We start from the raw sequence: 72089 nt of genomic DNA on the forward strand, positions 1-72089 counted from the left end.
TATCATATCAATCAAACAATCAACATCAAAATGCTAAATTGTCTTCACAAGGATGCATCCTTCCTTACCAAAACAAAGACAAGATGACATTTTCTTTGACAAGAAAATTATGTTTAAGCTATCAAGTACTTGGTCGGTTTGTTAGTTATTTATTCATTTATATCAGGTTCCTATGCTACTCTGGGATATCCACAAGTGATTAGAGAGGCCGGGATGGTTCCTAAAGTGTTGTTTGTATGTCTTCTGCAAATTATTCCAATGAAGTTCTGGGGCATGTACTAATGGTGTCTACGTGAGAAGTTCACTAAGCTACGTGATCATATGCAAAATACAGTCATGGATCATTATGGTTTGCTGACTACAACGTATACCTTGACCATATGAACATGAACCATTATGAAGGGTCCATATTCTTTATTCTTTATTTATGTTGTTTGTTTGCAGGTACAATGCTACATCCTTGGTTCCTACTGCCTCATCCAAGTTCAATATTACCATGCTCAATGATGAAAATAAAGCACTATGGATCATCATTCCATCTCATCTATTTATATTGCATTTCGTTGCATATCACCCATCCATTTAATCATTCATTATTCATATGCATGGTTTTGAATGCAAATGTGAGCAAAGTTAATATGAGAAGTTATGAGAAAATGAGTTGGTCTTGGATACAATCACGATTGAGTTCTCTGATACATCATCAGTACATCATGCAAAGTCTACATAACCTTGCATTCATCTATCATGAGCACATCATCATTTCATTAAATTTAGTTGCATTTAAATACATATAGTTCATTATCATTTATTTACATTAACATCATCATATCATTTCATCATTGCACAAATCATGACATTTAGATTCATTTGTATGATAAATTCCTCATCATTGCATTTACTACCATTATTAGCCATTACTATGCATTCAGTTAGTGTCATTTACCAATCATCATTTATCATCATCATTTAAAACTTGTTTACCATGCATTTATTTAGATTCCCATAGTTGCATGCATTTATATATCTATCCATTAGTTTAAGTGCATTTATCTATACATCTCGTATATTCTTATACCCATTCATTTCATTTCATTTAGGATTCATTAAAATGCATTCATTCTCCTTTTAATTGCATTAAGGTGCAGTTATTCATTACCCATGAGTTGCATTACCATTACATTACCATTTTCACTTAGCTATATGTTATCAACATTAGGATCATAACACACAAAAACCATTTTGTTTTCAACATTGGTTTATACATTTTACATATACATTCATTTAGAAATCATCATATAAACATTTATACTTTACATTTGTTTATCCATATAGAATTCATTTTAACCATCTAGATGCCTTTACATAAACCATTCACACATTTACATCAAATATTAGTGCATATCATCATCTCATCATTACATCGACATAAGAACCAAAATATCATCATTTTACATCATCATCATGGCATTACATTCATAAAACATTACATCCACAAATCATGCATATATCAACCTGCATCCACATGTTAGCATCCCATTTATAAAACATGCATATAGACATCATATACATAAATCATCTCATCAACACATCCATATAGCAAGTACAAGTATCCATCTAAGCATAAATCATAAGATCATCATCCTGCATAGCATTCATACATATCATCAAAAGGCATATCATCACAAAAATCTGGGATCTGCTCATATATCATATCATATCGATAAAAACATACATGTATCAGAGTACAATGAAGTCCAAAATATCGACTACCAAGAGCCATCCAAGACACAGTCCAAAATGACAATATAAAAAGCATACAAGAATGCCCTCTCATATACCACTCTGACCAGATGTTGCACCACCATCACCACCTACTCCCCCACTATCCCCTGCACCACTTGATCTATCTCTCTGTGGAGGACTCATCACACCCGCACTCCTCTGCATCCTCTGAGATCGCTCTGACCTCGCTCGCCGCATCTGGGAATAGCTAAGTGCTCGCTGACTAGCTGGCACCACCTGCTCATATAACCCCCACCAATATTCTATCTCTGCCTGTGCTCATCACATCTCCCTCATCGCATCCCCAGTAGGACCCTGTGCTCCTATCCCAACCCGTACTCTCTCCTGCAACTCCACAAAATCTCTCCACAACCTAATCTCTCTCCTGCAGCACTACAGTCAGCTCTGACTCTCATGCAAACAGTTGCACGTCTCTCGCTGCCACCTCCGCCTCCTTATCCTCTAGTCGTGTCTGCAAAACTAGTATCATATGATCCCGCAGATCTTCACCACTTGTCGTTCCCTCCCCTATATCCATAGGTGTCTCTCCAGTGGCTCCCTCTCTAGTGGCTCCCTCCCCTATCTCCATAGGTGATGCACTGCGAAATGGACAAGGTTAGCAAATGACAAACAACACAAGACACAAGAAATCGTTAGTGTTAGTTAACCAAAAGTTAATCTAAACAAGCATATCAAAAGAGATACTAAAATCATGCTAATATGTCTAACAAATGAAACAAAGATAATAAGGCATCTCCAAATGCCTCTTAGCATGCTCTTGGCTCCTTCTCCCTTGTTCCTCTCCTCTCCAAGTTCCAAAATAGTGTAGCTCACAGCAGCTTTTTGCACTATGGATGCTTATGGAGGATTGAGATTTGGGTATTTTGCTCCAAATGTAAAATGAAAAGCTAAAATACTAGATGCTATTAAAAATGATTGATTTTAACCAAAATAACAGGATATTAATTTGCTATGCTAAATGCTCTCTAAAATGCCTATAGGTTAAATGCATACAAGTTTTCAGGATCCGGATTATGAAGAAATGGGCTCTATTTATAGGGAAAATGGAGCAATGGATGGTTGAAATTGAGCAATCTCAACAAGGGTCAGGATTGAATGATTTTCAATCCATGTGAGGGATTTCAACCCAATCCCAGGATGACAAGTGTCAATGTGAGATAGGTTGAGAGGAGAGGAAATAAGCATTAAATGCTTGACATGACCTTGGGAGTTAAGGTCAAGGTTAGTTGAATGAATAAACTCTTTATTCAAAGAATAAAACTTTTATCCAATGGATAAACTCTTGTGCAAATGTAAAAAGGGATAAACATGGTCAAAGCAATAAATGCTTGGGGAGACAAGTTTGAAATAACCATAAATAGTTATGTAAGAGCCATAAATGGTCATGTAAGAGCTATTAGTGGTTTTGGAAGACTTTGGAGGTTAATTTGTTGAACACACAAAGCATTAAATGCTTTTCAAAGATTTTTGAAGTCTTTGAGAAGTGACTTCATTTTGCTTAGGAATGTGACAATAATTAGGGGATGGATTAGGTTAATTAGGAAGGGGTTTAGAAGAATCTAGAAGGGGATTTAGGAATGCAATTGGATTTGGTGGGTGAGGGAAAATAGGATTTTATTAAAATAAAAATTCATTTATTTCAATAAATGTGTGCAAGTTGCATTTGTAGGAAAATGCAAGTGGGGGGGGATAATGATTTAAATAAATGTTTAATTTAATTTATTTAAAAGAGGAAAAGGGGGATTTAATTAAATAAATAGATTTTATTCATTTAATTGATTGTGAATTTGGTTTAATGAATTAATTAAAATAAATTGAATAATTTATTTAATTAATAGGAGAATGTTTGGAGATGAATTAATTAAATATTAATTTAATTAACTGGTGGCTAGTGGATTTTTAATCAAATAAATAGCGAATATTTATTTAATTAAGCTGGACAGATTTGTGTGACTACAATAGGTACCTATCCCTCCCCTGCATCCCTGCCACCTAATCTCAGGCCTCCCTGCATCAATGGTCCCTGTGATAGCCACAATGGTTGCCCACCTCTCCCTCTCCGCTGTAATCGTCCACCACCCCCACCTCCACCTTTGAATCCACCACCTCCTCCAAAACCCCCACCCCCCCTCCTCCTCCATCCCCACCACCACCATCTCCTTTCCCTCGTCCACCTACACGACCTCCTCTCCTCCTTTGTCCCTGTCTCCTCTCCTCCTCAAAGAATGGAATTGGCTCCGTTGGATCGGATATCCGAGGAATCAGATGTGCCGCAATGTACTGAGTGTACTCATCTGACACCCCAACATCTACCACCCCCGGCCTCATCTGCTATGGTCTCGTCTGTAGCTTGCGAAACTCTGCCAAAGCTTGATCATAGGGTAACACTGGCCCCCATAGGAACCTCTCTCAGACTACCCTAGCATACTCTCTCGATCCACTAGGCAATCCCTACCTCTACCCAAACTATCTCAAAACTCTACCCGGAAGCTGTCTCTCCACATTGTAGGTTGTCCTACCAATGAGGTATCATGTCATAAACACATACAACAATGCCTTTGCATCATCCTCCCACGGCTCACACTCAATGTACGGCCTCCAGATCACTGTATCCAAATCATCCAGTGCCCGCCGCCACCACTCTAACTTCCCCAGGTGGGGCTGACTCATCATACCTCCATACATGTATAGATATGGTTGGTCCACTGCTCGAAATCTCAGACTAACTAGTCGAGTAACCGGTAAGCGCTCCCACGCCCAAATATGCAGCAGAGTGATCCCCACTCCCAATGAGCCCACCTCTCGGTATACTACCTCATGTGGCTCCCGATATAAGTGTGATAGCAGGCACGGTCCCCATGCAAACCGGGTCCCCTCTGTCATCATCTGCTCGATCACCTAACCCGAACCAACGGCAAGTCCATGCGATCGTCAATCTGGACATAGAAGTCCCCTAATAATCCTTGATAGCACTGATGGTAATGGCTCATACAAGGCTGCTATATCCTCCCATGCTATCGACCCATCATCAATGGAGACATCTTCATTAAAGAATCTATGCACTGCTGATGTCCCCCAAGCTCGGTCATATGTCACCAGCTCTCCTCGAATGGGAATGTGCAGGATGCGCCATACATCCTTCAGTGTAACTGTCATCTCCCCCTACGCTAAGTGAAACGTGCATGTCTCACTATGCCATCGCTCTGCCAATGTTGTGATCAACCCGCGATTCATCTGAATCACGGGCATATACATAACATCGTACAGACCAGTCACTGCAATGCAATCCACCTCGGCCTCTGTCAAACGATCATGCAACACTTGTGTGGCGGGATGCCTCTCGCACATTTGTAAGACCCGAAGCTCCTCCTACACACTTGCATCAACCACCATCATCAGTTGCTTTGTTTCAAACTTTCCTAAGTTTAAACCTAGACTATCAACAGATACTTTGATCAAGTATCTTCAGGTCTCAACAGGTAAGCAATCATGGCACACCTAGACTACAACAAACATTTATCCTAAAGACCTAAATCTCATTAGGGCTACTATGGTTCAAAATAACTATCAACTCGCCTTTCCATCCATCCATCATTGGCATCAGGAGATTTTTTTTCAAAAATACTGGGACATCAACCTTCCTACCAAAAGCGCTATTCTGCACACAATAGCGCTAATATGCTCACAAAAGCGCTAAATCAACTATCCAATAGTGCTAAACCAACAATAGCGCTACATCGACTATACAATAGTGCCACCTCACATCAAAAGTGCTCAATCAACTACTCAATAGCACTGAACACCCAATAGCGCTAAAACAACTATACAATAGCGCTACCCTTGACAAACGCGCTAAAACGACTATATAATAGCGCCACCGCGATACAAAAGCGCTAAATTAGTTGACAATAGCGCCAAAACACAATTTTAGCGCTATTGTGTTGCCTCAACTTGGACCAAGCAAAAAACCTATAAAAAATGCACGAAATTCAAAAATTCAAATTCACATACCACTGGTCCGTAGTCGTCTGGCTGCTGGAATCGACGGACTCGCTCTAATCAGTGATCTGCTATGGGAACCGGCATCCTGACTGTTGCTTGGTCTTCTAAAAGGTCACTATCAGAGCTCCAATTTCACTATGGACGCGAATGTAAATGAGCCTTTTTTCACCCCTTTCTCTCCATATATACTCTTCGTCGTAACCCTAATTTTCCCCCGCTCACCGTCGTGGTCCCCGTGAATTTCCATAGCCTCGCATTTCTTCATTTTATCTCCAATTTCTTCTATTTTTTCACTAGTATTGTTAAATTCTTCTCTTCTACCACCCCACCAATTTTCATTCTTTTTTGAGAGATCGCCCAATTTTTTAAAAAAAATTGGCCCATCTCTCAAGGGGGCATACCACCCATTAAATTAACATTTTATGGGGCATATTTCTTCACACCTATTTTTCTTTCTTTGAAACGACGCGATAAACCGCACCGTCTCAAAGAGGGGCAAATGTAGTCACATAAATCTGTCCAGTTTAATTAAATGAATATTTGTTATTTATTTGATTAAAAACCCACTAGCCATTAGTTAATTAAATTAATATTTAATTAATTCATCTTCAAACATTCTCTTATTAACTAAATAAATTATTCAATTTATTTTAATTAATTCATTAAACTAAATTCACAATCAATTAAATGAATAAATTTTATTTATTTCATTTAATCCCCTTTCCTCTTTTAAATAAATTAAATAAAACATTTATTTAAATAATTAAATCCCCCCTACTTGCATTCTCCTAAAAATGCAACTTGCACCTATTTGTTGAAATAAATGAATTTTATTTTAATAAAAATCTTATTTTTTCTCACCCACCAAACCCACTTGCAATCCTAATCCCCTTTTAGATTCTTCTAAACCCCTTTCTAATTAGCTTAATCCATCCCCTAAATATTGTCACATTCCTAAGCAACTTGGAGTCACTTCTCAAAAGCTTCAAAGTCTTTGAAAAGCATTAAATGCTTTATGTGTTCAACAATTTAACCTCTAAAGTCTTCCCAACCACTAATGGCTCTTACATGCCCATTAATGGCTCTTGCATAACCATTTATGGTTAAATCCACTTGCACCCATGGTTAAAGACTTTAACCCCTAACTCAACCCTCATGTAACCCATGTGTCTCCTCAAGCATTTTTTGTTTTGACCATGGTTATCCTCACTAACTCTTGCACAAGAGTTTATCCATTGGATAAAAGCATTATTCCTTGAATAATGAATTTATCCATTCAACTCAACCTTAACCTTACCTCCTAGGTTAACCCTCAGGTCATGTCAAACATTTAATGTTTATTCCCTCTCCTCTCAACCCATCTCATGTTGACATTTGTCATCCTAGGATTGGATTGAAAGTCCTCACATGGATTGAATATCATTCAATCTTGACCCTTGTTGAGATTACTCAATCTCAACCATCCATTGCTCCATTTTTCCTATAAATAGAGCCCGTTTCTTCATAATCCAGATATTGAAAACTTGTATTTACATTATAGTGAATTTTAGAGCAAGAGCATTTAGCATAAATAACATATATTGTCATTTTGGACTAAAATAAATCTTAGTTCATTTCATAGCATATCTAATTAGTTTATTTTACATTTGCATATCATAGCTAAAACATTTCAATCTTGAATCTCCATAAGGCATCCATAGTGCAAAAAGCTGCTGAGAGCTACACTAATTTGGAACTTGGAGAGGAGAGGAACAAGGGAGAAGGAGCTACGAGCATGGTAGAAGGTATTTGGAAATGCCTTGTTGTGTTTTCTTTCATAGTTAAATACTTCATTATGTTTTTAGTGTCTCTCTTGGTATGCCTGCTTAGACTAGTTTTTGGTTGATTAACACTAACTCTTCTTTGTTTCTTGTGTTTCTTATGTGTTATACGACCACAGGTTCTTGTTTAAACATTAACCCCATTTTGCAGAGCATCAAATTCCATTATTGAATTTCTGGATAAGATAAACATTCTTAGTTATTAATTGTTGAAGGTCAACCATTTTTATGCGGTGCTTGAATAAGGCAACAAATATTCTCCATACAAACAATCACTTTTATCATTCATTAACATGTGAAGTCATTTTTATTGTTTAATGTTTTTTATTTTATTTTTGTATGGAGTTTTCAACATTTTTTACGAATTGAAAAGGTTAGAGCAGAGGCACATCACGTATTAGCAAGGATTAAACTCAATATTGATTGAATGCTAAACATTTTTATTCGAAATTCTTTGGCCATTTTTTATTGCGATATTCAAATATCATAAAAATTATGTGATGAAACAACATACATCTATTAGAAATTATTGTTTCTTCATGATGAAACTTGTCATGAATTTGTGGAAGAAAAAGAAATACTTGTGAACACAAGAGGTGGGAATATAGGAGGCTAAAGAAACAAAGGAAATGTAGGAAATAAGTTTTGCAACATTGAATCATCGAGGCTTATTTTGACTCGGGTGTGACTTTTTAAAATCCTAATTCAATATTTATGTTCTATGTGTGATTTTATGAATCTTAAATAGGTCTTTCTTGAAGCCAAGAAATTATAAAATATTTTTAAAGATAAGAAATGATCATTTTTGTAGTAAATAGAAATACCAAACAAAATTTCTATAAGATGAATGTTTTTCAACCTGCTTATTTTTAATAAACAGTAACTAAATTACCATCACTTATATATTTTAAGAGTCCTAAATTTTTTAAGACAAAAAAATAGAATGAAAAGACAGTTGAATTACATTGTGCATTTCAACCTACACATTTTAAACAATTGAACATGTGAAAGCTAAACCACATAATATATGTTTCAACTTTCATATTGTTTAAATGACTAAATTATCCTAATTTGTACATTTTAAGAGTCCCAAATTTATAAACAGAAAAATATTAGAATAGACTATCTAAGTAAAATATTTCAAATTGAGATTTAAAAAAAAAAGGTTAATATTGATTAAAATAAACAACTAAACATGTGAATGTTGAAATTTATGGTATGTTTCAATTTATGTTTTTGATATTAAAAGCAACCGAAACTAGGGGGTTGACCTAGGTACAGTCAAGATAACAACAAAGAAACAACAAAATCACAACCTCTTAAACTTTCCTATCAAAAACTTTAAACATACTACACATATTAACAGAGTATATAAAAGTCATAGTTAAAATATGCCACGTAGGGCAAAATATATTTAAGTCCAAGATTAACCAGTAACTGTAACTATAAGTCGAAAGACCATTAGGGCCATTCAAAAAACCAAAAAACCAACCCATAGAAAACAAAGCTATTTCTTTTTGCCATGGCTCCTCTTGGGGAGGAGCTTCCTTGCCCATTCTTTGGTGAGGAAATTGAAGAGGACTTTATAGTCCTCATCCACCTTTCCTTTACCTTTGAGGGTGCTCTCCTGCAAGAGACATAGAGTGGCTGTAGAGCTGTGCATGACATTCAACGCAAACCTGGAGACATCATGTAGCTTGTTCTCAATGGCCTTCATTTTGCTAGCAATTTCCTACAAGTTCTCGATCATGTCGTCCACTTTCTTCTCCAAATCTGTCAGTTTACCTTCTGCTTCCTCCTTGATGCTGCTCACTTCATCCACCACCACCATCTTTTCAAACCTAGGAGTAGGGGACAAAGAGTTTGCCCGAGATTTGGGACCGACATCTGGGCTCATGGAATTTTTAGGGCTCTCAGACACATGGGTGGAGCTTGCAAAATGGGGGGTCAAGGTGGAATGAAATGAGGTCGCATTACCAGAGGGGATGGAATTCCTCGTATCATGGGATGAGGAGGAGTCCTTTAAGGGTTTCTCTAGGGGTTTGGACACCAATCTCACAGAGTGACGGGGAGTGTTAGCTTCATCTGTAATCTCCAAATCGGAGTCGATTTCCTGGATTCTCACTTTCTTGGGGGGTTTTAAATCCTCCGAGTGGCAGGCACACTTTTTATTTTTCTTACTAGAGGAGCCAAGTTCGGGTAACCGAGGAGGGCTTATGTCAAGGTTGGCAGCGGCTATAGCCGGAGAGTGGCTTTCAGGCACATTCTGGATTGAAATCGTGCGAGGAGGACAGAGGCCCAAGTGGAAATTTTAAAGGCATAGGATAAGGCCTTGGTGGAGAATAGTAAAGTCCTTGCCTTTCTTCTTGGCTTTAGCAATATCTCTCACATTAGAATCCATAGAATGCAACAGAAAAAAAGGGATGGAAATAAGATCCTTATTCCTAAGACGGTTAAAGAAAGGGAGGTGATAGTAGTATAAAACCTCATACCGTCCTTCTAGAGTGAAATACTTCAGGATGATGTAGCAGGCCTCATCCCAAGGCGGCGAAAGCTCTTCACGGTTGAAACTGCCTTCCCACTTCACAGGATTCTCCCCATCGCGGAAAAAACTAGTTTAGGCTGGTGGTGTCTGATATGCGGCTCTGCTTCTTCCATTTCCTACCCTCCATGGACAGGCCTGTCAACTAAGAAATCACATCTTCGTTAACTTCGAATGAGATTCCACCCATAGTGACCCTTTTGTCCTCCCAGGAAGCCACAAACTGCTTCGACAGGCTCTCGTCATTTCCTTTCATGCTCTCCATGAATTTATCAATGCCTTCTTTCGAGCACACATACCAAACTGCTGACCTGGATTTGAATTTGTCTGTTTTATCAGGTTCAATTCTTAGTCTGTCACCCCCCGCAATCGTTTCCTCCAGCTTAGAAGTGAAAATGAAAAACAGGGTAGCGAGGATACAAAGTCGTTCAAGAGCAGAAGCAGAGTCGAGAAGCAAACTCAACGAATTCTGGAATAAAATCATGCAATAATCGCCATAATTATTGCAAGTCATGTTTAAACATATTTCCCCATCACGAAATCTATTACACTCGTGTGAGCCATCAATCCGCCCAATGTGATTTAGCCGAGCCCAGCTATTGCCTTCATCACCTCCAATGATATTCGTCTGGATGATAAATAGAAAATTGCCTTTCCCGATATAGGTACTTCGCTAATAAGTGTCATCATTATTTAAACCCCCTTGAGACTGATAACAAGGCCATATGCAGCTATGTGGCAACCCCGACCCATGATGGGCAGGTTTCCACTCCAAATTAAAAATTTGAAAATTAATGCTCTTCATCTTATTACAATTAGAAAGATTCGTCATTAAGACTTAGTTTTTTCTTTCTCCAAGATCTCCTTGGTGATCACTGGCAGCAAATCAGTATTCCTCCAACATTGTAAGCCGTCTTGCAGCCTTCCAACAACACCCATAGAGTCAGCAACCACATTCCCTTCTCTGAAAATGTGGCGGATAGTGAAATAGTCAAGGTTAGCCAGAAAAATTCTTGCATCCCTCAAAATAGATTCCACTTTCCAACCCACTACAGATCTACCACTGACACCTTCCACAATAACTTTAGAATCACCTTCAATTTCCAGTTGTCTAATACCTATAGCAGTGGCGAACTTCAGCCCCCATAGGAGAGCCATTCCCCTAGCTTGAGTGATAATATGATTCTTCAGGCTGCCCGTGTAGGCAACAATAGTAGTCCCTAGATGATCACGAATAACACCACCTCCCACTTGCCAGGTATTTTGGGCCGACCCATCAAAATTTAGTTTATGCCAAGAGGGATTTGGGGCTAACCATTTGGTCCTTTTTCTACTGATCTTTGAAGTGTTATTGAAGAGCTTAAATTCCGAGGGGAGCTTCCAAAGTTCCGCAATTCTTCTATCAGTCAGGTTAGGAGGAGTGGAGGGGGTTTTCCACCTAGTCATGGAGATATTGTCCATAAGCATTTTGAAACAGCTATAAAAAATATTATCAAACATTATCAGGGGAGGTTTCAACATCTCTCAAGATTTTGTTATTTATTTCTTTCCAAACACTCTGACAGATATGGGGAGGCATCTGCCTCCATAGCTGAATAACCAGGGGGTGGTGGGTAGGAGGTGACCATCCATTAACAAACTGATGAATGTTATCATGAAAAACCCATTGCATAACACATTTTTCAAGGGTAATGGTCCACAGGTGCCAAGCAAAAGGGAAGTGGATGAAAAGATGATTGATAGATTCCTCCTCAGCTTTACATAAGACACATCTGTTGGGAAGTTGGAATCCCCTCCTTCTCAAATTGTCCCGAGTAAAAAAAAAATCATGCATAAGGGGTCACCAGAAAAAATTAATTTTTGGAATAAGTTGCGGGTTCCATATCTTTTTCCAGCATTCAACATCATCAATGGGTCTCAAGAGCTGTCTGTAAGTCTGAGAACTCCCCTGAATGGGTCCCTTTCTAGATGAATTTGTCCTCATGGAGAGATAGAGGTACCATGCACGCAAGCATGAGATCCTGGAGATCAAGGGCAATAGGCAACAAGTTAGGTCAATCGGTAAAGATCAGGGAGATGTTATTCTGCCTTCCTCTTCCTGACACAATGTAGTCAGCAATATAATCACCAAAGTGGACCTTTAGGGAGTTCATTAGTTGGCAGAACTAGGATTCAGCTAAAGGTTTATCATCTAGCCAAGAGTCCTCCCAGAACCTAATCTTCCTACCATTTCCAATCTGCCACTTCAGTCCCTCTTTGATAACAGGTCTAAGCTTTAGGATGTTCTTCCATAATTTTGACCCATGAGGTAAGCCACTGGAACTCAAATTAAAGCAAAACTATTCCATTTCCAAATACTTAGCCCTGATAATGTTGCACCAGTCCGCCTCACCTTTAGCTAGGATCCAACCAACTTTAGCAATTAAGGCCTTGTTCAAGGCATTTATCTCTCTCATACCAAGACCCCCCATGGTCTTGGGTAAGAAAACAATATCCCAGTTAACCAGAGAGAGGCGTTTCTTTTCCTCCATACCCATCCAGAGGAAAGTTCTTTGGATCTTCTCAAGCTTGTCCCCCATAGCACCAAAGATTTTGAACAAGGAAAGGAAGTACACAGGGATGCCCTGGAGGGAAGCAACAAGGAGTTGGAGCTTCCCCGCACTACTAAGGAATTTGTCCTTCCATCCAACAAGTTTCTTTTGTATTCTTTCAAGGATAGTATTCCAAAACGTAGGGGTAACCTCTTTAACAGTGAGGGGGAGACCCAAGTAAGTCCCAGGAAGAATAACAGACTTACACCCAAGGATATTAAGGATTTTAGTCTGAAGGTCCAAGGGGGTATTGGAGAAGAAGAGATCACTTTTATCATAGTTGATACATTGCCCTGAAGCAAAGGCATAGTCAACAAATAATTTCTTTCAGTGTTTAGCCTCTATCACAGAGGATTTACCAAAAAGAAAGGTATCATCCACAAATTGTTGAATCGTAGAGGGGGGAATAATAGAAGCCTCTTTGAACCCTTGCAGTCTTCCATTGACCATCAAATCCACCACATTCCTACCCAAAACTCCAGCAATCATAATAAAAAGATAAGGGGATAGGGGATCTCCCTGTCGAATACCTTTTCTAGCTTTAAAGTGGCCCCTAGGAATCCCATTAATCAAGACGGAGAACTGAATCGTAGAAACACATTCCCGTATCATATCAACAATTTTTTTATTGAAGCCCAATTTTGAGAGAGTTTTGAATAGGAAGCACCAGTTGACTTTATCATAAGCTTTTGAGATGTCGAGTTTAAAGGCCATACCTGGAATTCTATTTCTATCCATGGAATGAATAATTTCACGAGTATCAATGGCCGCATCCAAGATTTGATGACTTGGGACAAAGCCTTTTTGGGAGGGGCTGATAAACTTAGATAGAAGCGACTTAATTCTATTCACCAAGACCTTGGAGATGATCTTGTAAATAGAATTGCAGGGGCTTATAGGTTGAAAATCCATCATGCAATTGGGGTACAGGGACTTGGGGACGAGAACAATGTAGGTGCTATTTAGCTTTTTCAGTAATTTACTAGTCCTGAAGAAATCCTTCACCACTTTAGTGACATCATAACTAACAATATCCCAGAATTCCTGAAAGAAAGCTAGGGAAAAGCCATCTGGACCCGAGGTCTTGAAAGCACCCATCTCAAAGACAACCAAATACACCTCCTCTGAGGAATTGGGAGAAAGGAGCTAACAGTTATCCTCCTCCCCAATGGCATTAGGGAGCTTGATCAAGAGCATGTCCTGAAGAGCCTTGTTACCTCTTCCAGACTTAGTATACATACGGATGAAGAAGTCAGTAGCAGTTTGACCAATTTGGAATTCGTCAATGATCTCCTGACCAGTGTCGTCTTTTAAGCATTTGATCAAGTTTCTCTTTTTGTGAATGCTAGATGAGCAGTGAAAGAAAGCCAAGTTTCTGTCACCCTCCTTCAACTACTGAATTCTGCATCTTTGCTTCCAATAGATTTCCTCCTTAGAAATGATTTCCTTCCAATTCTTTCTACATTCTTCCTCCTCAATAAGGAGAGAGTGAGGGGGGTCACCTGAGGCCATGCTGCTTTGGAACTATTCAAGTTTGAAGCACAGATCCTTCTTCTTTTTGAAGATGTCACCAAAGGTTAATTTATTCCATCCTTTCACTTCCCTTCGGATGAGATTCAGTTTCTCAGCAATTCTGAACATCACAGTCCCTTGGACCGGGGTGGCCCGCGTGCTCCTGACCAGATCTTTGAAATTCAGGTGGGAGGCCCACATGATCTCATATTGAAATGGGGGAGGACCCAAGGGGGGTCTATCAGTCCAGTGGAGGAGGAGAGGGCTATGATCAGAAGCGGTCCTTGGGAGGGTCCTTAGATAGGAGTTGTGACCAATATCCCATTTGGCAGAGACAATAAATCTATCCAGTCTAACTTGAATTAGGTGGTTCCCTTTCCTATTATTCGACCAAGTGAAGGGGACACTCTGAAGATCAAGATCAAAGAGGCTAGTAGCATTTATAAGATTAGCAAGATCTCCCATGGTATCAGAAAAATCCACAAGCCCCCCACATATCTTAGAGGGGTAGAGAGGGGTGCTGAAATCACCAACCAGAATGTAAGGAGAATTTTGATCCTCAAGGATGAGCTTAGAAATTCCCTCCCACACCAGACGCCTTCCCACTTTGGAACTGGGGGCATATATATTGAACAAGTGCCAACAGAGATCACCATATTGAAAAGTAACCACCAGGAAGTTCTGTGAGCTTACATATACCTTTCTTGGACTTTGTAGGGGTCCCAAAGGGTAGCAATTCCACCAGACGCCCCCAACACCTCAACATGCAAAAATGTAGCTCCCGACCAAAGTTTTTCATAAGTGGTTGCAAAAGTTTGGTAGGACATTTTGGCTTCCTGGAGTAGACAGATATCTAATTTCATCTCTAAGATATATTATTTTATAGCAAATTGCTTTTGGGGGTTGTTAAGTCCCCTTATGTTCTAGGAGATGAACTTCATTTCTTAGTTCTGTTGATTCCATCAAGGGTCAATTGTCTACCCCTTGAAATATCCCTTGCCATAACTTTATGTCTCGGCACTCTCTCAGTTGGTCTTCCAACTTTGTTGTCAATGCCCACATCTGCCTTCTTAGATCTAGTTTTTTTCTTCTGTTTCAACCAGTCCTCATTATCCAATGAGGGGGAACATGGTGGGGATAACTTCACATTAGATGTCAGCAGGGGAGATTTAACCACTTCCTCCAAAATCCCCGAACTGCTAGGGGGAGAGTGAGGGGATGTGAAACTTAACAGATTAGTTCCACCCAGGGAAGACTTAACACCACATAGATTAAAGAGGGCTTGGGGAGGCGTGGGGTTATCTTCAACAGAAGGCCTAGGGGAGAGGTAGCCATCAACCATAGCCAAGGAGGGGGATGTAGAAGGACCAGGGGATAGTCGTAGGCTTGTCATCGGGGGAATTTCTCCATCTTCCAAAGGTGCCACTAGACTATATTTCTTCACTAGATCGACATGGGTTTTTATAATATCTAGGATCTTATAAGTGTGGGGGTAATCATCAGAGATCTCACAAACATTAGGCAGTCCCAAAGGGGTTGAAGAACAGGGTGCACTTGGGTTGATGGGATCATCCATAATAGCTTTCTCTTTAAACTTGGGTTAACAGTCACCAGGGCCTTACAATCAACAAACGTATGCCCTTGCTTAGCACATTTCTGACAAAAAAGAGTAGCATTTTCATAGACAATGGCCTAGGACCATTTTCCCCACTTTGAGTTCAGAGAAACAAAGTTGGGAAGCACTTTGTTAATAGAAATATTAACACAAAAATGAGCATAAACCAACCTGGATTTAGCAAGGGTGACCGAACCCGCTATAACATAGCTGCCGAACGAATTCCCAATCCAGCAAAAGATCTGTTCATCCCAAAATTCTAGTGGGAGGCCAGGGAGCCTAACCCAAACATGAGCCATGCAGTTGAGTTTAGCTGAGGGGTCAAACCCAGGCTTCCATTTAGCAAGAGTGAGAGTATGCTTTCCATAGGCCCAAGAGCCTGAAAGGATGAAGATCAGGTCTTCCTCCGCAATAAACTTGAAAAGGAAGAGACCTCCAAGCATAGCCGAGATATCAACACTTCCCTTTAACTTCCATCTTGCCTTAGCCTATTGCCTAACCATTCCAATAGATGGTCTGAAGGATAAGAAACATCCAACAATCGCCAGGTGAAGGGAATAAGCGATTTTATCCATGAGACTATTAGAGAGCTTGATCTTCATTCCCTCGTCGGTTTGGGTTAAGTTAGCCAAAGTCGCTTCCATAGTCGTATAAGTGGAACCAAGTAGAGCACCTTTCCAGTTGGATTTGGAATCTTTTTTGCCATCCTCCACATTCTTCTGACCAGAAACATTTTCCGATCTAGAAGAAGGATTCTTCTTCTTGTTAGCTTCAAGGTTATCCAAACATTTGTCCTCATCCCTCTGACCAGATTTCGTCAGTATCGAAGATGAAGAGCCAGAAGGAACACCGTTCTTGACAATATTTTTCGTAAGACCCGTAGACAGTGGGGTTCCAGAAGCGAAACCAGGAGCATGTGGACCGACTGTGATATCGGGAGGGGGGTCCGGTTGCAAGGAGGAGGGGACCTCCCTAGAGGAGGTGGTCATACGGGCGATTCAAAATTCGAACGATGGCAGAGGCGGGAAGGTTGCAGAGCTAGTTGTGTCTATAATTTTCTTTTTGCAATTTATGTTTTTAATAAACAAAAATCAAATTTTCTCTATTTGTATATTTTTGAGAATCTTAAATTTTAAATAAAAATATTATAACATGAATAGATTGAACTACATAATGTGTGTTTCAATCTGCATGTTTTTTTAATAACTAATAATTAAGCTATCCTCATTAATATATTTTTAAAATATTAAATTTTTAAACACAAAAAAATGAACAAGTGAAACTACAAATTGTGTGTTTCAACATACATGTTTTTATAAATAATAACTAAATTGTCCTCATCTATACAATTTCAAAATCTTAAATTTTTAAATACAAAAAAAAAATGAATGAACAAGTTGAACTACACACTATGTATTTTAATTTATAGTTTTAAAAATAAAAACTAATTTAGATTTTCAAATTTAAAACTTTTTAAGTATACACTTTTTGAATTTTGAAAACAATCATAAATAATACTTGTGCGTGTCAAAAAATGCACATTATCTTTTACAACATACAAATTTATTCACCAACACTCAACTATACAATATTTATTTTGGCAATGTACAAATAATGACATTTTAAGCAAAAAAAAAAAATGAATCAACTTAAAGGTTTAGAAATTTGAAAATAATTCTAGAAATACTAAACTAATCACGTGCAAGTTGAAATACATAACATGCATTTTAATTTGCAACTTTCTTCACTAACATACAGTTACATAATATTTTATTTGTTAATGTATGAATCCTAAAATTTCAAACACAATATTGAAGGTCACCAATTTTAAAGACATCTTACAAATCATTAACTAAACACGTGCAATTATCCTACAATTTTCTTTACCAACATTTAATTACACAATATGATGTTTTACACAAGTAATTTTGTATGGACATTAAGTACTAACATATTACTAGAACATAAATCAATCAATATATTGATCAACAAATCAATTGTCAATAATATAAAAATTTCTAGCATCAAAATAAATATTAAACAAAACTACCAAAGAATTCATTTTTTATGAAAATAATTTTCATCATCTTATCTTTGATTATGCATTGATGTAGCTTTAAACCCAATCTAGCTAAAATTATTATTCTATAGTTTCTAAACTAGCACCAATAACTTAATAATCTTTAATCTACCAACCTACCATCTAAATAAGCAACCTTACATCACAATTATGAGATACGTTTCCCAAGTATAAAATATTTTCTCTAGAGAACAAATAGCGATTGTTAAAGAATACAAATGCTTCATTTCTAGGTTGATGTAGAGAATCTATTACAAAATGCAAATGCAAGTGTGTTGTTGTTGGTGTAAGGAAGTATGTGTGAAATAACTCTCTATGCTAATCTTGAGGGAGCAATATACACACAGCTTAAAATCCAATCCAAAATAATTACAAGTGGAGAAATATATTTATAAATAGATAAACAATGATACCATAACATAATATTTATGTGGGAAAAAATCCCTAAGTTTCAAAACTCACACAATGTATTATATTAGCAATTGCATCTCGGTGTGCAATGGGCATGCCGAAGAGGCATGAAAGGTCAATCACAATTTTTTTTGATCTTTTTTGCATAAATTTGTGTAGTAAATGAGGTTAATTGGCAGTCCACTTAGAATATTGTGTTGTTTATTAAAAAATGGTCCTAATGAAGAAGAGATAGATTAAAATCAAGTATGCATACATTTATAGGGAACCAAACATAAGTGAAATAAAACCTTTGAATCAAGAAGATAATTGGCCATTACCAAGAGGCACATATTATGTTTGTAATAGAGAGAGAGAGAGGAGAGAGAAGAGAGAGAGAGAGAGAGAGAGAGAGAGAGAGAGAGAGAGGGAGAGAGAGAGAGAGAGAGAGAGAGAGAGAGAGAGAGAGATGAGAGAGAGAGAGAGAGAGAGAGAGAGAGAGAGAGAGAGAGAGAGAGAGAGAGAGAGAGAGAGAGAGAGAGAGAGAGAGAGAGAGAGAGAGAGAGAGAGAGAGAGAGAGAGAGAGAGAGAGAGAGAGAGAGAGAGAGAGAGAGAGAGAGAGAGAGAGAGAGAGGTGTGGGCCCATTTATAATGGACTCGTCAACAAAGGTGTTGACATAGGTTGACACCTAGTATGACGACTATACCTTTGGTAAATCTGTGAACCAATAGAAATAGTTTTAAAACAAATATTGAATTATTTGTAGTTGACATGCATAACTTCATTTTTTTTGTCACATATGCATTTTCATTTAGTGCCCTTATCCACTTATACTTCTCAAAATAGAATACATATGAGGAATTTTGTTGAGAGAGTGCCAAGGGAGGAAGCTACTTAGAAATTTCATTGGAGGTGTCATTTTTCATTGAATATGTATGATATCATAGAATATTTATTGGTTTGACTTCATTGCAATTGATCTATTGTATCTTCTTTCTCACTTCTCTTGTTTGTACTTGTTTCTCACCTTTGGGAGCCTTAAATTACACTATTCCATGATTTTCCTTATATCCATACTTGTCTTGGTTTAGTTAAACATACAACCTTGTGACCATACATTATGAGGTCAAGTCATCATAAATTCCATACATCCTTGGACCCTTCTAATGATTTTTTGTGTTGATATCATTGTCTAAAATGAATTGACATTAACTTTGATTTTTTGTCGAACCATTCAATTTAATTTACTCTAGGTGCTTCTATCGTATCTTAAGCATTATTCATAAATTTAATTATAACTAAAATAATTATTTCTTATATTATGAATGATATTAAATTAATAAATAAAAAAATACAAATTAGTATCAAATTACTTTAATATTTATTTATAATATTACATAGAATTTCAATAATATCTATTATTGATTAATAATGTAAATATAATATAATTATATATAACAAAGTTGTTTCTATAATTATAAAATAACATTTATATGATTTATACATTATTATATAATATTAGATAGAATATAAATAATATCATTAATAATTTAAATAAAAATATAATTATATAATTCTATTTTCTTTATATTTTATATTATATAAATATATATATCACACTATATATGTATAATATAATATTATATTTTTTTATTATGACATATAATTTCAATATTATAAACTTTAAAAAATAGTATAATTTAATAGATAAAAGTCTAAAAGAAAAAAATTAAAAGAAATTATTTTTAAAACTCAAAATATAATTTTAAAAAAATAATATAGATAATTTTATGTTTTTAAAAACTATTAAAAATCAAACCAAATGAATGTGGGATATGAATTATATAGTATTGCATTGTGGTACTCAATTTATGTTGAACTTTTTGAATGAAAAAACAATGACGTAAGGGTGAAGCCATTAAAACGATGGAGGTAATAGTGCAACCGGTATAAATGGCACATATGTGTTGAAAACAGTGATGACGAAAAAAAAATACTGGAAATAATCTAACTATCGACAACATCTTAATCGTCTTGCATGACTTTTCATGCATTATAGACTGTTGATGGCATAAAAATGAGGTCGTCCCTTTCAAATAAGGGATTGCCTCCAACGTAAAAATATGAAAGGATATTACAACACACTTGAAATGCAAGTTTTTATAAGAGAATTTCACTAATAATTAAAATTAGAAGAAATTTGATAGCATTCTAAAAACACTAGTGTACCTACAAATTCTCATATCAAATCCATTTTCTCAAGTACCAATTTATTGAATATTAAACTATATAAAACCACAAAATGGAACCCAAGCCCATGAACTAGAACCACTCTAAAATGTGGCACCCAAAACATGGGTGGAAAAATCCAAGGCCGAAGTCATGAAGAACCAAATCTACCATAAAATAGTAAAATTTTTACACTTAATCATATGTTATCATAAACTCCCTATATATAGTGCTCTATTTTTGGCTTCACAATTTCCTCAAATCATGCTTGTGACATGCATCATAGTGCTAATCAATATTCTCAATAATTATCTTTATTTTTTGCTCTTACAAACTATAAGAATTTGGTATAGATTGTCATAGGATCCTGGGCACTAAAGTAAGAATATCAAATTTGTTAAATATATCTAAATTAAATACCTCTTACAACACATTAAAAAGTGCCAACATTTTATAATAACGCTACCCTTTTCATACCTCATTTTCATGTGAGTCTAATAATAATAATAAATTATGTTAGTTTTCAAATAGTTACAAAAAAATACCAAATAATAATAAATAAATAAATATAAGAACTTGTAAAAGTTGAGACACCTTAATTCCCAATAGTTATTAACAATTCACCACATATTAATACTTGTAATATTCAATTTATCTTAGGCAATAATAGACTATAAGAAATGAAGAATACAATATTTTTTGTTAAATAATTACTCTGATATTAATCTAGAACCAATATTTAATAGCTATGAATTATGTAAGTTATTATTAATAATTTTTACATGTCTAAATTTCTTGTTTGTTCCTCTATAAATAGAAGACTTTGTTTAATGGAAATCTCTAAGGTAACACTCACTTCTCTTTTGTTTAAAACTTATCTACATCAAATGCTAAGGTATACTTTGTATCACCCTTTACACTAATTTATCTTTTGAAGTCACAATTTTGTCCATTTGTTTACTTGAGTACCTTTTTGTTAATACCCTCAAACCCCAACTTTTAGTGTTGTCTTTTATATACTCTTTTGTAGTCCAAGATGTGAGGACATGTCTAAAGTGGTACTTCTAGTGTGAGTTAATATAAGTCAACCTCAATCATTGAAATTGTTCACTAAGTTATTTCAATGGGATTGTAGTCTTTTACATCTTCTTATTTGGTTACCTCATTAAAAGTACTCCAACTCTCAATCCTGGACATTTTACACTATATTACCTTATTAGATGACTGTGAATTCAGACTTAACCCAATTTGTATTTGTTAAGGGATAAATTCCTCGGTACCTCCAATCCTTAACTCTCAATCCTTCAAAGTCAGAGATGCAAGGATACCTTTATGTATTTGCTTAAAGAATTAAGAATATCTTAGTTCTAACCCTAGACTCCTCAATGATAGTATGCGTCATGAGGTATCACCAACCTTATATCCTTAAAACTTTGAAACTCGCATATTTTAGAATTTTAGGGGCCCTTAAAAAACTATAATGGGGGGGGGGAACAAGAAGTAGCTTCATATGACGGAGAGACAGATACCCGCTAGAGTAACCCATCCACCCCACTGGGTGGGGGAAGAAATGTCAGATCCAGTGATTAGTCGCGGAAACCTGCCTACTTGAGAAGGCCCCACTCACTGCATTTGACATAGACTGTTGCGTTGTGTACTGGTTGCGGGTGCACACCTATGGATGAGATGGAATCAAAATGTACAGTCATGAGCAAAGGCGATGATATGTAAGGATTGGGAATGAGCCCAACTTCACACAAGATTGCACCATTTAACAATATGTGATTATATTAAGACATTCTCTCAAAGTAAACTCAAAACTACATAGAAATTGACATGGGTATGTAAATTTCACTATTATAATAGCAAAAGATATAAATTTAAATCTAAGAATTAAATTTATAATTAAAAATATTGAAGATAAATATGTTCAATTTAAAATCAAAAGAAAAGATAACAAAATGAATTATTAAAAAATATAATAATTTTTTATATTAAGTGATAATATTTTTACAAATACAATAAAAAAAAAAACTAAATAGATATCAACCAAAATTTACAAAGAAAACATGACATTTAGTAGGAATCAAACAATAAAACAAAGAACTATAAGAAAACAACAAATTGCAAATAAGGGACAAAGAGGAAGAAATTAATGGGTGTACAATATAAAAAATAAAGGGCTTGCATAAATTGGAATTTTGGAAATGAAATTAAAAAATTAGTAGAAAATAAATAGGACAATAAAAATGAAGATGTGATTTTGGTTTCAGAAAGGAAATCAAAATAAGACTAAAATCAACAAAGGAGGTAAACAAAGAGTGGAGTTAGAAGAGTTAAACTCATAGAATCTTAGGACAAATAAATAAGTTTAAAATTTGCACTAAAAAATGGTTACTAAATACAAACATAAATACATGAAAGTAAGAATCAAAGAAAAAACACAGATAAATTAAAAATAAACTTGTAGTAAAAAATTGTTATTAAATATAAAAATAAACTTGTATTGAAAAAATATTACTAAATATAAGGGTAAATATATGAAGAATAAGAATCAATGAAAAAATGCATAGGAAAAATAAAAAAATTATGATAAAAAATGAGAAGAAAGTGAGTACTAAAAATGAGAAGAAAGTGAGTACTAAAAGATTTAGAAAAATAAATGTTGGGGAGAATTAGAATATATGTAAGTATAAAATACAATTAAAAAGTGTTAAATATTTTAATATAATTTTAAATACAAGAAAAAGTAAAAGGAAGAAATGACTTTTAAGAAAAATAAATAATGATTGACTTTAATATTCTTGGTATGTATGTAGTCTTTGGTATGTGGAACCTAAAGACAGGTAAATTATGGGGAGAAACATAAAACTTTGGAACTAGTTTATGGAAGAAATATTGATTAGGTTCTTTGATATGGGTGTAGTCTCATGTGTCAAATTTATTAGTAAATGAATAAATTTGATTTTTATAAAAGATTTGGTAAAAATGTTAGCAATTTAATTAGAAGTCAAGAAATATAAAATATCAATGATTTGTCTATGGATAAGATTTTGAATATACCATATGTGGAACTTTACATTCTTGTTTCATTAATGATGAATTGGGGTTATTGAAATTTCTAAGGTACTCTAGTCATCACAAAATATGATTGATGACCATTTGAATTGGATGTCCAACTTACTTAGAATATGTTAAAGAAAAATTGTCTTAGCGGTGACGTTAACATCCCCTAACATTCAACCCTGTGATAGTTGACTACCTCTTGCTTCACCAATAATTAGAAGAACATTATATGTCTATAGTTTTAGTTCTATCCAAATAACCAATTTAATAAAAATGTTGATAAAGTGAATCTAGAAAGCAAAATATAGGATGAAATACCAAATGTCACAAAGATTAACAAAAAAAAAATGTCGGGTAATCTTTAAGCTAATTTAGGTTGTACAAATAATTTCAAATTTGAAATATATCTACATATAACTTTTTGTTGAACTATTCAAATTTCAATTTTATGATTTAAATTATAGCTACAAGTGTTTGTATAATTTCATTTGATTATATGTTTCATCATGAAATTGAAATATTATCAACCAAGCCTACATGAAAATATGCACATAGAATATCAATCAAAACAATTTATCTTTATGATTATTAAAATTCGTGTCACTATTGTAATAATACTTTATATGTAGTTTTTCTTTATCAATGTACATCTATTATACACCTTTTCTAAGCTTATTATAGTGTGATAGAAATGTTATATTTCTAATTTTTCTCTATAAATATTTATCATTTGGTTCATTATAGATTGTTATATTGTATTTTTGAAGAACCTCTTAGCAATTCCATGCATGGCATATTCTATGATTATTATATTAAAAGAAAAGGGGAGGTGATGAGCAATTGGGTGGATAATTTTTTATATGTCTATCCTTAAAATAATCCCCTTTTCACTTGAGATGAGATTCGAGTCTTCTTGAAATAGGCAAGCACAATAATTACACCATTCTTTACTAGGAACACTTTTGCAATCACATTCATCTTGAACAACACTATAATTCTAATTTCTTGAGGTGTAAAATATTTAGACTCACCCTTGTAGGTTACTTGATCCTTCAATCAATCTATCTGTGTTAGTGAAGGCAACAATGAATGAAGTAGTTTAAGATTTATTCGGCTATGGCTGCTAAACTGGAGAATATCCAAAAGACTTTCCTCTGGATAGGAATGGAAGAAAAGAAGAGGCTCACCTTGGTGGGTTGGGACAAAGTTTGTCTTTCGAAGGTCATGGGCGAGTTGGGAACCCGCAAGATCTCAAGGTTCAATAAGGCCCTTATGACCAAAATTGCTTGGAAGCTCCTGAATAAGGATATCGATTGGAGCAAGATCATCAGGGCCAAGTACTTGGGTAATGGAGACTTTTCCTTTGCTTTGAAAGAGGAGGGCCTTCCCAGGGGTTCCAAAATTTGGAATAACATCTTGAGCTACAGGGACCCTTTATCTCATGGCTTGAGGTGGCTTAATAAAAATGGTAGGAATATTCTCTTCTGGGAGGATTGCTGGTTAGGAGAGAAACCCCTTGCTTCTTCCCCCTCCCTTAGAAGGCTCCAGGATGCTACCAAAAGCTTCTTTGGAGAAAGGGTTAGTGATTATTTTAGCAACCGCACTTGGAGGGCCTTGGAGGACTGCTGCATTGATCATCCCTTCCTCCTCCCTGCTGCTAGAGAGCTCCAAAAGCTTTTGGCTGGTATGTTCCTCCCCCTTTTTCCTAGGGAAGATAGATTCATTTGGAAGTAGGACCCTTCTGGAGACTTCTATGTCAGAACTGCCTACACCAGCTTGCTAAGAGAACCTATTTACACCTCTATCTGGAAAGAGGTCTGGAATCCCCAAGTCATCCCCAAGGTTAATTTCTTTTGGTGGACTGCTCTCCTCAGCAAAATTTTGACCCAAGACAATTTGGTCAAGCGGGGATTCCAATTCCCTAACAGATGCATCCTCTGCAAAAATGATGAGGAAAGTCCTACTCATCTCTTCCTCCACCGTGCCTTTACTCGGGAGGTCTGGGGGATGGTCTACAACAAGCTCAATATCGGTTGGATTATGAATGATAATTAATTAAATTTGTCCTAGGAGTTTCAGGCCCCCTCTTCCAAACCCCTTATCCAACAACTATGGAAGCAGATCCCCCCTCGTGTGAGTTGGAGTATCTGGAAGGAAAGGAATGACATGATATTTAGAGACAAAGATGACTCTGTGGAAACTGTGTTTGCTCGATTCCTTAAGTTGATTCTTGAGAATATCTCTGTTTCTAAAACTCGGATGGCATCCAAGCCCCCCTCTACCTGGGACTGGGAAATTGCTAGATCTTGGAACATTCCCCTCTCGTTCTCTCATGTTGACCGCTCTAAGAGACTCCTAAGGCAAAGCACGGTCTGGTCCCCTCCGACTACACATTTCAAACTCAATTTTGATGGTGCTGCCAGGGGGGGCCTGGCTGCTAGTGGAGGGATTATCAGATCCCATTTGGGGGCCCTTGTTGCTTCTTATGCAGGTAACCTGAATGGGCATTCCTCTAATCAGGCTAAAGCTATGGCCTTAGCCTGGGGAATTTGTCTCGCCCTCACCATGGGAATCGGGATTATGGACATTGTGGGTGACTCCAAGCTCATCATTGATGATGTCAAAGGGTGAAATAAGCTTAATTGGACCATTGAGGGAACCATCATGGACACCTTGAGGCTCATCTTCGGGCTTGACTTGTTTAAAATTATGCATGTCTTCAGGGAAGGCAATAGAGTGGCGGATTCCCTGGTGGCCATTGGACTAAATCTCTCAGGCTTGAGATGTTGGAGGAGTCACAATTCCCTCCTGGACCATGTTAACTTCCTTCTTCAGGAAGAGAAATCCAAAATTTTTACTAATGATTGAGTTGCTGCCAAGTGTTTTCCTTACTCTCCTCTCTTCCCTTGGGGTAGTCTGGAGGTGTTGATTTCATAATTCAAATTTTGAGAATATCCCTTCGATCTTTTCTAATGTGGTGGTGACTAGTTTAGCCAGGCTGGCGGTGATGGACATGTTGCTATATTGGCAATTCCTTTGGGCTTATGTCATGATGAGGTACAATTGGATTGGTAACGTGTTGGTTGACGCCAATATTTGCTGGCTCTTCATGCCTCGTAACTAGGAAATCATTTCTAAAAGTGATTTCAATTTTTCCCATGCGCCCAACTTCATGTCTCATTTATTGATGTCGGGCTCACACACTTCCCATTATCTTTTCTTGGCTTGCTTCTCAAAGGGTCTCTGCAACTTTCTCTGTGAATTTTTTTCATGACTAAAGAAGCACCGTTGGCAGAGGATATGGGGGGCGACAAAGTTAGATACAAACCGGATAATCTAGATGATTTAAAAAATGACCCCCTAGTCTGGAATTTCTGCGTTGAAGGAGGGGTTGCCAATTTTTTGGAATGTCTGAAGGGCCACGATGAGAAGCTCTCAGCTGCTTTTGCCTCCTCCTGGTCTGGGAGGCGTGTCTTAGTGGGCTACATTTCCTTTGATGTCTTTGAGGAGACTATTGCCCAGGCTACGAAGCTTCCCTTGACGACTGACGCTGGAAGCGTACCAACCATGTTGCCAATAGCGAAGGTTTGAAACAATTCTTCGCAACCACGAAGAACTTATCAAACTCCAGGGTGGGTTTGCTCGGGAGGAGCTCAAACACCCGTGGAACATGATCTACCTTAAGATCATGAAGTACTTCACTCTTGAGGGTAGGCACAAGGTATTCTACTACTATCATTTGTCCCTTCTCAATCATTTCCGCAATAATGATTTTCTCTATCTGCCCTTTTATTTACTGCACTCTATTGAAAGCTCTGTTAAAGACACCATGGATCCCAAGCATGGGGATAAGATGCCCTACCTCCTTCACCAAGGTCTTATTTACAGGCTGTATAAATTCCATGAAGTCCTTTGCCCCCCTCGGAACCTCTCGCTCTCTCAGCCCCACATGCCTTCTCCTCAACAGTTTGCCACCCTGTCTATGGTCTTCCCCATATTTTTCTAGTATCCTCATGAAGGCTTTGCTACGACCACCATGTCTCTACCTGCTTATGCCTCTGTTGTTTCCTTATCTGTGGTCTGCCCCAGTTTGACTTTGTCAGCCTCTCTCAGTGCTTCCCGCTCCCTATCCAAGGGAAAAGGCAAAACCCTTGTTAAACGCAAACATATTGTCTTTGATGACAATTCATCCTCTGAGGATGCTGATAATGACAATCCTTCCCCTAATTCTGAGGTTAAAAGGAGATTCTTCAGACTGTTTTTCAAAAGTCGTAAGAAGAAGACCCGGGTGATCGAAAATATTGACTCGGAGGAGGACCCTATTGGGGATAAGGAGGGAGAGGACCCTAATACCACTATGGGGCCCCCTGATGGGGATGTTGTGGATGTGGATATGACTAGGGACCCCATGGTTCTAACCACTGTTGGTGCCACTAACATGGGTAATTCTGAGATGCAAACCCAGGACCCTATTGATGTTAAGGATACGACCCCTATGAACATGGGCACTGAGGGTGTCATGGGTGAGGAAATTTCTGATAACAAAGCCCTGGACTCTGGTAACTTGGACCCAGATTTAAAGATGGCGGAACAGGTGATGCAATCTCTCCCCCTGATGGGCCTGGGTAATGACATTGACAACTCCCCCTGCTAGAGATGTGCTCAAGGAGATGGAAAAGACTACGGATGACATGGCTGTTGTGAACCCCCAGGGTGTCCCTACTTTGCAACAAATGGAAAAGTCGCGCATGGATGTGTTGGACATCACGCAAAGGATTGAGATTTGGGCCCCTTGCTTGTATTGTAGGCTATCGTGGACGATGTCAATCGACTCAAGAGCAAGATGGAGGCCTAAGATGCCCAAATGGCAGGCCTTAACAAATTTCATTTGCAGTTGTTACACAGCTCGACGCTCACCCTCTCTTTGTTGAGGGAACGCACTGCGAACATGGAGGAGGATAAGCAGGAGGCTAGGGACCTTTACAAGTTCTTGTCCAATGAATGGAACAATGCCATGGATGCCACTAGGGTGCACAAGACACCCCTATAGTTTGTTTTTGTGTTTTCTGCCGTTGTTTTTGATTTCTAAAGACTTGGTCTCTTTTTGCTGTTAGTTGATGTTAATACTGTTATAGTGTTGTTTCTGGACTATGGTTTTTAATAGTTATGCTATGTAAAGGGTCAGTGCCCTTGTTCTCACTGCTTTATTAATAAAAAACAATGAATGAAGTAGTTATATTGCATTGGTTCAAAATGCAATCGTAGATGTTAATTCAAAAGATTATATGTGCACAATAGCTCAATTTTGAATATAAGTTAGATCAAATGTAGCTAAATTTTAAATAAGATAGATAAGATCACACTAATATTTGTTGTATGGTTGAAAACCTTGTTCTATGTATGAATTTTCTGCATTAATTCAATTAAAAATAATAATAATTTTATCTAAAAGACAATATATTAATCAAAATTTTGATTAAAACAATTTTTATTTATTTTTTATTAATTTCAAAATAGAAAAACTGAATCAAATAAAAAATAATTGAACATTCCAAAGTCCTTCTAATTAACACTAAAACAACAAATTTATCCATAAAACTAAAATAATAGAAAATAAATAAGGAAATATGCACTTTCTCCTCCACAAACCTAAATCATTTAATGATAAGTTAAAACAGAATTCAAAAATCATAAGAAGCAAATTGTTGGTGAAAGCATTGAATAATCCTCATAAATGTACTGGCGTTCAATAATTAGCACAAATGTACTTTGATTCTGGTGTGATTGTAGTCGAAGTTTTAAAACCGCTAAACTAGGGATGCCATGTATATATCTCCATAGAAGAGACATAGACAATGTGTATACATCACGTGTTTCTCTGCATTTTCATATTTACAAAATCCAACAATTGCTGGAAATTTCCTCGTGCCGTAGAGACCCTGTTGACTGTCGGCGGAGATCCAAATTCACATTGCGACATCAAAAAGTAACACCAGATTTCCGTCAATTGACAGCTAAAAGCTACAACTCACCAAACAGTTCAGTAGTAGGTGTGGCTTACATTAAAGCCCTTGGTGCCCCCACTCATCTGACGACATCATTCTGTCACCCGACAGGAAAATGTAAGCGGAGTGCTACAGGTTTTTATGTCTGAAGACCATTTTCTGTCGAATAACGCGAATTGGAAGCCCGTCAAGTTGCGGAGAGTCACTGAACGCAAACGTTAATAGACAGCTACAAGAATCTCAGGTTCCCGTCTTCAGAAAAGAGTAAATTATTTGTTCACACATTTTTCTTCTTCTGACGCTGCTTTAATTGATTTCTCTGTGAAAGGCTACCAAAAAAGTCTCTTATTTAAAAGTCCATTGAGTTCTCGAATCCCTTCAATGTTTCTAAGGCTCAAAAAAATCTGGCCAAAAATCCTTAAAAAACCCCATAAACCGGATCCATAAGCTAAAAAGTATCGGTAAAAGCCTTCACATATCACAATGCAGGTCCAGGATCGAGCTGCTGCAAAGCCGTCGAAGCCCAGAATTGCCTCTTACGCAGCGGACGCCCCGTCGGAGTCGATTTACGATGAATATCATGACCAGAAGCCCCGCTTCTGGGACTGGTTTTCGAACAATCTGCCCAAAATAATTATCGTGGGGTTTATATTCATAAGCGCCTTGATACTCATCATTCTCCGCAATGGCGGTGACACGGCTGCATTGCTGTGCTTTGAATCTGTCTCAAAAGAAATGGAAACAATTGCTTATCCAGAGGTTCACTTCAAGGACATTGAAGTTATCAGAGACAGCAGCAAATACAGCATCATTAAGGCAGAGAAATGGATTGTTGTTGCCGTTACGGGTACCCCGACGGAGGAAGTCCATCAATTGACCAAGATCAGGGGCTGGCGGGTCGTGGCCGTGGGAGATTCAGAGACGCCATCCGACTGGGATGTCAAGGGTGCAATTTTTCTGTCTGTTGACCAGCAATCTGCTCTGGGCTATCGGATCCTTAATCATGTTCCTTATAATTCTTATGTAAGAAAGAGCGTAGGGTATTTGTTTGCCATTCAGCACGGGGCCAAGAAAATATATGACGCAGATGAGCACGGGTCGGTTATCAACGGGAATTTGAGTACCCATTTCGACGTAGAGTTGATTGGAGAAGAGGCCCGGAGGGAGCCCATGTTGCAGTATGTGAATAAGCATAGCCGAAATGATAGAATTATTGTAAACCCTTATATTCATTTTGGTCAGAGATCTGTCTGGCCTCGGGGTTTGCCTTTAGAGGATGTCGGTGACGTTAATCCTGAGGATTACTATGGCGAGGTTTACAGTGGAAAACAATTTATTCAGCAGGGAATTGCCAATGGGCTTCCCGATGTAGATTCGGTGTTTTATTATACTAGAAAGTCCGGAATTGAGGCATTTGATATCAGATTTGATTCACATGCTCCACCAGTTTCCCTGCCTCAGGGGATTATGGCCCCTGTGAATTCTTTTAATACTTTAATTCATAGCCCTGCTTTTTGGGGTCTGATGCTTCCTGTTTCTGTCAGCACTATGGCCTCTGATATACTCAGGGGCTACTGGGCACAGAGGATTTTGTGGGAGATTGGTGGTTATGTTGCCATTTATCCTCCCACTGCTCACAGAATTGATCGAACCCAGTCATATCCATTTTCAGACGAGAAGGACCTCCATGTTAATGTAGGTCGTTTGATTAAGTTTCTTATATCCTGGAGGTCTAACAAGCCAACCCTGTTTGAGAAGATTTTGCATTTGAGCCATTCCATGGCTGTGGAGGGGTTCTGGACTTCACAAGATGTGACGTTCACTGCTTCTTGGCTTCAGGATCTGCTGGCTGTTGGTTACCTTCAGCCGAGATTGTTGTCATTAGAGCTGGGCAGGCAAAGTGCTGTAGTGTTCCATGGAGATCATAAGGAGTTTGTGCCTCTGAAGCTTCCATCAGTGCATCTTGGTGTAGAGGAAGCAGGTGCAGTGAATTTTGAGATTGGAAATCTGATTAGGTGGAGGAAGTTTTATGGGAATATAGTGCTTATAATGCACTGCAGTGGATCTGTGAATCATACTGTTCTAGGGTGGAGAATGCTGTATGGTCGCATATTCAAGAGTGTGGTTGTTGTATCGGAGAAGAGTAATCCAGATCTTGGAGTTGAGTATGCAGAGTGGTGGCAAGTTTACAAGTAAGTTTCTCAGATTGCACCGGTTTCTGTCTTTTGTTAATATTTTTTTTCATTTGATCTGGAATCACTTTCTCCTTTAGGACCTTGTGCAAAAATATATAAGAGATCAGGAAAATGAATCTTCTGTTTGATAATCTGGAAATTGATGCCTGCTACAAGATCTGATCACATGTTGAAATCATTGGGTCACAATGTTTATAAACGAAAATTGTGTATCTTTCATTCTTATGCGCTTTCTATGCCTTGAGCATATAATAATTTTGGTGTTTTGCTCCTGCATTTGTCACTTATTACAATTCTCCTTTGAATTGTATTTAAACATCAATTCTTTGCAATGTTTTGTCTATGAGCCTAATGTTTACAACCTTATCTTGTTTACCCATATCTTTTTCTCAGAATAAGATCTTGTGACTCAATGCAACCTTTATGTTTTACTTGCATCTTGTTTCTGAATTGTTTGAACTTCTTATCTTAAAGATAACATAGCTAACAAATTCGTGTGCCTTTTGTGCAAAATGCTAGAACAATCCCTTTCAACTTGAGACCAAAGCTAATTTGTTAATAATGCCTTATACATCGCTGTAACAGCTCCTGAAAATGAGATAAATTATTATTAGCCGATTCATTAGCATGATGCAGTCCTACTCAAGCACTAAAGAACGTATACTGATCACATTTGATTTTGCAAAATGTTATTCCTGAACACCTGATTAGGGAAACCATTTGATCATCATTAGATCTCCCATGGAATAAAATCTTATGTTAGTTGTACTTGGGTTCATTATTCCACTGTGAACTAAAGTAACTCACTTGGTAATAGATAGTAAGAACGGCCATCACAGGCTTCATTCTCCTACTTGAACTGACTTTTGTACCCTTATTTATTAGCAAATGCTTTGAATAATGCTTCTGGATTAAACCGTGTTTGCAATTTTTTGTATCAACATATCTGATCACACTCTGTGATCCATCCTTTTTTACAGTTTGTTCTCTACCTCTTGATGATGGATCACGTAGTGTGATCTGAAACATTGATACCAAAAATTGCAAACACAGTTTAATCCAGAAGCATTATTCATTGTAATTATTGACTGTGGAAATCTAATGAAATTAAGCAAATGCATTGGTATACTATATTTGCCTTGCTATGTCCTCCTCAATCTGTTTACCATTTATGCAAGCAACAGAACCTTATATTGGAACCATGTGCATGTGTATGCAATATGGCCCCCCAAAAAATGGAATGTGTAAAATAAACCTTGGGTGAAGCTGCCCTAGGTTAGTATCAATAACAACAGTATGTGTCTAGCTTAGACTACAGCCAAGGATAACTCACGTAACCATTGTTGTTGTGCCCCTGCCCAAGTGATATTGCCATTAAACTCACCCCTCTACCAGCAGACAAGAATCACCCTCGATACTAACTAAGCATTTAATTTAATTTTATTGTTTAAACTTAAGCATAATGGATTTAACCCTTGGTACTAGGAAATGGGGATGGAGATTGGATGTGTGTGCTAATTATTATGGTGTGAAGTCTCCATATAGCTGATGCGTGATTGCTGTTATACAGCTCTTTATTATTGGCACATCTTATTTTAGTGTGTCTCCTTAATTTATTTTTGAGACAAAATACTAATATCCAGTGTTGCAGGGAGAGGTGTCTCCCACCACCTGGGACACGTCTCTGGTGCTGGAGACATCCAACCTGCATCTTCATTTGTTTCTTAAAAAAGCCCTAAATGCAAAAAAAAAACTCACAATGGTAATGGTATTGATTTTTGTCATAAGCTTCTAAGTATCTGTCTCAGGTGAGAACTCTAGCCACTTTTCATTTTGCAGGCAGTGCCAATTTCCTTTTCTTTTCCATTTTCTGGACACACATGGGGAATGATGTGTTTCATGTTCAAGTCCTCAGAGTCACCATGTCAATTTTTAATTTTAGGAAGCATTTTACAAAGCACAATGCGACAATGTGTCACTGTGAGAGGCTGTATGGAGGCAATGGGGTGTCATGTCCCCTCCTTGGTCCTTATATATATATATATCCTAATAAAATAATAATTATTAATTAATATAATAATTACCAGCAAATTATTTATTACTTACATGAAACATAATTTATTATTTATTAATAATCTTAAATTAATATAATATTATTATAAATTGATAATATTATTTATTTATTAATAATCCGCCTTTTGCACATTCAAATTACTTGATAGTAATAATCAGGCATAGCTATTAATATTAGCTATTAATTAAAGTTGCCAGTTAATAATAACCAAAAGCTCTTGAGATATTATCATTGATGTCAAAGAATTGACATCTACTTATAGCAGCAAATTTGAAGTAGACTAATGATCAATTACTATATCTGCTTGTAATATATAGAAGACTCAGCCTACAGTATACAGAGGTCATATTTTATATATATATATATATATATCTGAGTATATAATACATACACATCTTGATGAAGATATATTCTACAGCACATATACGCTTTGTAGTCTGCGTACAGAATACTCATACACTTTGTTGAAGACTCGGATACATATTCTGAGCACACAGTATATGAATATAATCTGCGATGTATAAATAAATACAGTCCGAGTGTTATACACTGATGCATGCGGTAACCCAGACATAGATATATGGTTCTGTGTGACAGCTACGTAGTAAATAATTAATATGAAGTTCACAAAGTTATTCACAACAGCAAATTAAATGACAGTCGACTATATGAATAAATGACCATAATACACAAGCGATATGTCAAAAGTAGTGTTTCTTCTCTACATGGGAAAATAAGTAGCAGATCATGAATATCGTATTTATAATATGGAAAGAGTAGTCAATGGATATTTTGGAGAGGACCAAGTCATTCCCTAGAGGGTGGGAATTCACGAATTTGTTTAGCATTAACAAATCAATATAATCAACGGCGATTCCTTAGTAGTAATCAATTCACTTGGGTAAGGTGCGTCTCTTTTAAAAGGATGCGTCGTTCTACATAGACACCAAGATATAAATAACATTTGAAGATCGTAGGGAGAACATATTGGGGAAGGAATATGGGCAACAATGGAATAGATTGGGAATTATTGTTAATTGTGTGGATCAGAATTAAAATTTATCTTCTTCCATGTATTATCTATCACTGAATTGTTGTATAAATCTGATTGTCTTCTTTTATGTTGCAGGAGAGGAGGAGCATTTTTATTTCAATGTCCATTCTCTCACATTTCATTTGGTATATGTAGTGGGCTGGGTACGGTCAAGCGATGTCTTGACCGGCCATGTCTTTTGGACATGGCCGATCAAGACATCACTTGATCGTGCCCCCTCACGATAATAAATGTTTGAATGAGAGACTTCATTTATCTCTCATTCAATCATTTATCTTACCGAGGCTATCATGCATTAACACTCCCTCTTAGCTAGGTAAAATAAATGTAAAAGGTATTGGGAGCAATATTCATAAATCGTATGATGCTTATCTTGGGACCATAGTTTCAAGATGTGAATTGCCTTTGTCGGCGATTCTATTCACAAACTCTTGAGTGGATTGCCTCAGTTGGTGATTCTATCCATGAGCTCTCACGTGGATTGCCTCAGTCGGCGATTCTATCCGTGAGCTCTTGTGTGGATTGCCTCAATCGGCGATTCTATCCACAAGCTCTCAGTCGGCGATTCTATCCACAATCTTGAGTTATTGTAAGATCGTCACCTTCCAATAACCTCAAAAATACAAGTGGAAATCATTTGGAAGTCGTCACTTCCTCATGATTTACATAGGGCCCATAAAATAATTATTAGTATTAACAATAATAATCAATATTTACAATTTTTACCTCAGAAGTGCTCAATCTTGATTAGTAAGCTCCCTCTCAATCACAAGGTATCTTGAGTTTCTTCTAGAGAACATATTTTTCTGAACATACGTCTGAATTTCTGACTTCAGTAAGGGGCTTGTAGTTTAAGTTTGAGAGGACAAGTTCTTGCAATGTGGCCATATTCGAGACTTTCAAGGAGATATCAGTCTGATCTTAATTGGATCTTCCTTCAGGCGGTTAGGCTTTATAGAAGGAAACCTGGCTCTGATACCATGTTAATTTTGTGGATCAGAATTAAAATTTATCTTCTTCTATGTATTATCTATCACTGAATTGTTGTATAAATCTGATTGTCTTCTTTTATGTTGCAGGAGAGGAGGAGCATTTTTATTTCAATGTCCATTCTCACACATTTCATTTGGTATATGTAGTGGGCTGGGTACGGTCAAGCGATGTCTTGACCGGCCATGTCTTTTGGACATGGCCGATCAAGACATCACTTGATCGTGCCCCCTCACAATAATAAATGTTTGAATGAGAGACTTCATTTATCTCTCATTCAATCATTTATCTTACCGAGGCTATCATGCATTAACATTTATCATATCTGGTATGTGCTCATAAAAGGAGGTCAGATTACATCAGTGTTGATCACCATCAATTAGATCAGACTAGAATTGTTATTAAGTTACATGCAGTAACATACTTGTCCTGAGTGAATTGCATAGAGAATGAGTTTTAAAGTAGGCTTAATATATGCAGCCCGATAATGTCTGTATGCAGAATATAATAATAATACTAACATAGATTGCAATATGTATAATACTAATATTTAAACTCATAACAATGGCAGACCAGATCTGTTATTCATCACATCTGTCTGCCTTTCTCCAGCCACACTATATATTAATAACCAATATTTTTAACCAGTGATAGTATCAATAATTTATAGAATAGGTAATTAGCAAGTACATAAATTATTGGTAATATTATTTAATTCATTTATTTATTTATGTATATATATATTCCAATAAGAATAAGGAATAATATAAGGGTTATAAATATAGGTATTGTTATGATATTACTATAATGATTATAATTAATATAATATCTATTAGTAATTGTTCTGCAGTAACAAATAATAATTCATATAATTAAATATGTAAATGACTTATAAATGAATCAGAATAAGATTAATTATCTAGTATGGTAAATTAGCAAGTATTTGATAGACTAAAGAAAGACAGGATATCACAGATTTGTTTCATGTTAAGATAGACTTGACTCTTAATCAAGTTAGTTTAAGTCATAAGTACTTTGAAATAGATTAATTATGATTAAAATAGACCAAACCCTAGTAGGGGACATTACAAGGCTGTATGGAGGCAATGGGGTTTCTGCTTTTATCACAGTTGGGAAGTGAAAATGATATTAAGTTGCAAAAGTCAAAAAGAAATGGAAGATTCTGTTAGAGTGTAATCCTAATGACTTGGCATTTTAGAGCCTTGCATTTTTTTTTATGATTTCACCACAATTGCCTTTGTATTACAAGGGCATTTCGGTGGCAGCAGGGGGGAGAAGCATCTGATGTCATGACCATGAAAGAAAAATTTAGAATTTATGTTAATGCCTACAAATAAAACCATTAAAAGGTAACTTATAATTGAATGATATTTAGTACACTTTTCAAAATAAAAAAAACAAAAGAATTACCAAAATATGAAAATAATGAATGCTGGCTTTTCCAAAAGTAAAATTAGAAGGTAGATACAATGAATGTTAAAAGTGACTAAGTGTATTACCAAAAAATATCTCATTAAATAAAAATAAATTAAACAATGTAAATGAAATAAAATAATTCTTAAATAAAAATTAGAAATTTACTTGTCCATGTATGTATGTAGTATATTGAATAGTCCTAAAGAAAATAAAATAACTCTCAAGTAAATAAAATAACTATGTGTCTTTTTTCATCTATTTGCTTATCTATTTGTTTGTTTGTATAGGCTTAAACAGATATCAATATAGGCACATTGAGCTAATATCTATCGGCATCTTAGAGATAGTTCTATTTATGATATCTATACAAGTATTGAAACACCTCCATGTTGCACTGCATCGATCGAAATTGTTTATAATAGTTGCATAAGATTTCACAGCTTGCTTTTTTTTAAAATCAAACAAAAACTAATCTGGTTACATGTTTGATTTATTGTGCAACTGCACTGTATTGATTCTCTTATCTTTTTTAAATCATTGATTTTAAATCATGTTTTTACTTTTTTTAAACAAAAATTGTTGTCTTAGTGTGGATTCTGGTAACATATGGTACAGCAGATCCAGTCAATAATAAAATATTATCCAACTCGAACCTTATCAGCTAAAAACACCCCTTTATATTATTACCAGTAAAAGGAATACATTACACATACATTTTGTTTTTGCCGAGTAGAGGCTGCCACTCAAAACAAGATTTGTTCAATACTTCTCTTCTTTTAATGTTAATTCTGTTTTCACCTAAAATCAACATCCAACCCTGAACAGAAAGGGCAGGTGACGAAAGGACCAGTTGTATGCTTCCAAGTTTCCAACTATAATTATTGACATACCAAGATATACATTCTTCAGCCAGAAACAACTGGAAAACCCCTATCTATGGAGAAGGATTGATGGAGAAGTTTTCTTCATCACAGCATAGCAGCTTTGTCATCATGTCCTTAGGGGATATCCCTTTGCTTTGCTATCATCCCCTTTCTCATAAGAGTGAATTTGGTTTACAATCAATAGCTTCATAAACATATGATTCCAATATAGTCTCTGTTTTTCCAATAATCTGTGTACTTCTGTAAAGTGCCTCAAATATAGGGAAGGAGATGCTGAGAATTTTAATTTTGGATGTACTTAAAGTGCTTTTTCATTCTTGGCAAACCACACTATTTTGGATATTTTTCAGTTCCGTGACTATAAATCTCAACAGCCCTAAAATCAGGCTTTAAATTCTCCTCCTTAGTCTACACACAGACTGCTCCAATTGGAATGAGATTAATGTTTGATCCATTTGAACCTTCTTCAGTGAACAAAGTCCCTTATTGGGCCAAAACTATCGTTATACTTTTTCAGATTCTCTGCCATTAAAGAGGCTGTTTTGGCAGGGAAGTCAGACAACCATAATATCGATCTAGCCCTTGATTTTTTGCTTAAGTTGACCCCTTCATTGGCTGCCTGATCTGTCACCGAATTCCTTGATCACTTAATATGAGAAAATTTTAGCTTGTTAAAAAAACTTTCCATTGATTTTATTTTCTCAAGCACATTACAAAGGATCCCGGAATTTCCATGATTCTTGCTCACCATATCTATTTTTACCTTGGAATCACCTTTAGCTTCCACCTTTTCCCAATCCTTATTGATCACTTTGTTAAGGTGAAAATTTCTACCCCATTGTTAGCGTCTTGGCCTGAGTCCGAAGCCAAAATAAGTATTGGTTGCCACTGCTGTCTCTAAAATCACAGCCCCCACCACCAGCACTTGGATTACATTTTGCTGCAAGTACAAATTCACAAATTTATCCGAAGGAGGAGACCAACAACAAATCTCAGCCACAGGATTATCTTTCAAACTAATATTGTCACCTAACCACAACTTTCCAGCCCTCCTTTGAAAATATGCTCTCTAAGTCTGCAATTAAGGATTTCATTTGCCCCACGCCAGTTCTACAGGAAAAATATTATCCTTAAATAATAAATACCCTTTGGTTCCTCTCCAGCCTTATATTTCAAACAGGAATAGAAGGGAGGACTTGCAATAATTATTTTAGCCCTTTGTTTTTGTAATTATAGGTCCAGTTATTTAATAAAACTGCAAGATTCTGGCAGATCCCATGGTAGTCCCCATTTGCTCATCACCCAAGACTGAAGTTAGTAGAAAAAGAATGGTGAAGAAAAATGAGATCACCATTTTCTCTACAGAGGAGGCAACATGGAGGTCCCAATTTGCCCATTAACATTAATCCTTCAAATTTGAGCTTTCCCTTTATGTGTCAGCCAAAAGAAATGCTGTAGCTTCAGGCAACCATGGCTGGTCCATATTCTCTGAAACCCAACTCTATTCTTATTAATTTTGCCCGTTCTCCTAATACTAGCATTGCTTCTTTTACTGTGATTCCATCAGTTTTACTTATATTCCAAATTAAACAATTTGATCTTTTGATATTAGGAATTGACCATTTACTAAGCAGCAATTGTAAATCTTCAGCTGCTGTGATCAAACAAGGAGGCATTGATGGGAAAGGCTTCCAAGAACCCACATTGTTTTCATTAATAGTATGATTACAAACCTTGTGGACTTAAAATAAAGTTGATTTCCAATATAACCAATCTCTTAATTCTTAAATCTGAGAAGAGTGATTGAGATTGGTCAAACATTGTAATAATTGATGGGATTGTTCACAAAATAAAAAAATCATGATTAAGATTGTGATGGTTATGCGATTTAAAAATGACGGGCCAAACCTTTTTAGAGACAAGGAACTTCAACACAAAAGCTCAAAACTGAATGCTTTATTGGAAGTAGGAAGGGGCCTTGCCCACCTTGTAAATTTAGAATAATGCACAGGAATTTCATGGCATCATTCACTGGCCTACTGCCGTTGCAACTATTTAAATCACTAAACAATGTATTGAATCGTGATATTTGAAGTATTTTGAGTTGTATGTAGTTTTCCGTTTCATAAAGCCCATAGTCTTATCAGCTTGCGATCTAGAAAAGATAATTAACTTGATAAGAAATTAGTAGTGTTTATGTTAATGATCTAGGAAATAATGTCCTGGAGATCAATTTAAGCACAGCTATATTTGTATAGAGTCCCATCAAGCACCTAATAAGTGTGGACTTGCAACAGAACCCTGAGTCTCATCCAATGCTTATCAAGGAAAGAGAGCTAACTTTGTAAGAAATTGAGGGTCAATTTTTTTTGCATAAAGATTGAGGTTGTTCGGGAGAATCATGAGCTGAGGATCAAGTAGGGCACAGATCAACATGTCTTAAAGAGTCCCAGCAATCTATCATAGTCATATGAAAACACTTGCAGAAGTGGAAAACAACAGAACATACACCTAGTATCATGAATATTATAAATGCTTTTTCTTTTATTTGTATGTCTCATTAGTTATTTGACAGTGCCAGGATGCTTCCAAGTGAAGCATATGAGTGCATCAGGTTTCAATGTGTTGAAAGTGCATGGATTTTCACCAAACAATTGCTTCATTTGCTGGATGACATTCTTTTCAGATTCTAAAAGTCAATTTTGATTTTACGATGTGGAGAAAAATTGTTGTCTTATAAAAGAATTTTTTTGCAATCAAAGTAAAGTTACAATACATTGGTTTTGCACTGTGAAGAATTTGGAGAATTCACTCTATGAAACATGTCATAACATTTCATTAGGAGTGTAAGAAGTGTAACGGTTTCAATTATAAATAATAGATTCTTAAATAACCATCATATTTTAACTTCATTTAGAGGAAAGAAACATGAAGATGGACATAAGGGGAATTTTGTTGGACTTTGACTAGAAGAATAAATGGCGAAATAGACTTTTACAAGGTATTTGGACTGATCGATCATGAATCCAGTAACTTGATTCGTGAAAGTTGAAGCATTCCAAAATATATGAGGGAACTCTTTAGGTTTTAATGTATATATATAGCTTTTGGATATCGAATGGGAGTTGAACAGATCTTTAAGGCCCTTGGTAAGAACATTCACTACACTGATATTGTCTCTACATGGTCTTTGCTAAGGTACAGTTACAATTATCTGTAGGATTAAGGAATCCCAGTGAACCTCCCAGTGATCAGGTTCACTGTTTCTTATAATTGCATCCAATGGACGGACATGCACAACTTTGTTGTTTTTGGTGCATTGGAGAAGCAGCTAAAAGAAAATCTATCATTGAGTGCATAAGAAAATGGAGGATCTTTTTAGAGAGAGTCTGTTTGGGCATTGGATAACGTGTTTGTCAATTACTAATTGCAAAACCATATTTGAGGGAAAGCATTCAAGTATGCATGGCATGTAACATCTACAATAACTCAGGAGTCAGAATAGAAGCATTGTTATGTGGGGCAGGTTCTAAGTACTGTTGTGTGGGATACCGCATATTTAAGGTATCTCATGATGGAGAAATTGCTATACTAGTTAGGAATAGCAATCTGTCCATTAGCTTATCCACCTCTGAATGATAAGTTTAATGCAAGCTATGATTTGTATAAGAATGGCGATTTTGGTGCAAGATATTATTTGCACAGTGGTGATTGGTCATATGCAAAATTCCGTCTACATGGAAATGGTCAGTCTTATGAAAGGCTATGCAATACCTAAGTACATGGATGCTTATCAGTGGTATTTATGCGATTATTCTGGGATGAAGATCTGGACACGTCTACTTTGGTGTATCATATTATTAATGATTGTTAAGCCAACAAGCCACTCTGCAGATCATAATTGAAAAAGAGTGGTTTTTACTTTGACCTCTTTCTGAAAGGTAAGAAACTTCCAGATATCTGAGTTAGTTCATGATCTTTTAGAAATCAATGTCATTGATGGGCTAGGTTGGAGGAATGACAATCCTTCCCTCAATAGCATGTGAACAGAATTTTTTGTCATGGATTGTTACAGAGCAAATGCATTTCCCAGAAGCAGCAAAACTACAATGCCATTTTCCTACGTCACAAGGTTCGAATTTGAGTTTGAGTTCGGCAACAATGAAATTTGGATGAAAATCGACTAGGGTAAAAAATTTGAAAAAAAATTCGACATTAAATTCGCTTTGTACATTTTTTATAAAAAATATAAATAATAATTTAATTTTCTAATATATAAATAATAAACTAAAAAATAAATAATATTATATTAAATTTGAACAAATTATAATAAATTTTAAAATATTATAATATTAATATGTTCGAAATTTAATCTAAATGATATTATATGTAAATAATAAAATATTATTATTTAAAAATCTAATTTAAATATTTTAAATATTAAATTTAAATATATTATAAAAAATTAAATAAATAAACGAATGTCATGGGTTAAAATCATAAAATATAAAGCTACTAAATTTAGTTGAAAAAAACAAAAGGTTAAAAGAAAAACAAAACTTAAAAATAAAAGGCTCGTTCGCAGAAAACCCTAACAGGTCAGCCCGATAGAGGAAGGAGCAGACGAGCACAATCTACAGGAGTTTCACGCAGCAGAGACGGAAAGAACCTATGAAATTCATGAAGGGTAGTATGGAAAAAACCATGTCGCGAAGGTAAAGAATCGAAAGAACCGTGACGCAAAGGATAGACAAAAAGAACTGTAAGGGATAGATGGAAAAAAACGTAACACATTGATTTTCCTTTGTGTGATGTCTCAAAGCTCAACCTGCTCCACACTCGGTTTTGTTATTGACAGAGGCAGGAAAGAAAAAAATTAAGCCCTTCAGTTGTACGAATCTAAAAGGCGAATTTGAACGAATTTTTAATGACGTTTTGGAGTTTGACGAATGCCGAATTTCGAATTTCATGGTTGAAATTCGGCGAACCCTGTGACTTAGCCATTTTCTATTGCCTAGAGTTCTTTGGCAGATATGATTCAAAAGCAATAACTGCATAATCATTAGTAAGAACTGAGAACATGTTTTGTTTGGAGAACTCTTAAAATGCTGAACATTCTTGTCTGTCACCAATTACGCCATAACTGCAGAGGACAAGGAAGACTTTCATTGCAGAAGTTGAGGCAAACTAGTATTTGTTGCTAACATGTAAATGAAAACTGTGTTTTGTGGATGGTTGTGCAGTACAATGTAGAATGAGATCAGATCCCAACAACCAAAAATAAAAGTTTAGAAACTGAAATTTGATGAATTGGGGTAGAAACAAGAGATTTTTTGAGGCAACTGATATAAGAGCCAACATGTTTCATATTGAATGGAATTTGATGTTAGTGGTCAAGAGCTGAGAATGTGTAATGAGTGGGAGAATTGAATATCTTCTTCAATCATCTTGGTGCATGGATAGCTGTTTACTGTTCACATATGTGAAAAAAAGGAAAGAACATAAAGTGGGAAATCAAATGTGAAGGCAAAATTGAAAGGAAGTTCGCATGAATGATTGTAGGATGTAAAGTGGCCTTATAAACAGAAAAAATGATTTGATTTAAAATGGAATAGTGCAACCAAGTTTCAATTAAATACTAGGAATTCTTTCAATATATCAATTGTCTACAATAATGAGATGTATTAGGAGAAAGACTTTGAATGAATGAGAGACTTATCGTCCCTTTGAAGCATACCGGTCTCAGTCACCTGTTTTGTCAATTCTATTTCAAATATTTAAAATTTGATGAATTGAAAGAATTCTAAATAGGTCAATTGAAAATCTAATCCAGTCCATCTGCACTTTCAACCGTGAAGCATATGTTGATAAATTTGTCAACTGTTGTAACCTAAATCTTTCAACTTGAATAAAGCACCCTTTAGGATGTTTACCTTTAGATAGATCTGTTTGGGGGTGAATAAAAAAGTTGATCCATACGTTGTCATTGAATAACTTTGTCCTTTATTGCATGTATTATGAAGAACTTAGTCTGTCAAGCTGCAAACAACTTTCTGTTTTTTTGACAGCCAGAAAAATCTCTAAAAGCCTCGTCATCAATTTTTCCTTAGATCATAAGCCAGATCATAACCTGTGTGCACCACCTTCCTGATTTCTGTATCTTGAACTTAAGGTCAAATTTAATCAGTTTTCAAATTTCTAGCCAAACTCAAGCTGGGCGACTAAGATACCAAGTAAAAGTAAGACTGGAGAGTGGTAACATATGGCTAGATTATGATCTAGTTCTCTCTAGGATACTTTTACGAGGTGCATGAAGTGATCCAAAAACTTAGTCTGCCAAATGCCTGTATAAATACAACATTTTAAAAATGCAGGCAACAAGGACATTATGGCTTTGTCATATATAGAAACATAAGTGTGAGAAAGGAAACTTCATAGTTAACTTTCAGCGCAAACTCTGATTAGAATACTAGTGCTAAACAATGGTTACTAAACACAAAAAGTTATATATAGCATAGGGACGGTTGATTTTTGAGAATCAATAAATCATAAGAATTGACAAGGCTGAATGTTGCCAAGAGAAGTTTAATACTGGGGTGCCAAAAGAATATCACTGTTAGTGAAGATTGAAGCATGACACTAGTGTAAGGGGCATTAATAGATACAGATGAGCTTTAGGAAGATTATTGTTGTCTGGAGGAAATTTCACTTTATTTAACGAGTTAGCTTCAAGTCAATAGAAGCTACAGTTGTTGGGTATGGTAGGATGATGGCAAGAGGGTACAAATGACAGTGAAGATGGAGAAGAATATGTACTGGAAGCTAAAAGCAACCAAAATATAACTTTATTGTTCCTTCCAGCGCACAAGACAGCTGTGTTTGTAGTCTCTCTTTTGGTTTCTAATTCCTAAGGACAAATGTTCGCTGGAGGAATAAAATATGCAGTATGCCATATTAGGGGGCTAGTGGGAGGGTGAATAAAACACTTGTTTGAAAGGTGGTCACAAGCTAGACTCTGAGGAGAGTTTGAAACTTAAATTAAAGTCTACATCACATTGGCCATATGAGACCAAAACAAAGAGAGAAACCGGGATGACTCAATCAGGAATGGGTGTTGACTGGTTGATGGTCAGTATGCTTAGGAATTCAATAAGTATTGCATAGATTGATAGTTGTATTGTGCTTAGGGATTCTAATTACATATATCAGCTTTATGTTAAGCTTGAGTAGTGTTATACATGTAATTGACCTCAAGCGATGGGCTATATTCTTATTAATACAATAGATGACAGTTGTTCCCAGGTAAAGAGCAGAAGCATTATGTCTATTATGGCAATATCAGTTAATTGACTTTCTATTGCATCCTTCATATCTAGAATGCAAGAAGCTGGCCATGTTTTGAACATCTGATCTATATGTAAAGAAACTGCAGTGAGCTGACATGGTGGAAGGCAAAGAAAGGCTTTTAGTTGGATGACTGAGGACTAGGAACCATTTGAAGGTTAAATGGTTTCCTGCTTGATAAAAATTGGACCAGGGACTTGTTTTTAATGTTTATTTAACTTTAATTATCAAATCAACAATATGTATGAACAGATAATTTTTTTTTATAACTTAACATATACGGTTAGATAAGTCTGTGATTCTTGGCCTTTTGTCTTTTTAAATTCTTCTGATGAATTATTTCTAAATGTGGGAGATGTGCATGGCTTTTAGCCTTGCATCAGGCTCTTCATGGATGCCTGTGCTATGAATTTTTGAACTTCTCTGGCATAATGTAACAATTGTTAGATGACACTGGTATTGGTATGCTTTTTTGAATGACTGATGGATTGTTGCAAGATATAGGAAATGAACACAGGTTCTTAGCCTTGCATCAGTTTGCTAGTATTACATCTCCTTGAAGTGATCTCATGATGGATTAGACAGAGGTTATATTTGCTGAAGATCTTGTTAGGCTAACAATATGCAGGAAGAGATACACTCTGGAACATTTTTATAACAATTATGGTAAGATGCTGCAGAATTCTTGGCACGTTGCCCTTTTGAAGTAATCTAATGAAGTATTTCCGAATGTAGGGAATGAGCAAGGGCCCTTTGCCTCGCATCACTTTTATTGTGACATTCTCATTTTTTTTATTTGTCTTAAAATGTTGTTGCTATTTGTACATTAGAGCAGAAATTTATGTGGTGGTTGTATGATGTATCTATGTTAGTTTTGATTTCTACTGATATTTTAAAATAGGGCTTCTCTTGCTATGTATTTTTGAATAACACTGTTTCTTGTGATCGGTTTCCTCATTGAATTAACTTTAGACTACTTATTAATATACATTGCTTTCTGGAATTTTCAAGTTATCATATAGTCTTTGAGTTCTACCAGTTTACTTGGTTCTTCTGTATCCTCATGAAATTAATAATATGAAGTGGGAAAAGATTGTGCAGTGGATGGTAATATGCAGACTTAATGTAGTGCTAAAAAATCTAAGGACAAGTTTTTGTTTCTGCAGAATCTTCCCTAAGATATTTGAAAGGTACTCAAATGCAGAAGGCTTTATGTTTCTCAAGGAGGACACGATACTCAATTACTGGAATCTTGTTCAAGCTGACAAAAGCAAGCTCTGGATTACTCACAAGGTTAGTTTTAGTTTTTTTTATTCCACTTTAGTCAATGAAGATTTTTTATTTTCGGCTTGTGATCTTTCCTTGGTTGCTATTATTTCTAAATCAATCAATTTTGACCAAGTATTTTCTGAATTCTCCCCCAGGTTTCAGCATCTTGGGCAAAAGTGAGTTTGGATTCTAATAGCTCAGAATGGTATTTCAAAGATGGTGGCCGAGACACTGTGAAGAAGCTTTTGAGTGATTTACCTGTACACCTCCAGATTAAATACAGAGAGAGCATGGATGAGAAAAGTTTTGTTGTTTGCAGTTCTGAAGTATTTTATGTTCCACAACGTTTTGTTGGAGACTTTGTGGATCTTGTCTCTCTCGTGGGCGATTCAAATCTGCACCATGAGGTTGCAGTGCCTATATTTTTTCTTGCAATGGATACACCTGATATGTTTGATCCTAATGCCCTAAGCAATAGCATTTACCAGAGAGGTGGAACTTCTGATGCTTTGAGCTATTATTCAGCAGAAGTACATGCTGTGCATCCTTGGAAGGTGTCAAATGAGTCAGATTTTGTGCGGCTGTTAAAAGCAATGTCTTCTGGTGATCCTCTCCTTTTAGAGGTGCTTTGAAATGATACTGTAGGTGTGCTGCCAGGAATTATTGTTAGAAAACTTTGGCCCAACAAAAAAATAAGACTCCGGTAACAAATCCACAGGTTTTTTCAATGAAAAGAGAATCCTCTTATTTTGGTGGCTCAACAGGAGCTAGAGTGCACTGTTTCCCTTGATTTTTTATTTTTCACGCTCAGCATCTCAAAAGAGATCACCTGTTGTATATTGGGCCCTTAGATTCAGTATGGGGCATGTACTTCATCTTGAAAAGGTCCATGGAGTATGGAGCTGTATCGTCTAACAAGCTGGTTTGCTCCCCCATATGTATCCACGATCATCTTCTGCCAATTGGTCATCCTTAATGTAATTGGCCCTTAAGGGTTGATTTTTTAATTTGTTTGTGAATATTATTATTTTTTTATCAACATTCGTCATTGGCCTTACATGAAAAGGCAAAAATACTTGGATATTTTTTTGCGTCCGGTTGTAATTCTACTAGTCATTTCAATACTAAGCACAACTTCATATGTATTTTAATACAATACATTTTCGAGCATCTTAAAACAAACCTTTAGGAGGACCTAGGACAAACAAGTGGTTGTTTAGCAATTTTCCAAAAAGAGACAACTCCGCTAAATTAGTTTGTCGCTTGAGTTCTATCGCATTTAATTCTGAATCCTTCATGGAGACTACACTAAATTTGTGTGGACGTTTTAAAAGCTTAAGAAACCTGGTTGCCAGGTGGAAATCTGGAACCAATTGCATCACTCTGGTCAGCCTAAAGCATCTATGAACTACAACCACAAAGGAACACCATGTAAAAACATTTTAAGCAAAACGGGTGTGAACATGTAAAGCAATGCATCGTAAATGTTTGAAATTTGTAAGATCTTCCTTTTTGGAGGGCTTGTCTCGAAAGCTAGAGAAGAGGCAAGACTAGCATATAGTAGACTCGGAGTGTAGTGTTCACTTTCTCAGTACTTGAGTGGAGGAAGTGCTTTTTTGTTTGCAAACAATTGACAAATTTCCAAGGGAAACTGACGCATGCAGTTAAAAGGAGAACACATTTGATTGTGTCGATTTTGTCTTTAGAGCTAAAAGAGGTCAGGGTTCAACTTCTAAACTTGCTCTTATAGTTGGGCAACCTTGGAACTCTACTTTCTTTGATGGTAGTTCCTCTATCCACATTAGTGTCCTTTCAATCTCTCTAGAGCCCTTCTAGTTTGAATCACATTAGCAAATCTTAAGGATGACGTAAATAGCAAGATTTGATGTGTTATAGCAAAACCAATTACACATGGAAATTACAAAACTTAGGACACCCAATTCATCCACATCGAGGAGAGGGCAAGTGTAGCAAGATGTTGATTTCAAGTTCTATGCATGACAATTATCGAGAAGACGTGTGAGTGCCCATTTGATGCAGTCATGGATAGAGGCTCTAATCAAATATAGTCTATTCGTGCAACCCAAACACATTAATAGGAAACTCAATGCAATGGTACACAGCAAAAGTTGAATCTCCAAAGAAACATAAGAATAAGACGGTACAAAAACCAATGCTTTATAGCAAAAGTTGAATCTTCAAAGAAACATAAGAATAAGATGGTACAAAAACCAATGCTTTATATAATGATGTGATATGACAGATGTGTACAAAATTTTAGGAGAGAAGTACATCCCACAATAGTATATGCTAGCAAATTGTATGCCATGATTACAATAGATTGGGACTCAGATTGTCTAATTAGTCTCATCTCCCCTATTGATCTGCCCTTCAATGTAATTGATATCTTTTTATAGAGTTCTTGGTTGAACTAAAACATAGCACAACGCCCTATGTGGCAAGATATAAGCCTTGAAACTTGATGATACTTCTTCTATGAAGCTCCCTAGATCAATATTTAAGCGTAGAGCATTACAATTGACACAATTCAAATATTGGTTACAATTTGTAGGCACTCAGATAATCATGTTGTAACTCTATAGTGTTGAGATATTATAATAGCTGGATTGAACACTCGTCGTGAAAATTGACTTGTGCAATAGAAACAAAGTGATCTTGACACTCCAATGTACTTGCAAAAATAAACAAACAAGAAAGACTTTTGGTGATGCAAGATTACTCAACTCTCAATATGCTATTGCATTGGACATCCTAGGTTAAAATTGAGGAAGGTTACTTTGGCCATCTTAGCCAACCTACTTCAAAAATCATGTATCATCCTCTGGTCCCTTTTCCATCTAACAAGACATTCTTTATACTCCTTTCTTTTGGGTTTCTTGTTGAGACATATTCAAAACTTGCTCTACTTCATCTCAGTGCTTCTAAGGCACTTATTGTTTCCAATCAAGCTCTTCTAAGGCACTTATTGTTTCCAATCAAGCTCTTGTGGTAATGGTGCCTAACTAATGGTGTCTTTAACTTCAAGATAAGCATATAGATCAGCAACATTGAATGTTAATGAGATATCTAAACCTTCAACGAAGTTAATACAATAAGAATTTTCAAAAAACCTATGCAACACTTTGTAAGGACCAATCTTTTTCGGCTTCTACTTATTTTAAGTTCCTCTAGGAAACCTTTTCTTTCGCAAGTGCAACATGACTAACTTCACTTTGACTAAGTCTTCTCTTTTCTTCAATTGCTTTTTAACTTGGGCACGCACTTGTGTTGTGCAAAGTCTTTTGCATTTGCACTTGTACACTTATCATCTAAAATCTGCAACATAAACAATTTGAAAAGGTGTCTTACTTGTAGACATATTTATTGAGTTATCATATGCAAGTTTAGCTTGTGCCAGTAAAGAATCTCATTGTGTTGGTTTGTCTCCTATCAAACTTTTTAAGATATTACCTAGACTTTTATTTATAAATTTCATTTGACCATTCTTATGGATAGTTTGTAGAATCATAATTCAACTATGTACCTAACTAATTTTACAATATATGTTAGAAATGAGTCAAAAACTTAGTATCCCTATTTGAGGTTATACTTTGTAGCAATCCATACAACTCAATTTTTTGTCTAACAAATCTACAATCCTAGATACACCATTTGATTGTTGTCAAGAAATGAAGTGCACATTTTAAAAATTTGTTAACAACTATGAAAATGAGTTATTACCTCGCTAAGTTCATGAGAGTAAGGACAAAATCCATGGAAAGCTTCTTCCAAGATTTGTCTAGTATTGGCAATGACTTAACACAATCTTGTGTTGGGCTACACCTTTCATAATTTGAGACATTTTGCATCTTTTAACAAATATTTGGACATCTATGTGCAAACATAGCCAAAAATATTTTCCTCCAACATTGCCAAAGTTTTATCCACACCAAAGTGTCCTCCAAGTTCTCCACCATGTATTTCCTTGATGCAATTTTCTCTCATTGAAGTCTACAATATATACAATATTTTCCATCTGAAAATAATATTCTTCCTAGACACAATAATCTTCAAATGAACCCTAACTTACAATCCAAGGTTTCATGTAACTTCTTTATGCCTCTACAAAATCTAGATTTGTAGTGTAAAAATCCTTCATCATCTCCTTCCCTACCGTAATAAGGAGAATTTAATATTCTTTGTTTCAACCCCTTAATATTTTTAGATAGAATTTAAAATATGATATTGCATTTTTTTAATATACGGTCAAATGCGATATTTTAAACCTATTAAAATGTAGTATGCCTAATTTAAATCTACATTCATTTCTTAAATGAAATATTATGGTTTTTGCTTTCAATTAAGAAAAATCTGAAAAATAAAGAATACAATAATAGACTCTAAAAAGTGGGCACAAAAGTAGAAACCTAAAATGAGATATATAGAACAACATTATGGCCATTTTGGAATTGCATGTAATGATAGTCTAGATAGTGACTGCATGACACCAGACTGAATACATCCTTGGACTGGATGTGATGTATATGATTATGAACTATCTTAATATAAAAATAATAATGTAGGAACCACATGAGTTGCATTGGAAAGTAGCTAAGAAGATTTTTCACTACATTCAAGGTACTCAAAGTTATGGAATTCACTATGTAGTGGGTGTGGATGTTGGTTTGGTGGGATATACAAATTTAAATTAGGTAGGCGATTCTTAACACCATAAGTCTACTTTAGGGTATTGCTTGTCACTTGATTCTGATCCAATTTTTTGGTTAGGAAAGTAGTGTATTATTGATCTTTCATCTACAATGGTTGAGATGCAGATAAGTGTGCTTGAGAAAGATAATCGGTGATCGAGCAATGATATAATGAGATAACTTCCAATCCCTGGTTCATTGGAGATCTCGAGTGAAGCCTAATCCTAGAAAATAATTTTGGGTGAAAGGAATGCATAGGCAATGGATAGTATTGAGGAGCAATTAATGTTGCTATTGAAACTTTTTGGCTTTTGAAAACATTCTCATTGAGTTTGGCATTCCATTTCAAAAGTCTAGAGTCATCTATTGTAATAATTAGAGTGATTCAAATCTCATGTAATTTATTCTATCATCAAAGGACCAAGCACATTAAGATCTATTAAGAATAACGTGTCTCCACCTTTAATTTCCTAGCATCGATTATTTAATTATTAATATTGATTTTATGTTGTTATTTTTCTTGTGTAATTAATTTCATCTGCATTTGACAATGTCATTTGTGGGAGTTGCATTTTGATTTGTCATCTACATGTAAAGTTCCATAGATGACATGGTTCATATTTGCTTGGAGACATGCATCCCACCTTGTATACGTTGAATATTGTCAATATTGTTAGTTAACTCATGTGTAAAACTACTAAAGAAGGGTCAATTTTTGAACTTTCTAAAATAGGTGGAGTTGTGCATGTAGGTGCTTTTCATGCTAAGTTTGTTTTTTCATGCATGCATGTGCCTTGCATGTGTTCTTTACAATTAGCAAGTTTTTGTTTGCATGTATAGGATAAGATAGGTGCTTTGCATGTTCATCTTTAGTCTTGCATGTATGCAATGAAGATGATGATGACATGTGGCATTCTTGGGTGTACCAGTTTTGAAACATCTAGTTTATGCAATGTAAACTCTTATATATTGAAGTGTTGTATTTTTTTATTTGTATTAGGATTCATTCATAGGTACCATTATGCTTCTAGAATTACTCTAAAACTAGTTCAAGTGCGAAATCTCTCAAAAGAGAATAGCTCTATAATTGTACTACATTTGACTCATATTTACTGTTAATATATTGGGTCGTGCTTTGGAGTGTGTGGTGTTTCTCTCAAAATGGTTTTCTATACACTATGTTACGAGTTTATTCTATTTTGAATATATGTTAAGTTAAACTAAATGTGCATCTAAATTTGTAATAGTTAGAGGTTTTAACATTTTTTGTAATATCTCCCCTACTTAGATTGGTGTAGGAAGCTTCTTCTACACACTCATCTTTCTTTCAAGATCCATATGCACTACATCATGGAGTTAATTCATGACCACATCATTAATCCTTAGTACTATCAAACACTAGAGCGGGTTGTAGACATCTTCACCAAATCCTCAATTGAGAGAAAGTTTCTTCATTTGTGAGTTTTTCTTGGGGTGTTTGGTGTCCTTTTTAGGGGCCATTACTTAGTCCTTCCACTTCTCTCTCTATTATGGGGGTGTACTTTCTTTTGTGTGAGGGGACTTCTATTTTTGGAGGGACTTTTTATGTACATGGGTATCTCATCAAGCCTCCTTTGTTGGGACCCATCATCATCATTTCACCCACCTAAGCTATGCTTATGGGGGTGTTAGTGTAGGTTTTTATTTTCCCAATGGGATATTTATTTTCCCTTAGCCTTAGGATTTTTCCACTCTTTTATTAAGCTTTCTTAGGCTAATAAAGAGTCTAATTATTAAGAATTAGTAAATAAGGTGTTGAGGTGTCACCATCCTAAAATGGAGTACTTATTATTTTTAAATCAGTTGGTAGTTACTCTTTATTTGGTGGATTTTCCACCTCCATCCTCTCCCTAATTCTATATAAACTCACTACCTAGCTTGTATTTCTATTCATTCATGTAGTCATTCTTCTACAATTTCTTTTTGAGATCTTAATGCAATATTTTTATCTTCACATTTGCACATATCTTGGAATCACAAGTTTGTAACTATGTTATTTTATTTACAACAATAGCTTATTTCTCAAATAGAAAGATCTTGGTTATTTATCCATTTTCAATTTCTAACACAAATAAAAGAATAAAATAATGAAGAAAAATGAAAAGAGCATGCAATAAAGAAAATAGACTTAATAGGTATAGATTTAATTATAAAAACACAAATGAATTTATTTTGAAAATAATTTGATTGAATAATTTTCAAAAATAAAATGGTAGGAGTGCAACTATTATAGTGGTCAACTACAAGCAATACAAAACATTGTGGTGGATGATACTAATACATTAAAAAACCCTTTTATTGCTGGTAAATATTGTATTATTGTTAAATAATTTTTAAAAGTATATAAATTGAAAAATTAAAATATCAGATATATTTTTTAAAATACTCTTATTAGTAATCAATAATAATTTTATGAAAATATGCTATAGTTTCTTTCTCTTTTTAAGTTTTTATGTGTCATACATAATAACTCCACAAATTCACCTAAAATTTATACTTAAATTAAGTTACATGTTAAAAATGATAAAATTTAATAAACAAAATTATAATTTAAACCTTTTATTTTTTTTTGTCAATTTGATCTATGTTAAATATCTTTACATTTTAACTTTTATCTTATGAACTAAGTATCTTCTTATATGGAAAAACCTTGGGTTCATTTAAATATCTTTACATTTTAATATGGAAAGGCTTTTCTTAATACTTGTAGTGTTGTAAATTGTAACCCCTTTACAATTTCACATTTATCTTGGGCTCACTTTGGTTGTTATGTCTTAGGTGCCCGATTCATGTTTGATTGTGCATATCCCATGGCCATTTTTGGAAGCCCAATACAATCTCATACTCACTAACCTTGGTTTGGGATCAAAAGGATAGGATTATGGTGCCTAGTGCCATAGCCCAGTCAATTTGGGCTAAAATTTCAACTCCTAATGGTCAAGAAAATAAGGAGTAGGAAAGTGCTCCCCAATGTCGACCTTCTTCAAAATTTAAACCCAAAAAGGTGTAATTTGTGTATAAATACAACTCCCTCCCTCATTTGAACATAGATCTGTAAGAAATCACAATTCCTATGACTCCAATTGAGCATTCAATCAAGCATGTTCAAGGCATTTGAGGATAAATCTAAAGTCAAACATTCAAGCATTAAAGTTCACCAATCATGATCAAGTTATGTGTTTCTCCATGAATGAAGGTATGCATCAACGCCTATCAAGCAACATCAAACTTTGTGTGAAGCTTCAAGGCAAGGGGTTTCACATCAATTTATCATTTGTCAATTCAATCATTTCCTTAGGTTTTCATCATTTTCCCTACCAAGGGTAAGCTCTCTTTCATCCATTGTTGTTGTTGTGGAGGTGAAAACACTTACCTAGGGTTTGACTTAGGTAAACAACTATACAACCTTATATTTTCTCTCTATGTGTGCAAGTTACATCTATGACAACTGAAAGTGACGAATTCCAAATTTTGAACAGGTGAAAACCCTAGGACTAATTTGGTTAGCTACACAGTCTGATGCTTTTTGGCTCAATTTTGGAGAAAGTAAGCTACAAAACCTCTTGATTTAAGATCTAAAGCCTCAACTAATAAGACATCCATTTGGATTAAGGCACCTAGTGTTAGCATTTGATCATTTGGTCTGAACCGGTAATTATTTTTTTGCTTGTTGCAACCGGTACATGTTTGATTAGATTGTTGTATAATGACTATGTTGTATGTTGTCATTGATGGAAACTATGTTTCTACAGTCATCTACGTCCTACAAGTCAACTGACAAGGCTTAACCGGTATGCAGAACCGGTATTTAGGACTTTAATCGGTAAAAGACATATAGATTAATATTCCGACAACCAATATAGGAGATCTATGAAGAATGGGATGATGCAGTTTTACAACAACAATGAGACTAGTAGATGAAGCTATGTTTGTGACCGCATGTGTAAATTCGATCAGATGATCGAGATTTGATTGACAGAGAAGGTATTCTGATTGAGACTTAACCGGTAGTGATGAAAATCACTCAGATCGGTAAAACGACACCGAATTGGATTTGTTATGTCGATGGACGACATAACTAAGGTGTGTAATGCAAGATTGTCTAGATACATTGAACCAAGAGAATTGTAACAAGGTTCTAGCCGACCTAATAATGTTTGTAAGGTGTGTGATGAGGTATGAAGGGATATATGATTATGAGCTTGAATGTATGAAAGATCATTAGCGAATTTCGTATTTCTGATAATGCAATGATCAGAGGAGTTGAGAGATGAAGTATATTTGATATTGTAATGTTCTGAAGCAGATCTTATCAGACACTGGAGGTGTTATACTAAGATCATTTGCACTTTTTGTCTCCTTTACAGTTGCAACAAGAAAATCCTCTTACAAGGTCACTTCTAACTGGGTGCAGTTGGATCCTAATAAGTTTGATCATTAAATCCTCTAACCAGGTGACACATTAACTTGTGTTTGCAAATCCCAATAACTTGGGTAGCTCCTAATAGGGCTGGTCCTCATAGGCCTTTTTGTAAAGCTCTTAACCAAGTTTAGACATTTCTAACAGGGTGTGCCCCTAACCGAGTGTTGTAGTCCTTAACCAGTCAGATCTCTATACTGCAGATAGTGGATCTTTGTGGGTACCAACTCCCATCGTGGTTTTTCCCCTTTGGGTTTTCCACATATAAACTCTTGTGTCATGTGGTTTATGCTTTATGTGGTGATTGCATACTTGGTGTCATTTCTTATATGCCTATTAAGTTTTAAGTTGGTGAAATTGATAATCAGATTTGTATTGTTTTTACTTGCACTGATTCACCCCCCCTCTCAGTGCCTTATAAGTCCATCACCTAGGTCCACTATCTAATAGTTTTAGACCCAAATTTTAGCTAAAGGTTCCTCTCTAGATTCCATTTCTAGATTTGAGCTTACATTTTGAATTTCTAGTTCTGTATCTATCCATGTATGCTAATTATTGTCTATTTTGCATCATTTCTCATTTTAATCATATCAAATCAAAAAGGGGAACAATTGATCAAAGTGCTCAACTCTCCTAGAGGGCTAAAGCTAAGCCTAGCTGATTGTTCCCAAATGAAATGATATTCCAAGTGAAAAATGGTTCTTAGTTTTTATTCCTAAGCTAGAGACAACCGTTCTTTTCACAACATTTCAATACTATTATTGAACATTCATGAGTATATTGTAATATTTTGATTCATCACTATTTTTTTTGAGTTTGGTTATATTTTTTATTCCTTAATATTATTGTAATTGGATTTTTTTATGTTAAAAAATATTAAAAATTATTATATTATTGTAGTGTCGTAAATTGTACTCTAATTATGAGTCCAATTTCACACTCTTGTTAGCATTTATTTTAATATTCCCATTCCTCCAAGTATCTTGGGACCTTTTCTTGTCATAAACTAATCCTCAATTCAAAAATACGAGTCCTATTTTACTTTAAAACTTCAATGCATTCTTATTTGGGCCCTTATTTTAAGTGTCTTTTTTTCTTATATCATTTTAAGCTTATATGGGTCCTATCACATTTTAAAGTTCAAAGCATCTTTTCCCCAGCTTAAATATTGTCATTTTTCATATTAATTACATATCTAGTATTAGGGACATATTATCTCGCGACCCTTAAAATTCAGGCCTATTTGGCCAGGACACTGTGTACATAAAGTGTATGACATTTTTTGGCTAAAAATTCAGGAGGAAAAAATGTTGGTCTTGACATTTCCAAATCTACCCTCAAAGTTGGAAAATGATTATTTTAAGTCAATCAGAAGGTGAATTTACCTTGAGAACCCTATATAAGACATGCCTCCCTAATTTATTTGATCATGCACAAGTTTTCATTTCAATAGAAATTATTATTCTTCAAGAGAAATTCTGAGTTCAAGGAGTAGCAAGCTACAACAAGGTATCTTCAACTACGTCTTCATGATGGATAATATGATAATTTGTTATGTTATTGCATCAACACATGAAAGACTTATCCATGAAAGACTTATCCTATGGGCATTACATCATCAATATCATTAATCTTGAGGTAATATTGTTTCAATTTAGTATTTTACTTCAAATTTCTATTTATTTCCTAGTCATCAATGTTGTAGGGTTAATTCCAACTTCAGGTTTGACTGAGGCAAGCCCCTATACAGCTCAACACCATTTTCTCTCCTTTTGTGTAGATCCAGGCTTAGAAACAGGTTTCAAGTTTAGACTAAGGATACAAGAGCACAATACATATGTTTACCACTACAACTGATAAATTAAATACAGGAAATAATAATGTACATGACAATGCATACCAGACACGACAGTAAAATATATCTTTATTCGCACATGCAATTACTATAGAGAAGAAGACCAAAGATGGTTTGCCAAGGATTACAATTCACTTGACTATACCGTACTCCCTTCCTTGGCGGTACACAACATATTTAAAGGACCCGATGGTTGTTGAGAGGTACACAACCGTCAACCAACTGACACATTAACTACCCGAGAGTGACAACCCACTTAATACAAACAATTAATACATTGGCAGATAACAAATATTATTGAATATGACAATAGGCATTTCATGCCGACTACATCATTCCCCCCAAGAGAAGAAAAGTTGTCTACTAGATGACAAGTAAACATCAAGTAATATCTGGAAAGACTAATGAAAATATTGTAGGCAATGACTTGTACTTGACAACCCCAACTTGTAGTGTACCTACCAAATCAAAATGGGGGTTTGGGGGCAATGCCTCCAACGGGGTCAAGGGGCAATGCCCCTTGTGGGGGTTTGGGAGTAGCGCCCCTTGTGGGGGTTTGGGGGTAGTTCCCCCAATGGGGTCAAGGAGCAGTGCCCCTCACGGGGTATAGGGTGGGGTCGAGGGGCAACGCCCCTACCTCCAACACAAAAATACAACCTTTAAAACCACACAGAACTCCATGGCACACATTATTTTCATGATTTTTTAAGATGCCAAAAACATCGTTGATGAAGCAAAAAAATAGAGGTTTCACTCTTACCACCTACTTTTTTTTGTTCTTCCCATACGACTTGGTACATATCATGTACGAAAGAGTGTTGTTGTTGTCATATGAAAAAGTCATGTTGTAGCTTATTGTGTTGTGCATGATGCAAGAGGTTTTGTATGAAGATGAATGGCATCCACACAATGTAGCAATGGTGTTGTACGGGGTCTTTAAGCTAGCCCAAAAAGTGTCGTACAAAGAAATCAAATGCTGACCCCATAACAACAACCAAGGATAATTGTACGAACAAAGCATGCAATCTCCATATGGTAGAAAACTATCATACAATATAGACTGAAGCATGTAGTCTTCGTACAGGGTAACGTGCAAGTTATATGAAGTTACATAAATGTTTCCCAAAGAGAACTATTGACTGTCGTACGAGACACCAAGAAAGTTGTACAGGATGGGTGGATAAGTGATGCTATACGAAATGTGAAATAAGATGTCGTACGGTGTGTACACTTGAATGCCATACTCTACAAATAAAATGTTGTACAAAGGTTGATTATTGACCATAAGAGAAAAAGTCCCTACAAGGTTCATAAGAGATGATGGTATGTGCATACGGAAAATGGGGATGTCGTACATGATGAATGCAGTATGCAATAGTTATGTTGTACGTGGTAGATGCCAAGGGTGTTAGGAAATAATGTTTTAAACCCACATTTAAATAATCCATTTCCTACATAACCCATGAGAGAAAAGCATGCATACAAGCCTACAAAATCACCATAATGCAAAGATCAAAATGGACAAGCCATAAGATAACACAAGATATATCCTGGGAAAACCCTCATGAGCGAAAAATCCAGCCTCCAAAAGCATCCATACTCCATCATATTAATCAGCCATAAAGAAAAACAGAGTTACAATGAATACATCTGAATCATCAATCCCTCTAATGCATTCCAATGTGTCCAAGCATGAATCCACATATCCCATGACATGATTCACAAATGCAATCCTCCAAAGGACTCAATACAATGACAACCGAAAACCACCAGCCTACCTTAACCACTAAACATGTGCTTGCTTAAATAGACAAAAGCTCACACAAAAACAACTAGTGGTAAAGTAAAACCATGTGCTTAGCTACCCCTTGACCCCACATTTAATATTGGGTACTAAGTTTTCTCTTTTTAAATATTTTCTCCAATATTAAATAATTACAATATAATATCCCAATGTTATATTTCAACTCATCAAGTGACCCTGAAAAAATTTCCAAGGAATCTCTACATGTTACACGTCCATGTGCAACACCACATAATAAATAAATATTACATTACATGTCCATGGGAAACCACATAGTAAATAAATATTACAATTATAACATTATTATGAAAGGTGTACAACACTTTTTTTCCCAACAAAGGGGATGCCAACATGTCACAATGTCAGACTGTCGTACAGGTTTAGGAACAACTCACCCAACGTGGAAATGACCACCTCGTTATATGGAATTCAATGGATGTGATTGTATGGTTACATGCCACCATCGTACGAAGTCGCCAAAGATGTGTCGTACGAGAGGAACATAATCTTGTTGTACGGTGTGGAATGAAACAAGTTGCCATGGTGCAAAATAGTAGGGACTCTATACATGTGCAAGATGTCGTACACAATGTCATCGTACATGTACAAAATGAGACTGTCATGCAGGTGCAATTAGGAAGTTGGGAGTATGCGCTTCTCCATAAATTTCTTGTGACATTGATTTTCCTTCACAAGTACCTATAAATTCCACATTACATATCCTTCTCTTTGTATTGTGTGATGTATCCCTCATAACTTTATATGCTTTCATTGGTTCTCTTCACCAAGAGTTGTAGCTTCAAGAAAATTACATTTTGGTTAAAATACCTTATAGTCCTCCATTTGCCAGTGGAATAGTCCGTTCAAGGAACTCATCTCATCTTTAGAGAAATATTCCAGTCTGAGCATCCCTTTATTGTTGGTTTCCATGATTTTCCTCCCTTCATCCATACCTAACTCTCCACCCTCAAACTCTGAGTCGAAGGGTGCCAGTTCCTCACTTAATGCCTAGTTCCTCAAGTCAATGACGTGTTTCCTCCCATCACTCTCAATCAAGAGTGTGTTTCACTTCCAATTATGATTTGTCTTGGCCGTAATCAACCATCCCCTCCCAAGGAGTGTAGTAATTATGATTTGTGTGTGTTTCACTTCCAATTATGATTTCCCTTGGCAGTAATCAACCATCCCCTTTCAAGCAGTGCATCATACACCTTCTGCAATAGGATGATTACGAAGTCCAAGAAATTTTTTTGTGTCCCAATCATTACTTTTTGTGCCATCAATATTCCCAATGACTCGATGTTGTGCTGGTCGACACCTACCAAGTGGAAGGTAGGAGGCCAAAGTGTCGAATTCCCGAGACATTTCCAAGTGTCCTTCGATAACACATTAACTCCCTAGCCCCTGATAACAATGATGTTTGCCAACTTTTGGCCCATTATTTCCATCTTGACAACCGACTTCCTCTTGATTTTCACAGTTAGCAACACTGGATTGCTGGCCTCATTCCCTTTAGGTGGTGGTTTTCCCGTCAGTTCCTCCTCTTATAGATTACATTGCTTTTGGATGACTGTGTCATCATTGCTTGTGTTGGCAATCACCATTCTTAGTTGTGGCATAGTTTGAAGAAGGTTTACCACCTTGATGGGTTGGTTGTCTGTAGCACCTGTCGAACTAAGTTCTTCTCTAACTACCGCAATGACGTACCTGTAGTTCCATTGGAGATTACTCATTCCTTCACCAACTTTTGTTCTACTTCAGCTTTGGCTTCTCGGAGTAGTTCCTTCTTCATACAAGCATCTGGTCACACCACCTTCTTCCTCTATCCTCTCGTGATTGACAGAATCGCCTTGTCTTGTTCCTCTACATCCAGCATATTAATACCCTTTTGCTTCGAGCAGTCAGTGTCTTCATGATTCTCGAGTCCACACCATTTGCATAATAGTTGTATGTTTTCTCTCTTATTCTGGTAGTCTCTCGCAAAGCATCCCCATTCACTATAGTATCAACACTATATGATAGGATATACTTTGGAGTCATACTGTATTTGGTTTTTCCCTCGTTGATTTATGTTACCACCAGACAATACATTTTGTGGTTTCAATGGGTTGGACTCTCCATGTGTGAAGAGTACTTGTGTACTTCTCATCTTCAAATTATATGAGAAATCCTTGATTGAATGCCCTAACACTTGGAAAATATCACAAATTATATTTCTACGAAAACTACCTTTCGCATGCCCCTCGCTTTTGCATTCAGTACACCATAGTTCATTACTTTCTTTATTGCTTCCTTTCTCGACCTTCAATTCTTTCATCATTCTCAACATATCCCGTCAAAGGGCTTGTATGATTTTGGATTCTTCATCACTTCTACCTTCGGTGTTCTCATCATCATCGGTATTCCTCTTCCCTTGGGAGGAGGTGTTTTCACTCTCGATGTCCATCTCCTGATTGTAAGCATCAATGTACGAGGATGGAAGCACTACTTTCATCTTCTTGCATAGCGAAGGGATCAATCCCTCAATGAACCACCTCTTCTTCAACCTGTCAGCTAGCTGGTTCTCCGTCTTATTTAACAACTCTTTGAGCCTACAGTTGTAAGCGTGTACACTCTCATTTTTACCCTGCTTGGTATTATAGATTTTTGCGACAATCTCATTGTCATCCATCAGGATTTTGAACTCTTCTTCAAACACCTTCTTTAGATCAGTCCAATTCGCCTTGCATTTGGCATCGAGGTCTATGTACCAGTCAATGACAATTTCTCGGAGGGTGGCAGGAAACGCCTTTAGCTAGTAGTCTTGGTCATTTAGGCCATTCCCGTCCCATATTGTTATACATGTTTTGTAATGTCATACAGGATCCTCTGATCCATTCCCTGTAAATTTAGGGAGTTTCTACTTCTCCTAGGTGTTCACCATTTTTTTCACTCATAAGGTACCAAAGGAGTCTTCGGCTCAAGCCCCCTTATTCTCAGTTACTCGACGAGGGATAATTTCGTACAAATTGGTTTCTCGCCTGCTTACTCCCTTGTGTGTCGAGCCTGGGGGACTATTTCAACTGCTATGTTCTGGTGCTTTCCTTGCACTCTCGGCCACACATGTGTCCTCTACACGTCCACCTCTAGCGTCCCCAACACTTTGGGTACTTCTAGGTGTGCTGGACCTAGGTGGATTGTTCTAACTGCTATGTCCTGGTTCTTTCCTTGCACTCTCAGTCACACGTGTCCTCTACATGTCCACCTCCAACATCCCAACACTTTAGGTACTTCCAGGCTCTAACTCATCCCCGTGCTACCTCTGGCTGAGGATCGACAAATCACCTAACCGCTTGGTCTTGACCCCCCTGTAGCCTCTTCTCCCTTTTATTGGGGTCTACGGGCATGAATCATTCAAGATTGACCTAACTTATTTTAAGGCAACAATGCCCAAATGTTTACCACTACAAATGATAAATTAAATACAAGAAGTAATAATGTACATGACAATCCATAACAAACACGTTAGTAAAATATCTTTTTTTCGCACATGCAATTATTACAGAGAAGAAAACCAGAGATGGTCAGCCAAGGATTACAAGTCACTCGACTATACCATACTCCCTTCCTTGGCAGTACACAACATATTTAAAGGACTTGATAGTTGTCGAGAGGTACACAACAATCAATCAACTGACACATTAACTACCCGAGAGTGACAACCCACTTAATACAAACAATTAATACATTGGCAGATAATAAATATTATCGAATATAACAATAGGCATTTTATGCCGACTACAACAGATAATGAGGGGACTAGCGAGACAAAGTTCAGTATCAAAGAGGACTAGGGCACCTAGAATAGTCCACCTCGACTAGGGATCCTAGCACCATAGTCCAAGTCTTTTGACCTATAGCTTGACTAGAGGATAGTTTAGGAGCTCCCAAATGTAGTTGGATTCTATTATCCACTTGAAGAGTTGTTTGGACTAGGGTGTCTAGCTATAGAGTCCAATCAATTTAACTTACATTTTTGTAATAGGTTCCTTTCCGCATCCCCTTTCTAGTTATGTACATCGCAATTCATTTCCAAAATTTCATCTCTGTTTATTTTGATAATAGTCAAATTTGTATCATTTAGCCTAGTTATTTTCATCGAACTTATCCAATCAATCAATTCACAAAAAGAGAACAATCAACTCATTATGCCGAGATCTCCCAAGTATTTGTACTTGGGCTTATTGGTTGTTCTCCAGTGTAATTGATGGGATTGGGTTTGATTCCTAGTTTGCATATTTAGACTAGTGGACCTCATTTCCCTAGATTACATTTTGGTGAAATTGACTCTTCTTACATTTGCATAACTTTTGGTTTTTAGTTTAAATATGTTTTTTGCATAAAATTTTCATATTTAGATGCATTCATTAAATGTTTAGATACTTGCATTGGTTAAAAAGTCATAAAATTGCACATTGTTATCATGCATTTTGCATATGTTATTATTTGAAAAAATAAATTGTTTTTATTGTGTTTTCAATTAGTTAGTTTCATGATCCATATATTTGATATATGTGATAGTGTCCTAGCTTCCCTTGTATCACTCTATCGCTCTCCTAGAGATCCTCCTACCCATGATGACATTTTAGTGCAACAAGAGATTATTAACACTTCTTGTAAAAATCTCCCTCCTGGGGATGAAGTTTTGAGGAATGATGTTGAACCTTCTCCTAGAATGTACCTCTTCGATGAGGATTTCTAAGTGCAAGAGGATGATATCATAAACAACTTCTTTAATGTAATTTTTGCTTCCATGTACCTAAATGACATCTCTTGTAGAGAGGAAGTATTGATGGATATTGCTAATACCTATCTCAAAGTTTGTCTTACTCAAAAAGATACCTTGGAGAAAGAGGATGATATCATAATTATCACTTTCCTTGATGCTCTCCCTTCTAAAGATGAATCCTTGGAGAACAAAGAGCCTAATCAAGTCAATTCTATTCATGTTTCTAATCTTGTGAAGCCTAAAATGGTTCAAATACCAACCTATGATTGTTGCTAAAAAAAACAAAGAGACCTCTTGGTTCTAACTTAAAATATGCAAAATACATCAGTGAAAGAGATAGGATGATAGAACAACTGTCATAACAACATGCTTATTACATAGTGGCTCACACATATAACTATCCAAACAATGTTCTTCCTACTTCTTTCTCTCCTCATTGTTCGCAAATTTTTTTTAGGGAGCCTAATTTTGTTGAGAAAATTCATGGTACTTTAGATAAGATATCCCTTTTGGACTTGATTCAAACTTTACTTTCATCCATGGATTGATTCAAGAAGCCTTACAAAAGGTAGTTTCCGCTCCTTTTGCTAGACCAAAATATACCATGTTCTCACAAGACGAATTTACTTCTTTAGAGTTTAAAAATAAAAATGACCCCCTCATGATCACACCTTGCATTCATGAAAAAGATAAGATGTAAGTTAATTCATAACTGTTCAGGCCTTAATGTTTTAGCATTAACTTGTTAGATATGATAAATTGGGATTATTATTTCTTTCAACCTGATTCTCTTTGTGTTTGTGGATTTGATCATGTTGGTAGAGAGTCACTTGGTTTAATCATATTACTTATCACATTAGGACCTGTGAATTTACTCATACCTATCCATGTGATGCCCAACACTCTCAATTATAATCTCTTTCGAGGTAGACCACGGATTCATTCTATCAAAGTAGTCCCTTCTACCCTTCACCACACAATCAAATTCATACATGAAAATGAAATCCACATAATCAAATTTGATCCTAATCCTTATAATGGTGTTCAAGGTGAAGTAGGATGCACATCTCCCTTTAACTCTATGATTCCTTCAATAGTCTCCTATCAATGATGCTTTGTGAAAGAAGAACTGGGTTTCATTAGGCTTTAAACCTTTGTTTAATGGTAAATATAAGGTCTCCCACTCCAAGTATCAACCCTCAAAAGAAACTTGTGTTTCACTCATCCAATATTCTTCTAAATCCATTCCTACCTCTTCTTACAGAACATGTCTTGATGATGATCAATTCTTTTTAAACTCTAAAACTAAGAATGAACCCTCTCCTCTAGACATTTCAACTCACACATTTGATTCTAAACATGGATACAATGCACATAGTTTAGGATGTGCACAAAGAAGCATTGAGGATCATGAGAAATATACATCACACTTTTTTAAAGAAGGTTTAGGTTTCCAACCTTATCATTTTTGACATCCCCTTCCCTATTGTCTAAAGCACCTATGTCTTCTTCTCCCAACTTTTCATAACAACAAGAAAGTATTTTTTTTAAGCTTGTTAAAGCCAACTCGATTACTCTCCCTTTGAAAAATCAAACGAAGAATCATAAACAAAAGCAAGACAATCTTTCTTCTTGCAAGTATCATCAAATTCATGTCCATTACACCAATGATGTCATGACTTGGAGTGTAAAATTTAACAACTTATCGTAACTCGTATCATTCAAGTGACAAGCGCAAATGAGTTGTAGCCTTGTCTTGTCCTTTCTAAATAACATTTTTTTCCTACTATGTTGCTCCTCACTATGTGATATTGGGATCTCACCACTTGGAGGATCATTGTCATTCATGGTGGTAAAATTTCATGTGCAATCATACTTGGGTAGCAACATAATAACCTAGTTATTCTTGTCTCCACACTTAGGGGCAGGGATAGTTCTCAATATTTTCTCTTTCTTATTAAGGATTCACTTTGCCTTTGTTGAGTGTCGTCTTTTCTAAGGATATCCTTTCTTGAATAGAAGTGTTTGTTCTTTATGAGGATTTTATCACTTCTTGGAGTTGTGTATCCTTGATTAGGACCTCTTCCTTGCTAGAAAGTGTATGTCTCTGATAATGATCTCTCCTTCGTGATTGAAAGTGTACAATCCTTCACCAGGAATCCCCTCTCCTATCAACTGGGAAGGTGTGTACTCTTAATCTCCTTTCTATTATAGTTGAAGATGTAATTTTTATTAAATATCTCCTCTTGGAGGTAGATATATTTAAATAAAGATATATTCTTCCCCTTTGATAGTCATGTATCCTTGAAAAGAATCCATTTACACTTATGAAAATGTGTCTCTTTTACAACTATCTCTTCCTTCATTAATGAAACATATCATTTCCAAGGATGTTTCTTCTTAGCTTGGAACACATGTATATTTGTTAAAGGTGTTTATCCTTGATGTGGATCTCTATATACCTTAAGATATCAACATGGAGGTATGTTGACATCTTAAGGGTGGGAATATGAGGCCTCCTTTTTTATTGTGGTAATTCGTTTGATGTGCCCTTGAAGTGATGGTGTTATGTTACATAATGCCTCCTGAGGTGTGGTTATAAATCTTTTGAGCTCTGTTGTTCATGGATTGCTTGTGTGATCATTGTTTTTGTTTACACCCCCACAAATGTTGGTTATTGTTGTTGTTTATGCTTGGTGTCACCGCAACACCCATTTTGCAGTCGGGTTTTCAGATTTCCTTGCAAACATAGTGTTTTGTTTAGTAATCTTAGTGTGTGCATCTTGCAACACCCATTTTTGTTGTAGAGTTTTAGATTATTTAGAAAATCAAAGTTTTTGTTTGCAATCTCTCATTTTACTAGAACATGACTCATAGTAAGCAACTCATGACTAGACCAAGAATTCATGTCTCTTTTCTCATATGGCTTATAGTAAATGATTCCTTACTAGACCTAGAATACATATCACTTCTCCTCTTGTCAATTGGTGTACATCCTTGTTCTTTCTATATGTCCACTTGTGCTCTTTCAATAAGATACAAAGAATGATATTATTGGTTGAGACATTTTGATGTGGAGGTCTTTTCAACTAGTTGGCTTGGAATGTTTTTGTACTAACATTGTTTTCTTTTATGTATATTTGAAGGTTATTTTCAAGGATTGGTAAGATCCTATACTTGGGGGCTTGTGCATCCCTCAAACTTAGTGACATCATATCCCTAGCTTCTCTTGATCGTAAATGCTCTATCTCTTGACTTCTACTTTACCGTGACTATGAGTGTAAGTTAACATTCCCACTATAGTGGGGGTAAATGTAGTGTCGTAAATTGTACTCCTTTAATTATAAGTCAAATTTCACCCTCTTTCGACCATTAATTTTTAATTTTTTGATTTCTTTAAGTATCTTGAGATCTTTTCTCATCTTGAATTAATCTTCAATTCAAGAATGAGTCCTATTTTACTTGAAAACTTTGACACATTTTTATTTGGGCTCTAATTTTAAGAGTGCCCTTTCTTCTTATATAATTTTAAGCTTATATGGGTCCTATCTCATTTTAAAGTTCAAAGAACCTTTCCCCTCACTTAAATATTATCTTTTTTTAATATAAATTGCAGATTTTCTATTGGGGCCCTATTATATCGTGGCCCTTAAATTTTGGGCCTAGTACACATAATATCTACTCTTTTTGGCTGAAATTTTGGAAGGATAAAGTGTGGGCCTTGGCATTTCCAAACCTATCCTTGAAGTTGGAGAATTATTATTTTAAGTTGGCCAAAAGGTGAATTTACCTTAATAACCCTATATAAGACATCACTCCCTAATTCATTTGATCATCTACAAGTTTTTATTTCAATAGAATATCTCATTTTGAACAAGGAGTAGTAAGCTACAACAAGTCATCTTAAATTATGTTTTCATGATGGATTTTATGATAATTCATAATTTTATTACATCAACACATGGAGGACTCATCCTAAGAGCATTGCATCATCAATATCATTAATCTTTAGGTAATATTGTTTTAGTTTAGTAATTTACTTTAGAATTCTATTTTTTTCCTAATCATCATGTTGTAGGGCTAATGCCTACTTGGGATTTGATTGAGGAAAGACCATATACAACCCAACACCATATTTCTCTCCTTCTGTATAGATCCAGGCTCAAAATTAGGTTTCAGGTTCAGATTAACAATACAGGAGCACAGTGTAGACAAAGACATGACCAATGAGACAAAGTTCAACAGAAAAGAGGACTAAGGCATCTAGCACCATAGTCCGAGTGTTTTGACCTACAATTTTACTAAAGGACAATTTTGGAGCTCCTGACTTCAACTGGATTCTTCTTATGCACCTAAAGAGTTGTTTGGACTAAGGTGCCTAGCTATAGTGTTCAATCAGATCCAACTCATATTTTTGTCATAGGTTCCTCTCTACATCCCCTTTCAAGTTTTGTAAATCTCAGTTAATTTTCATATTTGTATTTGTTTGTTTATGTTGATTATTGTCAAATTTGTACCATTTAGCCTAGTTCTTTGTATCCAACTTATCTAATCAATCAAACACAAAAAAGAACAATCAAACCACAAGTGCTTAGCTCTCCCAAGTGTTTGTAGTTGGGCCTATTGGTTGCTCTCTAATGTAATTGGTGGGATTGAGTTTGATTCCTAGTCTACATATTTAGACTAGTGAGTCCCATTTTCCTTACATTACAATTATTTAAATAGATTATTATATGACAAGAATTAGAGTATCCATATTTGAATTAATAGTTTTATTTATATTCTAATTTTATCAACATGATTTTCTTAAGATTCAATTTTTCTAATTAATAATAACGAAGATAACATTGAAAAGAATGTATTAGGTAATATGAAAGTTAAGAACTTGAATGAATGGTGTATAAAAAATAGAGGAATAATAAAGAGTTAAAGTGAGAATGAAAGAGAAAGGCATGTTAAATGAAGGGTTGAATTGATAATTAAATAAATTAAAGCACAAATGAGATAATGTGTAGATGATATGGTAATATATCATTTAAGAGCACCTTGAAATGATCAAAATATAGTAAGAAGACAATCATATAAAATAACACATTTAAACCAAATCACTAGGAGAAAAAGACAACTACAAGAACATGATCATGAAGTACTTAAAAGACATCAATAATTGAAAGCTAATGTTAAGGTTAGTTTTGAAGGAGTATATTCAACAATGATATATTGAACTAGTTATCTAACTAAAGCCTACACATGGATGTTTGATTTCATAGGTTGGACATACCCCAACATCAAAGAAACCAATCACTACCCAAAATTATGTCAAAGGTTATAAAAATTGGATCGATATCAAATCACAACTCTTGATTTAGAGAGTTTCGAGTCCCTAGAAGCTAGAGACTCAACAAATGAGAGAGGTATAATCCCTAATAATTGACATGTGTCACTTCACTTTACACAAAATAATGAAATCAAACTAGACCTCAATATGCTTATTTATCCAAGTCTCCAAATGATATAATGAAATATTTTTTAACTATTATTTATGTTATCATCATTATTTTGTCAATTGGAAAGATAAAATTACTACCACCCCTCTTCCATTGAATATTTATGACCTTAAAATATTTCCTACCTCCATGACAAGCATACAACATAAAGGATTTTCTATTCATGAAGACCTGATATTTTTTACATCTCTCGTATAAAAGACTACATTCCTATCATACAAATATGGGCTACCAAACACAACTCTAAAAATAACCACAAGAGAAATATCTACCAAATACATATCAATAAATGAATCCTACCACTACCTTTGATTGCGAAAGAATAGGAATACAAATTTAAATTGGAAACTAAAGAACAATGCAAACCTAGAGTAAGTCGATGAGCTCATGGTGTGCCTAATGTTGGATTTCTCTCGGGAGTCCTCAACGTCACAACAATTATTTGTCCCAATAGATTATTCGTTATCAATTTGGTTGATGATGGGGGTTGATTTATAGATACGGGATGAGAAGAATTAAGGACTGAGATTCTTTTAAAATCATTGGCTAATATTGAATAAGAGGAGTTTTGAATTTGATTTTTGAGAGGGAGGTAGAAATAAATCAAATCAAATCAGTCAAAGTGTTCTTAGGACCAATTTTATTTTGAAATTGTTGAATGAAAGCATTAGCCAATTATTGGAAAGAAGTGATAGTGTTTCAGATATGTTGTTAATTATTATGAGTGATTTTCATTGATATCAACATAATGGTTGGCATTGATTTTCTTGGTGTTGGTGATCCAGAATATGTGTTCCCAAAATATTTGATGCTCCAGAAGATGTGTTGATAGATCAGATGTGTTGTTGATGATCTGGATATTTTTGGTCATCGGATATAGTGTTAATCGATGGTATTCATGTATATCTTGGGTTCCATTCTTATTTTTGGTGTTTTGGGTATGATGTTTGGATACAGATTAAGTTCGGAATTCGAGGATGTGTAGAGGATTTGATGTAGCTTGTGAGTCATGTTTTGGGTTCAGAATTTGTAATGGATATAACGTGTTGATCTAACCGATGATGTGTGTTGTGATATGGTCTACTTCTCATTCCTTCCCACCACCAGAATGTTTAGTGTTGACCTATTTTAGATCTCTGTCTTGGTCGACTTGGAATATTATGCTTCCTGGAGATAGTATATAAATGAGAATGATCTGGATAAGTAAGTGTCATGCATGTGAAGTAGGGTACCTACAACTGCAACACAAACACTCAATAGATCATTACAAGCATGGTTAGCAAATTAAAAAGCAAATGAAAGATAAACCATGACAAAGCGACCTATCGCCTCCCAAGAGATGCAAGTATGGATTTTCTCTCAGATCTGGATAAATAATTTGAAATGATGATGATATGCAAGGTATATGAGTTTGATTATGCTAAATTGATCCAAGAGGCTAATTAAGCTAATGATATTCATGATTAAGCTATGATGATGATGCAATTAAGCTAGAAAAGAGATTGATTAAGCTACATTATTCAACAATTATGCTAGAAAATGATCAAATTAAACTAGATCTAAGATGCAATTGCCTATAATAACAATGCTCAAATGATATGCTAGAATGGATATGCCTATAGTAACAATGCCTAAATTGATATGAGATGGGATCCTTTGTGCTCCAAAATGGGGGATATTTATAGGATTTTCAAGGCCAAGGGTGAGGTGGCGGCAATCAATGGTCAAGATTGAGTCTGAAGATATCAAGGGTGAAATTGGAGGAGGTTGGAGAAGAGGTTGGAGGGAGGGACACTTGTCATCTTTGTGGTGACAAGTGTCAAGGAGCCTTGCTCATAAGAGGGCAAGTATCCAAGGGAAGAGACATGTGGCATAAGTGCCATGTGTCTCAAAGAGAGGATATCCACACCATAGGAGGTTAGGATAAGGAGGTTAGGATGTGCAAGATAGGATAGGGTTAGCTAAACCCAAGGTTAGGTGGAATGGGTTAGGCTAAGGGATGGTTAGGTTAGGTGGTTAGAAGTTAGGAGGCATGTGGGTAATTTGAATTTAAAAATTCAAATAATAGGAAAAGGCTAATT

The 72089-nt window shown here is 35.8% G+C and overlaps 1 protein-coding gene across 1 annotated transcript; it reads left to right on the forward strand.

Annotated features, from left to right (window-relative positions):
• The first annotated feature begins 29515 nt into the window (after positions 1-29515).
• On the forward strand, positions 29516-47999 carry LOC131059855 (probable glycosyltransferase STELLO2). The gene is made up of 3 exons (XM_057992912.2): positions 29516-31851; positions 46804-46930; positions 47062-47999. The coding sequence occupies exons 1-3, from the start codon at positions 30143-30145 to the stop codon at positions 47536-47538; spliced, it is 2313 nt and encodes a 770-aa protein (XP_057848895.2). The 5' UTR covers positions 29516-30142; the 3' UTR covers positions 47539-47999.
• The last annotated feature ends 24090 nt before the right edge of the window (positions 48000-72089 follow it).

This window comes from Cryptomeria japonica, chromosome 10, assembly GCF_030272615.1.
Source record: "Cryptomeria japonica chromosome 10, Sugi_1.0, whole genome shotgun sequence".
Taxonomy (NCBI): Eukaryota; Viridiplantae; Streptophyta; class Pinopsida; order Cupressales; family Cupressaceae; genus Cryptomeria; species Cryptomeria japonica.

What these genes read in the sequence shown, in the direction of transcription:
- LOC131059855 (XM_057992912.2), top strand. Translation starts at nt 30,143, where the DNA reads ATGCAGGTCCAGGATCGAGCTGCTGCAAAGCCGTCGAAGCCCAGAATT. An exon ending in GAGTGGTGGCAAGTTTACAA is followed by an intron (nt 31,852 to 46,803) that starts GTAAGTTTCTCA and finishes TTGTTTCTGCAG; the next exon opens with AATCTTCCCTAAGATATTTG. An exon ending in AGCTCTGGATTACTCACAAG is followed by an intron (nt 46,931 to 47,061) that starts GTTAGTTTTAGT and finishes ATTCTCCCCCAG; the next exon opens with GTTTCAGCATCTTGGGCAAA.